Source organism: Helianthus annuus, chromosome 9, assembly GCF_002127325.2.
Source record: "Helianthus annuus cultivar XRQ/B chromosome 9, HanXRQr2.0-SUNRISE, whole genome shotgun sequence".
Classification (NCBI taxonomy): domain Eukaryota; kingdom Viridiplantae; phylum Streptophyta; class Magnoliopsida; order Asterales; family Asteraceae; genus Helianthus; species Helianthus annuus.
The window spans coordinates 7908801-7980254 of record NC_035441.2 but is presented as its reverse complement, the minus strand read 5'-3'; the positions used below and the strand labels follow the sequence as shown (position 1 = coordinate 7980254).

Genomic DNA, 71454 nt, shown 5'->3' with positions numbered 1-71454 from the left:
CAAAGACTTTCCCATTAAGAATGTGAATCAATCCTTAATCAGCAAAGTTTTTGAAAACTCGACAAGTAAGTTTTTGGGAAAGACAGGACCACGTGTTACAGTTACACAGTGTCCTCCTATTCCAAAGGCCGAAATTCGAAAACAATTTGGCAACAAGAAATTACCAACAGTGCAGAAACAGCAAAATCACACCAAGCCAAAAGCAAAATCACTGGCTCAAACTCAAAAGAAGCCGAATCGGAAGAAAAACAAGAATGTAAACTTTGTGAAATCGACGGGAACGGACAAAATTGAGACGTTTGAAAATAAATCTAACTTAGATTTTGTCAAGAAAGCTACTGTTCTGAAAAGAAATGAACAAACCAGTTCAAAGCCTAGTACCTCGGGTTCACAAAGTTCAACATCATCGGCTAAACGATCACATGATACTTCGGGGTTTGTTGAACGAAGATCATGCTTTGAGTGTGGAACAATTGGACATATAATTAGAAATTGTCCATATCTTCATAAACAAAAAGAAAAAGTTGATGTTCCCCGTGACCAAACTGACCGCAGGCAAACTGTTTCTGCAAAACAAGATCCCCGACTTGTAAAAGAAAGGGAAAAGAAACAAAAACGCCAACAGGTCAAGAAAATTGAAAAGGCGATTAAAACCGATGTGGTTAACAAAACAACTGTTTCTGTCAAACCAGACAATTCAAAAACTTCAGACAACCATGAAGTTAAAGTTTTAAAAGATAACACTGGTAAACCAAAACAGACCTGGAAACCAAAAACGGTTAATGAATCAGGGGGACCATCACAATTTACCAATCATCAAAGACAAGAAGTTATTGTTATTGATGAAAATGGAAGACGCAAGACCACAATGGCTTGGGTCCCCATCTCCAACTAATCATTTGAGTTCATGTGCAGGGTGTTCCAGGAGGAACTATCAGTAGTCATTGGATTGTTGATAGTGGGGCATCCAGGCACATGACAGGCGACATGAAGCTTCTCTACGACGTCAAATCTATTAGAGGAGGTTATGTTGCTTTTGCTGGAGATAAGGGAGGCTATATTACGGGTGAAGGAATGATATCCAACGGGATTGTCAGCTTTGACAAGATCAACTTTGTGCAACAACTAGATCACAATCTTCTTAGTGTTTCTCAAATTTGTGACAAGCAATTTTCAGTACACTTTGATGCTAATGGATGTTATGTGCTGAAACCCGGCTTCAAAATTCCAAAAGAATGGATTCTCTTGTCAGCTCCAAGGATAAATGATTTGTACGTCCTTGATATGAGCCAAGCTATTACTACGTCTGCACAAGCAACTTGTTTCGTTTCCAAAGCCACAGAAAAAGACTCTATCTCTTGGCACAGACGAATGGGTCACATTCACTTACGCAAAATGAATCATTTGGTTTCAAATGAATTGGTGAATGGTGTTCCTCTCAAAAATTTCCATCTTCAAGACGTCTGTGTTTCGTGCCAGAAGGGAAAACAAACGAAGAAGAAGCACCCTACTAAGAAGATCAACACGGTGGCAGTTCCTCTTGAACGTTTGCACATGGATTTGTTCGGTCCTGTCAAGCACAAGAGTATTCGGGGTGATCAATACTGCCTCGTGATAACTGATGATTATTCAAGATTTTCTTGGGTGGCGTTCATGGCACACAAGAGTGAAACCTTTGGCATTATCAAAAACTTGATCATTCAGATTGAGAATTTGTATAAGTTGAAGGTTAGGCGGATACGTAGCGACAATGGTACTGAATTTAAAAATCATGCCATGGCGGAGTTTTGCACTTCAAAGGGTATTCTTCATGAGTTTAGTGCAGCTTATACTCCTCAACAGAATGGCGTCGCTGACAATGTTGGTAGAGTCGCAGTTGCCCATTCCATTCTGGACTGAAGCTGTGGCCTCTGCATGTTACACATTGAACCGAGTCCTTACAGTCAAAAGGCACAATAAGACCTGCTTTGAGCTTCTTCAAAAACGGAAACCAGATTTGTCTTATCTTGAACCGTTTGGAGCTCCATGTACTATCATCGATCCTAATGGAAAGTTTGGGGCAAAAGCAATTGATGGATACTTTCTTGGGTATGCCACCCCTAACTTACGAGTCTGGAATCTAGAGACTAAAAGGGTCGAGGAATGGTCTGAGGTCAGAGTACAAAGGCACACTTTGCCAGTCAAATGTCCTGGTCAACCTTGGATGTTTGAGTACGATGACTTTTTCAATTCGATCAATGTTGAAGCCGTTGAAGAAAGTGCTGCGGCAAGGATGTTTTTCGAGAGTGACAATGCAACAGTTTCACCGGTGGTTCGTCCAATTCTTGTCAATCAAGAACCATCTTCGGTGAACAATAATACTCTCGACAATGAGGATTTTCACGATGCTGCCGAATTGAACGAATATTCAGAGGATGATGAATTTCTAGATGCAGATCAAGAAGCTCCAACAGCAGTTCATGGTACTTTAGAGGGTACTCCTCTAGTGGATACCCATAGAACAGCTGAAGCAACTGCATCATCCTCTTCGTCAATTCTGGGCATTGATTTAGTTGTTGATCTGAATTTCAACAATCTGGGTATAAATATTCCAGTTCCAGATAATCCAGAAACAAGGATTCATAATACCCATCCTCAACAAAACATCATCGGAAATGTGCAAAGTGGCATTCAAACAAGAAACATGTTGCGAAACAACAACAATGCAGGCTTGTATGCGGCTATTCGAGAATCCGGGCAACAAAACGATTGGTCTTTCGCGTGTTATGTTTCACAGGAAGAGCCAAGAACTTGGAAAGAAGCCATGAAAGATAACTCTTGGGTTGAAGCAATGCAGGAAGAGCTGCAACAATTCCAGAAGCTTGGTGTCTGGAAACTCGTAGAGAAACCTGCTGGATACAAGAAGATTGGTACCCGTTGGGTTTTCAAATGCAAAAAGGATGACCGCGGAGTTGTTATCCGGAACAAAGCACGTTTAGTCGTTCAAGGTTTTCGTCAGATTGAGGGGATCGACTACAACGAAGTGTATGCACCAGTGGCACGTCTCGAAGCAATTCGAATCTTTCTAGCCTATGCGTCCTTCAAAGGGTTCAAGGTTTATCAGATGGACGTGAAAAGTGCATTCTTACATGGTGTGGTTGAAGAAGAGGTATACGTCGAACAGCCTCCAGGTTTTGAAGATCCTATCCATCCCGATCGGGTTTAGTTGCTCAACAAAGCTCTCTATGGTCTACATCAAGCACCACGAGCTTGGTATGCAACCTTATCTAACTATCTGCTGGAGAACGTTTTTCGAAGAGGTCTTATCGACTGTACTCTTTTCATCAAAGAACAAGATGGAGATCTTCTTCTGGTACAGGTATACGTTGATGATATTATTTTTGGTTCTACTAATGATGTCTTGTGTAGGAATTTCGAGCGCATTATACAGGATAAATTCGAGATGAGTGCTATGGGGGAAATGACTTTCTTCTTGGGCCTACAAGTACAACAAACTGAGTCTGGGATATTCATCCATCAGACTAAATATGTTGGTGACATCTTGAGCCGGTTCCAGATGTCTGATGCAACGCCCATTGGTACCCCATTGCCACAAAATCACGGAATTACTCCAGATTTGAAGGGTGAAGCGGTTAGCCCCTCATACTACCGCACGATGATCGGATCTCTTATGTACCTCACAGCATTAAGGCCAGATATAATGTACCCAACGTGCCTGCTTGCCAGATATCAAGTTAACCCGAAGGCCTCACATCTTGCAGCTGTAAAAAGGATTTTTCGTTATTTGAAGGGTTACCCTGACACCGGTCTATGGTACCCTAGGGATAATAACTTTGAATTGGTCGCTTTCAGTGATTCTGATTTTGGCGGATGCAAAATCGACGGCAAATCCACAACGGCTGGATGTCAGTTTTTAGGAAATCGCCTAGTCACATGGCAGTGCAAGAAGCAGACGTGCGTCGCTACATCAACATGCGAAGCTGAATACATTGCTGCCTCGAGTTGTTGCTCCCAAGTTCTTTGGATCCAACAACAATTGCGGGACTACGGTTTTGAATTCCTAACTACTCCTATTTACGTTGATAATTCTGCTGCTTTACAGATCACTAGAAATCCTGTGCAGCACTCAAAGACCAAACACATCGAAATCAAATATCACTTTATACGTGATTGCTTTGAGAAAAGGCTAATCGATGTTGTTAAGGTCCACACCGATGACCAACGTGCCGACCTCTTTACCAAAGCATTTGACAAATCAAGATTTGACTTTTTATTATTGGTAAACGGCATTAAGGTTAAGCCAGAGTAAAACCAACATCGGAAAATTATTTTTGTAAATACCTTTGTGTTTTAAATTTGTCTTAGTTTATTGATTTTAGGGGGAGTAAATCCAAAAATTTGAAAATCCAAAAACATCGAAAAATTTCAAAAACACAAAAACAATAGAAAAACAAAAATGAGTTTCCTGGCGAGCAAAAGAGAAAGTGATAGTACATCAGTGGTCTATCCAAGCCTTTTTAAACCTTAAATGAAAAACGATAAGCAGCTCTATATAAGATGTATCGGTAGGCTCACAATCATTTTAAAGTGTGCAGGGTGATATAAACTTAAATCGACTGAAGACCAGGTGGGAACCATTCATTGGCATATGGTCTTAGTACCGAAATTTCGTTTGATAGATTGCCGAGGTTCTGAGATATTCGGTCTTTATGCTGCTTATCATCTGGGTATCATGGTTGTATCTTTTACCGAAAAATAACGGGGACGCAAGTCTAGATCTTCCATGATACTATACATACGTGTACATATCTCATACTGCATTCGACCTCAATAAGTGATAAACAATCACATGTCCATATCAAATAAGTGATAAAATATCACATTTATCCGGGAGTCAAGTTCGTCTCTCTGCTGTACGGAAGTACTGACCTGTTCACGGACTTGCTCCTGTGCCCTCATGCATCTGAAAATCAAGTTCCTCATCAATAAGTGATTATATCACATAGGGCTTGTTTTCATTCAAAATAAGTGAGAATCTCACATCATATACGGTCAAACAGATGATAATCGATATACTCACCGGTAAGATGAACCCTCGTGCATACCTTGATACGGGAATGTGTCGTGATGTGGATGAACACCGGTCGGTAAGTATAAATCATACCTTAACGTATCCCCTCGCCATGATTACATCTGATAAGTTGAGTTTAAGTGGACAACAATATCGATGATTGTTATAGGATGCTTATCTTAATGTTAATTAATTGAACAAAGAGAGCGTTTTGGCATGACTGTACACTGATATGATTCTCTTACCCTCGAAACTCACAAAAAGAATGTTTGTATATGTTGACTTTTCTTAGTTTCTGCAACTCTGTATATATTTACTGCTTTCAGTCTTTACATTACAAATATTCAAAAATTCCAAAAAGATTTTAGGTGTGTTTTAATATAAACTTTATAAAAGCCAAAAAGATTTTATTTCTATTTTATTTTCGATCGTACGATGTTGGAGCTCGAGTCTTGGTTACCTGAAACCTGAACGAAAACCGAATTGACTAAATCTTCATAAACGGTCGAAATTTGCAAGTTTTGAAAGTGGGAAATTAAAATTGACAAATTTGTTAATCTTTCAAGCTGTCGGACGGTAGTTGTTTGAACATGGTCATACGTGTGTCATTTGTTTATGCTAACTATATTCCAAGCAGTTGTTCTCATTACGCGTTTAGATTTCTTGCATGTGCAGATTCTAAAGGCAAGGAGAACATGGTCGATGACAAGCTTCGGAATGAAGACACGACGTGAAGGCACTCAAGTGATGAAGATGATCGAGTTGCCGCTGATCATCATCAACACCACAAGGATCTCAAGCATTAATGGTCAAGTCAGTCACGAGCATGACTCGAGGGGGAGCTTATGTTAAGGGGGAGTTTGTCAACACACTCTCTACATGAAACGGGGAGTTGGTTGATACACTCTCTGCTTTCAAGACGTGAAGACTTTGAAGATCCTCCGACATGGAAGACATGGAAGATGAACCTCACGAGTAGCGTCCAAGGGGGAGTTTGTTGATACATATTATGTGGACGCGACTTGGCTCGGTTCAACTCGGTTCGGTTCGACCCGGTTAGGTTCGGCTCAAGCCCGACGCCACGACATTCCTCCGTCGTGCGCCCCAGAGTTCGACACGTGAAGCACGGAGAGCCGCAACCTATTCCCGTCGCCACATCATCATGACATCATCATGATGATGTCATGATGATGTCATAAAGTGGCTAGACTTTGACTAAAAACAAGTTCATGAAAATTCATGCAAGTTATTAAACTGAACGTGCATGTGTTGTTGTATATGGGCCAATCACATTACTTGGGCTGATACAATCACATCTGGGCCGAACCTTACCCAATCGCACAAGTCAACATTTATATATATACCGAACTCACTTGGTGATTGGTGTACACAAGGAAAACAAGAAAACAGACAAGTGTTTTCGGTGGTAGACAAGAACCGCACAAGGAAGATATACCCGAGAGATTCAAGAGAGAGTTTGCAAAGATTGTTTTGTAAACATTGAGCTTGTAACCGACTTTTCAAGTATTAATACATTGGTGTTAATCGTTGAGTCTCAGTCTTGTATCTCGTGTTCTTGTCGTGTTCGATCTCGGTTTGCATCTCCGGTTGGATTCCGCACAACCGGGTGTGTTTGTATACAAGGATTAGGCGACTAGATCCTCCTAGCCGGACCTACAATAGCAAACTAAAACATAAAAATAAAGTCTTAATAGTACTCGCACTTGGCATAACAAATAAAAAAGACATCCTAATTATTTTTAATATTTATACTTGACAAAAAAACCGTTACGTCGCAAGGAACTAGATTTCGCCCTCATAAATTCTGGCTGGGAATTTGCGCATGGATCAAACATTGTTGACCAACTTTTTAAAAGTTATTATATTAAAATTATAATATTTATTCAAAACAAACTTATTCTAATTAATAATGACCCACATTTGACCAATTTGACAATGTCACGAACATCTTTACACACACTTCAATGATCTGCGAACAATATTATTATAACTTGACCGGACATTGAACTGGTGGCATTATTGGTGCGCTGGTCAAAGTGGTCTAACCGGATTTAGTAACCGCATAAATGTATATAGAGTTAAAATATAGAAATGCAAAAAAATCAATTAGATAACAAATAATTAAATGTATTTTTTTTTTAATAATGTTGGCATTGCAATCATTAAACCCCAAATTCAGGTATAAGGCTATGGGATGTGGGGCGTTGGTTGGGGCGAGGGTTGCAAAGCAACGTTGGCTAAACCACACTGGGCCAGTAGCGTTGGCTATGGCGTTGCCCCGCTGGCGTGAGTTTGAAGCCTAGCGTGGAGCGGGGGGGGGGGGGAGGTGAGGTGGCTGGTGAGAGATGACCATTTGGGCTAGCCATTGCCAAACGGCTACTTTATTTAAAAAAATATTACTTTTTTAAACATTATAAATCCTCACCCATTTTTTACCATTTTTACCACTTCTCGTAATCAAGAGCTTGATCGTAATTTGGATGATTTTGATGAGTTTCCTTCTCGCCCACCCGGTAGAGACACATCAAAAAAGCAGATTCAAAGAGGGAGATCGGGTTCGGCCTTGGGTAAAGGGTTTTACACCTACCCGTTGGAAGAAATTGGGACGAAAATCGACACATTCAATTTCATCCAACAACAAAGGATCGAGATGAGAAAAAATGTCCATGTGAATATCTCTAAAAGAAAAACGCGAAGATATGAAATTTCTTGTCATGCCCATCAATCACCGTACCGGCCCATAATTGGAATTGACATGCAAATGAAACAAGAAATCTTAAAAAAATATGACATTAGGGTTGTAAACGAATAGTTCGTGAACCGTTCGGCGGGAAGTTCATATTCTAACAATCATTATTGTTATTTTAGATTGAGGAAGACGATTTGTATGAACCACAAATGCCTATTCAACAAAACACTGACCAGAGTTTTATGAATATGGTAAAACATCAGCCACTTGTTTTTGTAACAATCTACACACACATGAGCGCGCACACACATATCTCTTTCTTCTTTTATTCTCTCTCTCTCTCTCTCTCCCTCTCTCTCTCTCTATATATATATATATATAGAAAGAGTACAAATCAGATTCTTGTTACTATAACAATACCTAAGTACTAATATTCTCTCTCTCTCTCTATATATATATATATATATATATATATATATATATATATATGTCTACTTTTGGTCAATATCATTAAGGTGATACCCGAGTAAACTTCTTTGGCTAATCGTTTTTGTAAATATTTTCTTTCAAAATTCTAAAAATACAAAAAGATTTTCACTTTCGTAACCTTTTAGCATTTTAGGGGGAGAAAATTTCAAGAAAATACAAAAACATTTGAAAAATTCAAAAATCCAAAAAAATGTCTTTATGTTCTGTGTTTTCGTTTAAAAAATTCAAAAATTAAAAAAAAAAATCTGAAAAATTCAAAAATTCAAAAAAATTAGAAAACCCAAAAATGAGTTTCTTGGAAAAAGGAAGATGATGATATTCACTGGTGTGGTCGGTCAACATGGTCAAAAATGTTAAACAAATGATAAGTATCTCTACTAACGATGTATCGGTAGGCTCACAATCAAACTAAAATGTGCAGGATGATACAAACCTAACAGACTTCAAGTCAGGTGGGAACCATTAATTGGCATAAGGTCTTGGTACCGAAATTTCGTTTGATAGATTGCCGAGGTTCTGAGATATTCGGTCTTTATGCTGCTTATCATCTGGGTATCATGGTTGTATCTTTTACCGAAAAATAACGGGGACGCAAGTCTAGATCTTCCATGATACCATACATACGTGTACATATTGCATTCGACCTCAATAAGTGATAAACAATCACATGTCCAAACAAATAAGTGATAAAATATCACATTTTTCCGGGAGTCAAGTTCGTCTCTCTGCTGTACGAAAGTACTAACCTGTTCACGGACTTGCTCCTGTGCCCTCATGCATCAAAAATCAAGTTCCTCATCAATAAGTGATTCTATCACATAGGGCTTGTTTTCAAAACAAAATAAGTGAGTATCTCACATCTTTATACGGTCAAACAGATGATAATCGGTATACTCACCGGTAAGATGAATCCTCGTGCATACCTTGATACGGGAATGTGTCGTGAGTGGATTCACATCGACTTGTAAGTATAATCCTTACCATAAATCGTATCTCCTAATTGTGATTACCTTTGATAAGCTTGAGTTTATGTGGACAACAATACCGATAATCGAGGTAGTATACTTATCAAGAACCTTGAACAGAAATTAAAATCATGTTGACTAAGACCGTAAGCTGGTATGATTCCTTATCCTTGAAACTCGCAAAAAGTTGCACTTGTACAGTTCTTTATCTCTTTCAATTGCATTTCGTTTAGTTTTTCGCGCTTTAAAATTGTTTTTAGTGTAGTGTGTAAGTTCGTTTTTGTTTAAGCCAAAGTTGTTGCTTGGTGTTTATGCCGGAAGCCTGAAACCTACTTCATAAAACGTTCTTGCATTTGAAAACTCAAACAAAATGGCAAAATGGTAAATTGTTCAAAACCTGTTCAGTGTACAAAATTGTCATGCCTTGGTACTTTTGAAAATGCTATCGACGAATCAAAGCATGGTCGACGAAACAGATCCTTATCGACGAAACAAAGATTGGTCAAAGTCAAAGTGTCAACGTTTGGTCAAACCAGTTTGGTTTTCGACGAAACAGGCCGTTTCGTCGAGGTGATGACGAAACGGAATAGCCCAATTTCTGTTTCGTCATGGGCTAATGTTACAGGCCCAAGTCCAGCCCAGATTTCTGTTTCGTCGAAGCCCATTACTCTGTTTCATCGAGATGGCTGTTTCGCCGAAGGTGAGTCGGTGTATAAAGGGTCCCAGTGGTCAGAAGGTGGTTACTTTTTTCAATCAACAACTGTTCATCTTCTCCAAACACACCCAAACGCCCATACCTTCGGTCACCCACTAAATCACTCAAATCATCCATTTTATCTCGAAATCTTGCAAAATTCAAAGGTACAAAAATTATCATGTTCATGCTTCGATCATTATGAACCGTGTGTTTTTGTTTGAAACATCCGAAACCCCTGTTTCTTAATGTTTTCATGTTTGAAGCTTGTTTTTAGTATGGAATCGTATGAAATCAGATAGATTTAGGGTTTTTGTATGTTTGTTTGCCTTTGATTCGGGTTTAAGTTTATGTAACAAAAACAGGGGATTGATGTTTGTGGTGGGTTTACCGTCCTAAACGGATTTCTGACCGAAAATCTCATCCCCATTGGATTTTGGGCATGTTTCCTACTTGGGTTGGGTTAAACAAGTAGCAGTCTGTAAGTTGTGATGATCTGTTCATGGTTTAAACCTCATACGGCGAAACACCCAATTTCAAAAACCCTAACTCCGGCGAACCAGACAGTCGGCGAAACAGATAAGTCAACGAAACAAATCCGTTTCATCGTGTAACTAGTCAACGAAACAGAGTGAGTCCGTTTCGCGGAAGACTTGATCGACGAAATGCAATGGTCAACGAAACAGATCTGGTTAACTGGCAAATTCTGTTTCGTCGAACCTACTTCTGTTTCGTCGCGTGATTCTGTTTCGTCGTCCATGCCTTAGGAAATTTGACAGTGTGTTATTTGTTCACAGTAGACATGGTTTGATAAGTTACCTGTCAGTTGGATACATGTACTTGTATCCATACATGTCTGAATGCATATGTGATGTAATTGTTGCTTATTGTGGACATTTCCAATTTCAGATGGCACCGAAAGAAGGCAAACGAAAACCCGCGACAAAGAAGGAGAACAAAACGGAAGAGGAGATTATGTCTGAAAAGCGTCATAATCAAATCGCCTATTTGGATCCGGAAGAAAAACTTGCTGAATTGAAAGATATCACGAAGTGGATCAGGGAGTCGCAGATAAATTATCCTGTCACGTTCTCGACGCCGGTTTACAAGTCACTTATCAAGGCGTTCTGGGATTCCGCAAGCGTTGTGCAAGTGGATGGAAAGGACGTTATCAGAGGACGTGTGAACAATTTGGATGTGATCGTATCTCCGGATATTCTGAACGAAGTGCTACAACTACAAGACCATCCGGACGCTCCAGATTCTATGCCAATTATGTGTACGCGAGGTTGTTTATTACGGATGAAGTGTACCGGAGACATTTTCAGCACTCGAATCAACAAGGGTGATCTGCCGTTATGTTACAAGTTCTTGCTACACGTTCTCATCCAGTGCCTTAGCAATAGACGTGCCGGTTATGACATGGCTGGCAACGATCTAGTTGGTTTTATGGTGGCTTTGATGCTGAACAAACCGTTTAGCATTTCAAGGTACATTTTCGGCAACATGAAAGAAAACATTACGAGAACTGGGAGTAGGATAACCGGGAACAAGTTCTGGATGTATCCACGGTTTCTTCAAATGGTTATGAATATTCAACATCCGGGTGTTCCTAAAGCCGACAACGATGTTCTGAAGATCGAGGTGATGAACTTCAACTCCTTAAGGATTATCAAGAATCTTGCGTACAAAAGATACAAAGAAAGTGTTCCTCCAAGAAAGTTTTTCGGTGCGCTAGGGAACACTGCCTACGTTGCTCCTGAAGAAAACAAATGGCGTCACAATGATAGTGAATCAGATGATCAAGAGCCGGAGTTGAAAAGGAGAATGAGTGAAAAGTTTGGTCCAGATCCGATTGATTCGGGTAGTTCGGGGAGTGATAGTGATGATGAAGGTGGTGATGGTGGCGATACAGGTGCCGTTGGTGCATCTAGTGTTGGAACTACTGGTGGTACATCAGCGGGTGGTACATCAGCAGGTGGAGTGTCAGCGGGTGATACATCAGCCGGTGGTGATGATGAGGTTGATTCTGATTCTGATGATGATCATCTGATTGAACCTGGATACGAGATGTATCTCGACGAACACGGTGTAAAGAGATTGAGGAGGATTCGACAAGAAGATGATCCAGAATACGTTCCTTCTGATTCGGAAGCGGAACGTCTAAGGAAAAGAAAAGCAGAAAAATCAGCAGAACATCAGAAAAAGAAGAAAGCTCGAAGATATTTGAGTACCTCTACCCGGGAATCTGTTCCACCAGCACCAATTTAAGAACCACCGGTAGTAACTTCAGCTCCTGAAACTCAAACTGTATCTCCTCAGGCTATTCCTCAAAGATCCATGGCTGAAACAATTAGAGCAACAACTTCTCAGTCGAGTGGTGAACGTCAGAGGATCTTCTTGGAAATGACTCAAGAGGAGAAGAATAACTTTTTATTCTCTCATCTTGAAGCAGCGGCGGATCGTATTCAAAGACAGACGGACTTCATCAGGATCACGGAAAACGATCAGATCACTCATCAGGTGGACATTGATAGGTTGAAGTCCACTGTTGGCGAACAACAAGCTGTAATACAACGCCAACAAGCTGAGATCGATCAACTTAAGGCTGAAAACGTCCGTTTAAGAGCTGCAGACGAAGAAAGGCAAAGAAGTAGCTCTGTACTTCAAAAGCTGGCGGAAGATCTGAGAAGTAGATGTGATGTCATGAAAGAGTTGTACGACTCGCGAAATACCACAATACTTGAAGGGGCTAAAAGGTTAAACGCTGGCTACGAGTTTCTACGATCTCGGGTTGCTACACTGTGGGAGGATAGATGTAAGCAGCAAGAAATACTGAAGAAAAGGGATGATGATCCCGAGGATCAAGGGAATCCTGATCCCTCTGCTACATCACAACAACCAACAGCAGCTACATCCTCCGCAATTATTGTTGCTCAGCCACAAACAGTTGAATCTACACAAGGAACTTCTTCTGGAGCAGCTGAAGAAGTACAGCAAATTGAAGGTACATCTTATATTCCTAGCAGTGCTGATCTCGCATTGCAGGTTATTCATCCCTTCTCCGGTGAATTACTTGAGGAAGGAGAAATTGTTGAAGATCTCTCACAGCAGCAACTGATTACTCTAAATGCGATGAGAGATGTAGATGATGATGAGATTGAAAAGATGCCTAGTGAGCCGGAATCTTCAAATGCTGAAAACATCGAAGAAATTGTCTTCAAGGGAAATGTGAAGAAGTCTTCGTATGTTAGACAAGATGGAACTGAGTTTGCCCCGTTTGATGAAGACTGGTTAAAAGACAATGTAGAAGACATTGACGAGCATCTGAAGAACCGCGATTCATCAGAAAATGCCACCGATGCATTCTCCGCGTGGCATCAACGGTTCTTGTCAAAAGCTTCCAAACCCGTGCCTGAGGCTGCTCAAGTTGACTACTTACGGTTTGAGAAAGTGAAGCCTAGCGGGAGAATCCTGTGTTGGATGTTTGTGAAGGAGATACATTGTGTTGCAATTAAGCGGGAGTTTGGGATCCAGTACTTTCGATCTTTACTGAGCATTCTATCTTTGCCATTTTATGATGTGGCCGCTTTGACAAAGATAGATCTCATAAATCGCTCAAAATATGATGGTGCGACGTTATTCGAGCAATTGATTAGAATGAACAAGAAGTCTGGGTGGAAGGACAAGTCTTACAAACCTCAGTTCTCCATCTACCAACAAATCGAGTTTACGCTTGATCCGGCAACCAACACTGGCAGATACAAGCTTATTTACGAGCCGGCGAAAGTGGTAGACAAGATTCCTTTGATGCCAATGTGGCAAGACTTTCTGGGTGAAATGCGTTTATGGTGTTATGATTCCGACACACATGAGGCGGTGATCGTTTTCAATGGCGATCAAGAGAATTTCAGGACGTTGGATCCAATGTGGATAGTTAATATGTCTGCATCCGACATTAACTAGTTGTACCGGCATGACACATTCTATGAAGACAAGGACGCACGTCAGGTGTTAAAATTTCAGCGCGTCGCTTGCTTCTGTTACTACAGGGGAATACATTCGGGCAGTTCATGGTCTGAACGACACTGAAGAAGGAATATATAAAGACCGAAGACCAATAACAGACAAGGGGGAGTTTGTTGATGCATTTTTTGTGTCTGCCACTAGTCTTGTACTTTACGATGTATTTTGTACGGTCTTTTATAGTTTATCGAGTCTGTATTCGCAGTCGACCAAGTCGGATATCCTCCTATCCGCTTGTGTCCGACTTATTTGTCTCGTTGTTTATGTAATAGTCCTTGAACAATGCATGTTGCATATTAAGGGTATTTCTGTCATTTGTGTATGCTTATAGGTGCCTGCTGTTTGCTGTCTGTTTGCAACAAACAGATTGTAATTTGCAGCCTTCGACGAAACAGAAGTGTTTCGTCGAACACTTGTCGACGAAACAGACTTTGATCTGTTTGTTTCTGTTTCGTCAAGATCAGCGACGAAACAGTTGTGTTTCGTCGTCTGATGGGCTTAGTGTTGGGCCCAGTTCCGTTTCGTCGGCCCAATCTGTGTTTCGTCGAACTCTAATGGCCCATCTGCTATATAAAGGCACAGATTAGCTCAGTTACAACCAAGAGATGAGAGTATACCCTGAAGGTCACTTTGTGTAGACTGTGTTTGTATCAGTTGCTTTCTCATCCAGTTTAATCAAACGATTGTGTTTCTTTGGTTAAACCACTGTTCATACTTTGTTCTATGTTTGATTTGGCTTAGTTAAGTGGATTCTGCACACTTAACTTTGTTTGTTATAAACAAGGGTTTGGTTGTGTAAATCGATCCTCCGATTTCGGGACCTACATATAGATCTCTTTTAATTTTTGTTATATAATACTTCTTGTAATTATCCATCTAGTTGTATTCATTATATGTGCACTGACAGCTGTGGTGTTCAACTGATTTGCTGAAGAGAATGTTGATATCAGGTGAGTCACTGGGTGTTACGCGTTTTTATTCGGTTGCTGCTTAACAATGATAGTCAAGTTATACTAAAATTTTAATCCAGTATCTAAAGGTTAATAAACTACAAATAAAATAAAAAATAAATAAAACTTCACCTTATGAGTCATAACTAAAAAAATACGAAACTTTATTTGAATACCTTTCATTTTTGTCTAACTTGTAAGTTGGGTCGAGACCTAAAGAAACGATAATGACTATTAAAATTTCACAGAAACTTCCTAATCTTTTCGTTGAAAATTCAGATAATAATCGTACTCTTTATTTTATCTAAACCAAACAAGTGGCTTCACTTTCTCCACACTACCACACACTTTTTCCTCATCCATTCAGTTCATACAGATTTCTTTCTCCCAACTAATAAAGATTGTATTTTCTTCCATATTTGAAGCATACATTGATCAATGGCATCTACTTCAACTTCATCCATTCAAAAGAGCTTCAAGTACGATGTCTTTTTGAGTTTCATGGGTGAAGACACCCTTACGACCTTTGTTGATCCTCTCTATCATGCTCTTCTGGAGAAAGGTATTACAACTTACAAAGCTGACGAAAAAATCGAGAAAGAGGGAAGGATACATGATCAGCTCATCCGATCTATTCAAGACTAGAGGTTTCACATAGTTGTATTCTCCAAGAACTATGCATCTTCATCATGCTGCTTAGACGAGTTGGTGGAGATTATCAAGTACCAGAAGACAGCCGAGCAGACTGCTTACCCCGTCTTCTTTGATGTGGAACCTACTGAAGTCGGCAACCAAAGTGGGCTAGTTGGAGAAGCATTTTCCAAACTTGTTGCTAAACATGAAAAGGGAAGCGGGATGTTCTCCTTCTTTAAACTGTTCACAAGGAAGAGGAAGAGGACGTCAGAAGATGTAGATCTGGTAACATCTTTATCATTGCAATTGTATTTGTTACTGATGTGACTTATGTTTTAGAGTAGAATAAGTTTCTTGATTTGTTAATATTAAGAAAGATTTGGACTTTGCCAAACAGGAAAAGGAAGATAATGTTGGAAGATGGAGAAATGCTCTCAAAGAAGCAGCTAGCCTGGCTGGGATGGAGTTAAAGAACACTTTCAATGGGTATATTCTTCACTTCTCTTTCTTTTAAATCTCTGTTTAACAGGAACATCCATCTCATCGTAGGTTTCATGTGGGATACAAAGTACAAACATTAACTGAATCTTTTTTAATACACAGGCACGAAGCTAAATTTGTCCAACAAATTGTTGAAGAGGCTTCGCTAAATCTAAAATTCTTTAATTTGAGTGTTGATGGGAAATTAGTAGGCATGGAAACCCAGGTGATTGGGGTCCAATGGATGGGAGGTGAAAGCTTTGTTGAGGACGTTAGGGAAATTTCAAAAGGCTCTGTTAGAAAGAGGTTCAAGTATGATGTATTTTTGAGTTTCAGGGGTGAAGACACCCGTAAGACCTTTGTTGATCATCTCTATCATGCTCTTGACCGTAGAGGCATTACCACTTACAAAGACGATGAAAAAATCAAGAAAGGGAAAAGGATCAATGATCAGCTCATGAGATCCATAGAAGACTCGAGAATATACATCATTGTTTTCTCCAAGAACTATGCGTCTTCATCGTGGTGCTTAGACGAGCTCGTCAAGATTATGGACTGCCACAACAAGACTGGGCGGATTGCTTACCCTGTTTTCTTTAATGTGGAACCCACCGAAGTCCGTCACCAAAGTGGGGTAGTCAAAGAAGCCTTTGCCAAACATGAAAAAGATGAGACTGCTGGAATATGGAGAGACGCTTTGAAAGAAGCAGCTGATCTGGCTGGGAGAGAGTTGAAGAGTACTTTTGATGGGTAATTCCTTCTTGTTACTTCATATATTATTGTTTGTTATATATTTTAAATTAATTGTTTATCTGGGGTTTTTAGTAATCTAACTTATTCTTCTTTAACACACAGATATGAAGCGAAATTCGTACAAAAAGTTGTTGAAGACATTTCACTAGAGCTACGTTTTATTAGTTCAAGTGCTAGTGAAAAGTTAATAGGCATGGAGACCCGTGTAAAGCATGTAGTTTCATCTTTAGAAGATGATTATGATGATGTTCGTATGATAGGGATTAAGGGGATTGGAGGTGGTGGAAAGACGACTTTGGCTAGAGCTGTTTTTAATCATATCTCCATTTGGTACGAAGGTAAAAGCTTTGTCGAGAATGTCAGAGAAGTTTCAAAAGGCTCTGGTTTGAAGAAATTGCAAAAACAGGTCCTTAAAGATGTTTTAAATGATCCAAACATTGACGTAAAAAGTGTTGATGAAGGGGAGATAATGATGAAAAAAATGATAAGTAGTAGAAAAGTACTTGTTGTTTTAGATGATGTCGATGATATCGAGCAGCTTGAGGCGTTAGCAGGAGAGCATACTTGGTTTAAGTCCGGAAGTACAATCATCATCACAACAAGAGATGAGCATGTGTTGGTAGCCCATGGAGTGAAGTCTATTCATGATGCCAATCTGTTATCACATGAGGAAGGAATTCGCCTTTTTAGTAAGTACGCATTTGGCAGAGAGAACCCAATTGAAGGGTACCAAGAGCTCTCAGGAAAAGTAGTACATTATGCTGGTGGTCTTCCCTTAACAATTAAAGTTTTGGGTTCATCTCTTTGTGGTAAGACAAAGTGTGAATTTAATGACGCCATAGAAAGACTAAAAACAATTCCAGAAAAGCAAACTTTGGAAACACTGGAACTAAGCTACAATGGGCTAGAAAATGATCACAAAGAAATATTTCTTGAAGTTGCATGCATATTAAAAGGTGAACCAAAAGAAAAAGCAATCCGAATACTTGAAAGTTATGGATTCCATGCTCGAATTGCTTTAAAAGTTCTTGAGCAGAAATCATTGATAATCATTTCGGATTATGGTTGTTTAGAAATGCATGACCGTATTGAAAAAATGGGTATGAATATTGTTCGTCGTTTGCACCCTCATGAGCCTCAAAGGCATAACAGATTATGGGTTAAAAAAGAAGTAGAAGATATTTTGATTAATGAGTTGGTACGGTTGAATTTTATTTATAAGGTGGAAAAATAATATGATTTCTTTTTTGAAAAAATACTCATGTTAACCTTTTTTTACAGGGTACAGAAGCAACACTGAGTATAAAACTACAGTATACGAAACTCCATCCATCTATAATTATGAAAGGTCTTAGAAAGATGAAGAAGCTTAGATATCTTTACGTTAGTGGGGAATATTGGTTTATTGGAATGGGTTGCAGCAACATCTCTCAACAGGAAGAGGGAGAAAGAAAGGTAGAATAACGGTTGATTGGTTGTTTTTTGTAATGCTTTATTGTAGGATATTTTCTCATTACTTTGAAATTTATCCTTTTCTTCCTTTTTTATGACAGGTTCTTAATGAGCTCAAAATTCTTAACATTAAGCATACACAGTTCAGAACCTTTGACCTTGGGTTGACACCAGATCTCGAGTGGTTAGATCTATCAGGATGTTATGACTTTGAAGAACTCCATGTACCTGTTGAAAGTCCCAAGCTCAAGTCCCTTGTCCTCCATGGTTCTAAATTGAGTAAACTTGATCTTCTGCTAACTCCACAACTCGAGACATTAGATCTTGAAGGTTGTAACAACATTGAAGAACTCCACATGCCCGTTGAAAGTCTCAAGCTCAAGTCCCTTGTCCTCCGTAGTTCTAAATTGAGTAAACTTGACCTAGGGCAGATTCCACAACTCGAGACATTAGATCTAGAAGGTTGTAACAACATTGAAGAACTCCACATGCCCGTTGAAAGTCCCAAGCTAAAGTCCATTGTCCTTTATGGTTCTAAGTTGAGTAAACTTCACCTAGGGCAGACTCCACAACTCGAGAAATTAGATCTTGAAGGATGTAACAACCTTTTAGAACTCCACATGCCCGTTAAATGTACCAATCTGAAGTCCCTTGTCCTCAAAGGTTCTAAGTTAAGTAAACTTGACTTGGGGCTGACTCCACAACTCGAGACATTAGATCTTGAAAGATGTAAGTACCTTGTAGAACTCAACATGCCTGTTGAATATACCAAGCTGAAGTCCCTTGTCCTCATAGGTTCTAAGTTGAGTAAACTTGACCTAAGGGGGACTCCAAAGCTTCAGACATTAGATCTTGAAGGATGTTACGACCTAGTAGAACTCTACATGCCTCTTGAATGTGCCAAGCTAAAGTCCCTTGTTCTTAGTGGTTCTAAGTTGAGTAAACTTGAGGGGTTAACTCCAATGCTCGAGAGGTTAGATCTAACAGAATGTTATAACTTTGTACTCCACATGCGCGCTGAATGTCCAATGTTGAATTACCTTGTCCTTAGTGGTTATATGTTGAGTACTGGAGCTGTCTCCACACCTCCAGACATTACATCTTGAAGGGTATAACCACCTTGTAGAACTCCACATGCCCGTTGAATGTACGATGCTGAAGTCCATGGTCCTCTTTGGTTCTAAGTTGAGTAAGCTTGACTTGGGGCTGACTCCACATCTCGAGACATTATATCTTGAAGGGTGTAACGACCTTGTAGAACTTCACATACCCCCTAAAGGTTCCATACTCAAATCCCTTTTCATTAGTGGTTCTAAGTTGAGTAAACTTAACTTGGGGTTGACTCCACATCTCAAGAGGTTAGTTCTTGAAAACTGCTATTATCTTCAAGAAATTCGTGCTCCTATAGGATGTCTAAAAAACCTTGCCAACTTAAAGTTAAGTGGTTGTTCAAGGTTTGAGCGTTTTGTGGGTACCCATCGGTATCATTTACTTGAATTTGGGATTCTCGCTACATTAGTACTGATTGCAGAGTCCCAGGATATTTGCCCACTACATCCCAATAGTAATTTGCCAAAGTTTGTGTTTAAATGTTTTTATGGAGAACCTCTACCCTCATTAAGTGGAAATCTTGAGAAGCTTCTTTCTTTTGGTCTATGTGCTTGCACAAACCTTGAGTCCTTTTCAGCAAGCATTTGTGGTTTACAACGTTTAAGAAATCTTACACTTGAAGGCAACTTACCCGAGGTGCCCAAGGACCTGTGCCAGTTAGAATGTCTAGAGAAGCTAACATTGTCAATGAAAGAGATTAAACATCTTCCAGATAGCATTTGTATGTTGAAACATCTTAAATCTCTTGATCTCAAATTTGGTTGGCTTCTACAACACTTACCCATGGAGATATGCAGATTAGAGTGTTTGAAGGAGTTATACCTAACGGATTGTATATCCTTACAAGATATTCCAAACAACATATGTAAGATGAAATGTTAAGAATATCTAGATATCTCCTATTGTATTCTAGTTGATAAACTTCCTGAGGAATTTGGAAGTTTAGAAGGTTTAAAAGGGTTAAATATAGAAGGTGCAGGCATCAGTCGTCTTCCGCAAAGCATTTATCATTTGAAAGGGCTACGCATTATTGGGTCCAGGTGGCGGCTTGAGTCGTATGGTTTTACATCCTTGATAGAAATCTCAACATACACGGCCTCCTGCTACATTAGGGACATACATCATGTGTCTCCTATATGAATTCAAGGGCTGATTTCGAGGAGTCAATTTCCAAACAAGTATGGTAGCAGGTATTCTGCTCAGTTTTCGTCTTAATTTGATTTGAATTTTAAATTGGTGGTAGATTAACATGATGGAAAGTAGGCATCTTGATGTATGCATTTAACTGTACATGGTCAAGCATTAATCAACGATGTTCTAGCAGGTAAGCGATCCATGTTCTTTCAGGCAACTGATAAAGTTCAAGTGATTTCACCAAGTGCCCTGTGATGTTTTTCCTCAAAGAGATTGACTTTCGGAGATATCAAGGTATGCTTTCTTAGAAAATGCATCTGTTATAATAATTAATGTTCAAACAATGGATGTAAGTTGGTGATTTATAAATATATTAGTCCTTGAATGTTTAAGTCTTCAATTTCAGGAAATCAATGTTGAAGCACAAGTATTAGTAGATGTTCAAGCAATCAATGGAGTTCAAGTGATTTAAGTTTTCATATACATTTTCCCCATACCGATCGAGTTTTTGTGACATCAAGGTGAGATTATATGAATGAGAAACCTGCTAGCGGTATTCCCGACTTATGACAAGTCGGTGATGGGAAAGGGTGACAAAGGAGTTCAAGTCACGAGTTGATGAAGTTGGGGGATCAATGTTGACAAGTCGGTCATAGTTGGTTATGTTTCCTAATTATGTTTTAAATAATATGGTAATGTCTTTGCCACCAAGTTAGGGATAACCTATTTAAACTAAGTTAGGCAGGCCCCGGCCCATAGGGTGTGCAAGGTGTGCCACCGAACAGGGCCCAACAATTTTTTGGGCCCAAAAATGTAACGCATCGCTTTTTGCAACTTTTTCTTATTTAGAAAGTTCGTCTTGTATTTCTATTTTTGGGAACTTTTATCCTCATTGTAATCGTATTTCATTTTCCAACTTTGTAATCCAAGAATTGATCATAATGAAATTCGTTCTTTATACATATTTGTTATACATACAATCAGTCGTTTAAATACGTGTTTCGACACTCTTTATACGTGCAAATACATATACATGCATCCACGACACTCAAATTATGGTTGCATACATGTTGCATACTTGAAAATGTGCTAAAATGGAAGTTATGGCTTAAAAGAATAAGAAAATAAAAGTTCAGGGGCCAAAATGCAATAGATCAAACTTGGGGCTGGTAAAATGGGACGCCATGGGGCGCGATACCCTAAGCCATATCTGTGCGGCCCATTAAACCCCTTGATCCGCAGATTATTGGTCATGGATTGGCCACCTTTTTACTCCCCAATCATCTTTAATCATTGTTAAACACTAAACCCTAACCAACTACTATATAAGCAAGCTCCATATCACTCATTTTCACTTTCCCAACTCATCTACAATCTCAAATCTCTCTCAAATCAGTAGCAAACATCAGAAAAAGGTAGATTATTCTAAGTGCAAAAGTAAGCACTTTCTTCACTTTTCTTCGTCTTTTCTTCCATTTCAAGGCTTCGAACACCTCTAGGAGTGTATCCACAAGTTTACCATGGTAAACTAAGGTTAAATATCACCATTTTGAGGTCCAAACTTTCTGTTTTGGAAGATTATATTGTTGACTTATATAAAAACTTGTGATTTCTTATGAAATCTTATACCTACCTTGCTTCAAATCAAGTATATGGTTAGTGAGCTTGTGTATGGTTGATTCTTATAAGTTTAGAGGTGCAAACGCCCTCTAAACTTTCTGTTTTGGTAGGGTTTAAGACAAACCACAAGTGTTGAAATCACCCAAGTCTACCATAGTTCATATGGCAAGACTTGTGTTTGATGAAAGTGTGAACCTTCAAAGCCATGGCTATCCTAACTTGTTCCACACCTCACTTGATGTTTTATCTTGCTATTCCAAGTAGCTTACTAGTCCTAAAGTAAGACAACCCCGTCCAGCCTCCAATTCTTGGTTCATTCCTTCCATGTTGAGACCACACACCCGGGTTGGTCTTACTTGGCTACTTTATGAAATGTTAGATAGTTGTATATTTCCTTTTCATTCATGACCATCCGAATCATCCTTGTGATGATTTGTGCATTGGTGAATTCATACAATGAGGTTAATCTTACCTTAATGCTTGACTTATATGACATCTATGATACTCTTGATGGACTTAGTTTTAGGATTACTATATAAAATATATAAGTATATATATATATATATATATATACACATAGCCAAACTCATGATACTAATCGGTTTATGATTATGTGTCATGAATTTGGGTTACTTTATCTAATGTTCTAAGTTTCTTGTTTTCGATTCTAATGGGCAAACTAGTACCCATGAAATCACATACAAACTTAGTGTCAAAACGAGTACTTAGACAAAATGTATTTTATGAATACATACTTTTTGTAATTTAAATTCCAATCCGATTACTCACACACCTTCGTTTACCCCATGTAGGGTGACCTCGGTGTTCCAACCTCCGGCTCTTCAACTCGCGAGATTAACAAAGGAAAGCTTTGCAAAAACGTGAGTATACTCGAATGCCCTCTTTGCATTTTACATTTTTGGGTGCAACATGTTTACATTATCAAATTACACATTCACACTTATACTTTATGCAAACACAAACAATTTAATCATGCATGCTTAAATACATGATACTTGATTTGTATTCTTGGAGCATTCTTATTTGATTTACTTGTCACTAACTTCGTACGAGCCTCCCCTTAACATGTATAGGGCTATAGGAGTAACGCACCGTCCGTAGTCTTGATGTCATGGTAAGTCTTTGAAAACTTGCGGTAATCAGATGATTGACTTGTATAGTTGCATGCCAGGTTTACATTAATCTAGTTAACTATTTTTGCCATGTGGATCTGTTTAAATCATTTTTATACACTAGTACAAAAATGAGTTTATGGGACGGTTCAAAGAATATTTTGGAGCGGTTTAGAAAAATAGGGTGTCAAAAAACCCCTACAAAATTTCATTGTATAAAAAAGTGGGTCAATAAAGTTTATTTGGGCCAGTCTAAAACAAACCGGGTTACTAAAAGAATTATTTGGGGCAGTGCATTATTTTGGGACGGTTAAACTATTTTTTTTTTTTTTGGGGGGGGGGGTGGGGCGCATTCTTCTTGGACGGTTACGGTTATATGTTTTTAGATGTAGGGTTTATCTTCTCAATCTCTTCCACGAACGCAACAACAATTCTTCGCTGAGCTCCTCTTCCTTCCCAAATTAGACTAGATCAGAGCTCCGGTGTCTTCCTAAGCATCTTCCAAAGGCGCTGCCTTTGCATTACAACGGTGATTTTCGGTTCTTCCCGGCGCACTTTGGCGAGTTTCTGTCGTCCAGCGTAAAGGTGAGTTTTTACTGATGCTTTGGTATGATGCATGTATAGTGTTGTTTGGGTCTTTCGACGGTGGTTGTGGCTTTGTTTGGCTTTATCCTTTGTCAGTTTGTCCCGAAAGTCGCTGAATGAAAATAATACTTACCCGAACATCGCTGTTTGAACATAATACATTAAAGAAGTCAAATAACATCGCTGTTTTGAACAAGGATGTTAATAAAATCGCTGTTTGTTTCACATGCATCCATTAACATCGCTGATTGATACAAAGACTTCAATATACTTAGCTGTTTGGTTTAGAAACATTAAAGAAGCTCACTGATTGAAAGTAATATGTAAATGAAGTCGCTGATTGAAAGTAATTTGTAAACCTAGAGGTGATCTTTGTTTGGATTTATGCTGAAACATACTTAAATACGTCAAAATGTAAACCAACTTGGATATATAACGAAACGATCTTAAAAAAAACGTAAGAAAATATTGTTTTTTAAGTTAAAGAATGTTACCACACGATGCAGCGTCGTTTAATTAGTTATAAACTTGTAATTTATTCCTGAAACCACCCTAATTGCTGCTGTAGAAACTTTAGTTAAAGTGATTGTGCCTCAAATAATGACAAAAAAGAAAAATATAATCTCAAAATATAAGAAGGTACACCATAAGTCGGAATGGTCGTGAAACACCGCCCCCAAGGGGCATAACCTGGGCGTTAAGCTGTTAACGAGCTTGCCCATCAAAGTCACATCGTTATCAATTGTCGTTAACAGGGTTTTCCCAATCAAGATTTTGAATATTCATAACCTGATTTTTCTGTTAATATCATGTTGTTTGTTTGTATTAGCGTCTGTGACATTCAGGATGTAGTATCAATCACAAAGATCACTATTTGCTTGACAGTAGTGGAAAAGGTTTAATGCTATAATGTAATTAAAGCCATTATAGTACATGTTTTACTAAACAATGGTAACAACAGGAGAAACATTGAAAATGGAGTCCGGGAATAGAAATAAGAGCAAGTTTTTTTTTTATAATACAATTCTTGATGCTGCTGTTGCCTCTCCTGCTACTAGTTTCTTGCTGATCAGGTTCAGTATGTAATGTATGTCAATCTTTTATTATGCTGCTGTTGATCTTATAATATGATCTGTTTGGTATGTGTGTTGACATATACAGCATAGTATACAGTCAAATTTTAAAATGACCCGTTTCGACCCGTATAGAGAAACTGTTTTTAGTGAACTTTGGCTTAGTTTATATGGGGCTAAGTGATCCGATTTCTAATAGCTGTAACTAAAATATGTTAATGAGAAACTTTAATTTTTCTAACTTAACTAGGGATATTCGAACCCTCGCGCGTTGCCCGACATAAGGTGTTGCTTTAATTTAGTTATGGGTGCGAGCTTTCTTTATGTTCATAAGTAATTGTCATCAAGTTATGACTGCTATTAACAGACGTAGCTTATAAAATATGGTATGTTCAGGCATATGTGTTACTGTTATCAGCATATAGCATACATCCATTGACTACATTTTTGACAAAGCTGGCACATTGCGCTGCTTTGTTGACAACAGATTTCAATGTGCGCGTTTTCTTGTCGTATAGTAGCTGGATAATCATGAATGCTTCCTTTTCCATAACTGAGTACAACTTTTTCATGGGGTCCTCAGTCGCAGCCAACTCCTCGCATGTCATTGCTAACAGCTGTCTCCCTGCACCATAGAAAATAACTGTCGACATGCTTTCCGTGCTGTCCGAGATTGTCGAAATGATTCGGTACCTGTACATGTATGTGTCAGCGTATTCAATATCGATTTGGATAATGGATTTAAATGGTGTGTAACTTACATTGTGTTCGCTTTTTCTGTGTGCCGTCACGCATACAAATCCACTCAGTATTGACCACATCTTGGACATGCTGTGTAACACCACCCTTTAGTTGCTTCAATTGACATCCAGTGCGCGCTCCCAAACACTCCTAGCACGATTGAAATCCTTCTTAGCATACTTCATGATCCACGCACTTTTGTTCCACCTTACTCTCCTAATTAGTGGTGATAATCAGTTTTGTTGGTCGGGTTTTAGCTTCTTGGCATTCCCTCGCTTCACGCAAAATCTGTTAGGCAGTGATTTGTATCAGGGCTGGGGTTTTGTTCTTAACCTAGTTGGTCGGGGAAGCTTTACCTCTGTTTCTTTCTTAGTTAGATATCCTAACAATGGCTCTCCCACGCGATTTGTCGTAGCTTGATTGATCAACTCCCAGCAGATCTAAATCAATATGAGGTTTATTAATATCATATAGTTTCACCAGTTGATTCTTTGAAAGAAGACATTCTACAAATTTTAAAACAAATTAATAGGTAACAACGTCAACCCAACCCGGCAAAACGGGTGGGTCGGGTCGGGTTGGGTTGGGTTGCGGGTCAAAACGGGTCCGAGTCAGAATGGGTCAACTAAAAAAGGGTTGTTTATGTTCGGGTCAAAACGGGTTCGGGTCGGGATGGGTTCGGGTTGGAACGGGTCCGGGTTGAAATGGGTTTCGGATCGGGTCGGGTTGTACTGTACTGTTTTGGATACCTCATTTTGAGCTTCTCAAATCATCCGAGATATACGATTTGAGTTTTGATTTGAAGTCATCAGACTTGAGCTCAGATCCCATTAATATTATGATTTTTAATAAATGTCCGCGTCTTAAACTTGGTGACATGTTTTAATTATGTGTTTAGTTTTTGTTAATATCGTTTCCTGATTTTTTTCTTTTTATTAGAATCACCAGCAAGAATATTGTATATTTTGGTCAGCTTGAAAATCTAATGATGAGTTAAAAAGTAATTACTTATTGAGATACCCATATATGCAAGTCGTGATGCCACAAAAGTGACTAAGCTCGTTCATTATATGCTTTCCCTTTTAATATTTTTTCTAACTTCTTCTTCATTTTATTGTTGTTCAGAAACACTATTATTCCCAAAGCCATAGCCACAGTCTGCTTGATTGAGTTAGCTGTATCTTCTCAAATCTGCAGCTTTAAATTCATTCAACAACCCATATAAGGTAGGAAAATTTCATTTTGTTTCATTAATTGTTGATATATTTTTACTTTTAGTTAATTTCATTCATGTATTAATTGATTATATGCTGCTAATTGTAGTTAAAAATTGAAGAATTATAGTTTCGTCAACTCTTCATTCTATCACCAATTTAAAGGTACAGAAATTCTATTCATATTCCATTTGTTGTTATATATTGATTGTATGCATATACATCTAGATCTAGATAACCTTTAGAGTATACCCGTCCGAAATTTATCTAATAGAGATAAATTTCGGATTGTCCCCATTTTGGGACTGCTTTTTGAATATTCTATCTCATTAGGATGTGTTTATATTTTAACGGGTTGGCTGTTTAAGAAAAAATCGGTAGCATTTCGCCTTAGCTCCTTCGAGTTTGCGGGTTATACGCATACTTGGGGAGTTAAGGCGAAATGCTGTCGATTTTTTCTTAAATAGTCAACTCGTTAAAATATATACATATGAGATAGAATATTCAAAAAGTGGGTTAGGATCCACCGCCTTAAAACACTGGTTTACACCATATATGTGTATATATGCAATTATATGATTTATTTGTTTATTTTAATTTGCAGATGGATCGTACTTACTGGATGTACCATACCACACGTACAAGCTCGATGTTTACGGATGGCGTTCGAAATTTTCTTAGGGTTGCCGAAACAAATCGATTGAATAGTGGAAGTGGATTGATTTGTTGCCCTTGTACAATTTGTAAAAATTTCCAAAGATTTAACGATATCAAAGACATACAGTTTCATTTGATTACACGTGGTTTTATGCCTAGATACACATGTTGGTCAATGCATGGGGAATCACTTACTAACACTAGCACAACGTCAATCAATCTAGATGATGATAATAGGGAGAACAATGATTCAAATATTGATGACGATAATGACCATTTTAATGACCCCAATGACAACTTAAATGAAATGTTTCATGATTTAGAGACTAATATTGGTGCGGATGATCAAGAAAAATTACAACAACTCTTTGAAGAAGAAGGAAAACCGTTGTATCCCGGTTGTGAAAATTTTTCAAAACTTAATGTTGTGTTGAAATTGTTTCATTTAAAGTCAAAAAACGGATGGAGTGATAAAAGTTTCACAAATTTATTAGTGCTTTTGCACGACATGCTTCCGGAAGGTAATGAGTTACCGCTTTCGACATACCGAGCAAAAAAGTTGATGTGTCCTATGGGATTAGAAATTGAAAGAATACATGCATGTCCAAATGATTGTATGTTGTATAGAAATGAGTTCGAGAATGAACATAAGTGTTTTAGATGTAATGCATCGAGGTATAAACGTAAAAAAGAAACCGATGAAGTTGATGATGATGTGACAAAAAATGGGCCACCGGCTAAAATGTTGTGGTATTTTCCCATCATACCGAGATTGAAACGTCTATTTTCAAACGAAAAAGAGGCAAAACTGTTACGTTGGCATTTCAGATGAGCGTGTAAATGATGGAAAATTAAGACACGTGGCGGATTCACCTCAGTGGAGAAACATTGATAACATGTATCCAGAATTTGGAGAAGAGATTAGAAACATACGGTTTGGACTTAGTTCAGACGGAATTAATCCTTTCGGCAGCATGAGTAGTCTCCGTAGTACATGGCCGGTTCTTTTATGTATCTACAATCTTCCACTGTGGTTAGCCATGAAACGAAAATACATTATGATGTCTTTGTTGATTCAGGGTCCGAAACAACCTGGTAATGATATTGATGTTTATTTGTCTCCTTTAATTGAAGACTTAAAAACTCTATGGAGTTCAGGTGTAGATATGTATGATGCTTACAAGAAAGAACAATTTAAATTGCGGGCCATGATTTTTTGTACCATAAGTGATTTTCCTGCGTACGGTAACTTGTCAGGGTACAAGACGAAAGGTAAGAAAGCATGTCCTGTTTGTGAAGATGAGACAAGTTCAGTATATTTAAAAAATTGCAAAAAAACTGTATACATGGGACATCGAAGATTCCTTCCAGATGGTCACATTTATCGAGAGAAAAAGGAAGAGTTTGATGGTAGTACCGAGCTCCGAAAGATAAGGAAACGATTTGATGCATTTTCAAGAGTTAAAAATTTAAAAACTGTGTTGGGAAAAAGAACTGTGTTGGGAAAAAGAACTCGCGTTGAGAAAGGTGTTATTTGGAAAAAGAAGTCAATCTTTTGGGAATTACCTTACTGGAAACATTTAGATGTTAGACATTGCCTAGATGTTATGCATATCGAAAAAAACGTATGTGATAGCTTGTTGGGCTTATTGTTAAATATTCCCAGTAAAACGAAAGATGGGATAAATGTCCGTAAAGACATGGTAAATATGGGAATACATAAAGAGCTTGCCCCTGTTGAGAGAGACAACCGTATTTTTCTGCCACCTGCATGTTATACTATGTCAAGAGAAGAAAAAACAAAGTTTTACAAATGTTTACATGATATTAAGGTACAATCAACTTATTCTGCAAACATTAAAAGTTTAGTGTCAATGAAAGACTGTAAACTTCTTGGTATGAAGTCTCATGATTGTCATGTTTTAATGACACATATGATTCCTGTTGGTGCACTACATCTGCTGATTCCGTCTTGTATCGAGTCATAGTCTTAGATTGTTAGATCTGGTCGCGTAATAAGAGAAATAGTGAGATTGTATAGTTTTAGGCTTACTGGATCGCTTATTTGGTTAGTAATGGGCTGAACCACTCGAACGGTAAATAGGCTGGTCCGCTCGAGCGGCAAACTAGCTGGACCGCTCGAGCGTCAATCATCCTGGACCGCTTTTATGGACATGCCATATGAGAGGACCAGAAATCCTATAAATACCGTAAGAGAGGTCCCCAAATGTAACTAGAGAAATTCCATACCGAGGTGCTGCCGGTGTGAGATTCATGTGTAATTAGTGTCAAATCAATCAGAAAAGCATATTAAAGAGATTTCTAGCTGTTACTACATCAGGTACTTGTTTTCCGCACCTGTATCTGATCGAATTCCTCTGATTGACTCGTTCGGGTCAGATTCCGATCCTACAAGTGGTATCAGAGCTTCAGGAGGAGGAGTTCTTGTGAAATTTGCTGGATTTGGTCACGTTTTATTCTTCTACACCTTCTTTCTCACGTCAGACCAAGATTTCACGGTCCGTTTTGGCTGATTTTTGAGTATGTTGTGCGAAATGTGTTGATTAAAAACCCTACCAAGTTTCAGCTCGAAATTCCAAGCCGTTTGGGAGATATCGAGGTTTTTCGGTTCGAAATCGCGAAGTTATCAGGCCTGAATCGCTCCAAATTACCCCTGGACCGCTTATTGGACCATCTTGGATCGCTCATAAGTTGGATCGCTCGAAAATAATGTTCTGGATCGCTCATGTGACACTAACGGACCGCTCGAGTGACATCTTTGGACCGCTCAAGTGACATTTGTGGATCGCTCGACTGACACATACGAATCGCTCTTCTGGACCGCTCAACTGGACTCGCTCGAACGACTGATTTAGGACCGCTCGTCCGAACAGTCTGGTCCGCTCGAAACAAACTGTTTGGTCCGCTCGAATAGTTTATTCTGGTCCGCTCGATTGAAATAGCTGGCCCGCTCGAATTTACTTGTTGGTCCATTTTTGCCAATTCCATTGGATCGCTTATAAGTCCAATTTCAGTTCTTTTGATTAATCGTCAGGGTTTGCTCGGTTTGAGTTATCTGATCCGATTTTTGATTTTGGATTTACGTACAGACCGATTTTTCCGGACATCACAGTTTCACTTATCTCTCACACACAATCGCAATCCGATTCAGTTTGAGAGTTTGATATTTTTTAAACTGATTGTGTTTTATCTGTTTTTCTACATCAGGAATTTCAAGATCATCAGGTATTTTCCGAAATATAATCTGACTCTTGGAACATGAGTTCTGAATTCTTCAACGCATTTGCTACACCGAGCACTCCAGCAGCGATTGCTCAAGCCATGAATCTTGAAAATGAGACGGGAACCACCCAGAAACCCCCGAAACTTATGAGTATTGAAGAATACTACGGGTGGAAAGATCGTTTTGAAAACTGGGTTCAGGCAAATCATCTCAGATCATGGGAATGCATTTTGAAGAAGTATTCGTTACCGAGAACAGAGATGAATGTTGTAAAAGAAATATCCGAATTCTCAGATCAAGAACGTGCAATGTACAGAGCAGAGAAAATAATGATCAGTTTATTACAGCAAGCAATCAAAGAAGATATTTTCATCTTGCTACAACACGACAAAACAGCTAAATCGATTTGGGATGCTCTTCAGGTTAAGTTCGAGGGTAGTGCGAGCATGGTTAAAAGCAAAAAGGCATTACTCAAGAAAGAGTTCGATCTTTTTAGCAGTTTACCAGGAGAGGATACTAAGGCGCTAATTGAACGATATTGTCACTTAGTGAGATCATTAACAATGATTGGTGTCGATAAAGGTCGTGAAGAATATGTTGATAAGTTGGCTGATGCGTTACCTCAAAAAGAGTGGGGAACGTATTTAATGATCTTGAAAAACACGGGCGTTTATGATGGACTGACAATTGGGCAGTTTATTGAAAAATTAGAAGCCCAGAATCTTGAACAGCAAAAGATCGCTAGGATGAACAATCCTAGTGGTCAACAGGATGTTAAAATATACTATAAAGGAAGTGTTCCAGTTACTGAATCTGAAAGAAGTCCGAAAATACAAACCGCCTTCAGTGCTGGAGATTCATCTGAAAAAGCTGATCAGGGTTCAAACAAGAGCAGCAGCGGGTTTTCATCGTTTCCGAGTGTGAATCCGAAAGAGACTAACACAAGCTTTCAGTCTCAGAGTACGAAAACCGGAAATGGATACATAATTCAGTGCAACATAGCTCTCAACCTTCCAGGAGGTCAAAGCTTCTCTGAAGACACTGCTAAAGACCACATGGCACTGCTGGGTTCAGTTCTGTTATCTTATGAAGGTCTAGTTGCTGGTCGGATCGGAAATCCTATGCTCACTAAAGAGGATTACGACCAAATAGACGCCGAGGAAATGGAACTTATGGATATCAAATGGTGTCTAGCGAGTGTTCTTCGTCGGGCTGAGAAATTCAAAACCATTACCGGGAGAAATGACTTTCTTGATGCACATGTTTCTACTTTAGGTTTTGATAAATCTAAAGTTACTTGTTTTCGATGCAGGGAGAAGGGCCATTTCAAGCGGGAGTGCAAAGGAAGAGAAGCTAGCGGAGCACAGAATCCATTCGGGAAAGATGACTATTACCGCAAAGCTATCTATCAGCAAGTTGGTCAATCCCAGGAACCTCAGACAGCTCACGGAAGAAAAATTGAAGATTCCAAAAGAGCATGTGTTGTAGATTTCAGCTGGAGTGATTTCATATCATCTGAAGCCACAGCCGCACGCATTGTTGATCAAGATGATGAGAAACTACCAGAAGGTTTTAGTTGGGATATGTTTGTTGATGAGAATGGAGATTATAAAGCTTTCATTGCCAAGATTGTCCGAGAGCCAGATTTGTTTGCTACTTGGATGAAATCGATTGGTGTGAATGTGCAAAGTGAGGATGAAAAGTCTGTATCATCTGCTGAAAATTCAGAAAGTACTGATGAACTTTCAGAAAGATCTGGAGAAATTTCAGACGGTTCAGATGAGAGTTTATCGAGTTCTGATGAGAGTGTACAGAATGAAATTGTTTCAGAAAAACCAGTTGTATTTGATAAAACACCATCGGATTCTGATGGATCAGATGGTGATTCTGATAAGTCTGTACATTTTGATCGTTCACCTGATACAAGCAGCAGTGATGATGAGGAAAAGAAACATATAAAAATTGAAAAATCTCAATTGTCTCCTAATAGTTTTCATTTCTATTTTGCAGAAAAAATGGAGAAACTGAAGGAGGAACGAGCTGAAAAAGATAAACAATCTGAATCTGAAGATGAATTTCAGAATGTTGAAAATGTTGCTGAGAAGATTACTGAAAAGGTGATCGAAGTGGAAAAGGTGATCGAAGTCGAGAAAGTGGTAGAAGTTGTGAAAACAGTCGAAGTTGAAAAAATTGTTGAAGTCATCAAGCCCTGTGAGAAGTGTTTGGAAGCTTGCAAAGAATGTGCAGCAAAAGATGACATCATAGTTGAGTACGAGAAAAAGAAAGAGCAGTTATTGTTCAATCTCAACTATGTGAAGGAATCGTACGATGTATTGAACAAAACAGTAACTGGTCTACAAACAACAAACACTGAGAGAGAACAGGCGCTGACAATGATGAATGCAACTTTAATGTCGAAGCAAAAAGCGATAAACTTCTACATTGAAGAGAGTGCCAAATGGAAGCAGGAGTTGGAAACGGAAAAGATAGAGAATGAGAGAATTAGGAGGTTATTGTTAAGCTACACTACTTCTGATTATCTTATTGATCGTGTTTATCCAACTGTTGCAGGTTTAGAAGCTTTTCAAGATGAGAAGCAAAAGAAGAAGAATGACTGTGGTAAGAAAACGACTGTTAGCTATAACAAGTGTCCACCTCCAATTTGGGATGGGTATTCTCCTAGGAAACCAAATGAGGAGCAATTGGAGAAAGCAGTCAATATTCAGTTAAAAACCGACACAACTGACATTTTACCAGAAAACATTGATGTGACGTTTACCTCGTCCGATACTGATCATGAGTCTGAATTAATCAAAAAGGTGGTCGATCAGGTGTTGGACACTGATGAGGAGACAGAGTCAAAGTCTGAGTCTGGAGGGTCTAAGTCGTCAGTCAACAGTCAAAATTCGTCGGTTAAACGGTCTTATAGTAAAGAATTTTTGTTATCAAAGGCAGATTTGGATGATGAAACATTCGAAGTTGTTTATACTTTGAATGGTTCTGACAAATTATATTACAACAAAGAGTTTCCAATTTTAAGTGTTAAAACGGATCTAATCAACAAAACTTTTAAACTAGTAGAGATTAATATTCCTGAATTAAAAGTTTTGAAAAGTTTTGAAAAACCTAAAAAATATACTTCCAGAGTTCAGCAACGTTTAAATAAGAAAAAGGGCAACAATTCTGGTTCTGGTTTTCAAAAGAAACCTAACCAAAATCGTAGCTACAAAAAGAAAGGTCTTGGTTTTATTCCACCAGAAAACCATAAAAATGATAAAAATTCTAAAACAAAAACTGAATTTGTGTCAGGTGGAAGTTCGGATGAAGAACAGAAGAAACCGTTCTGGAAACAGTCAAACCAGGAGTTTCTTGCTGAAAGAAAGAGAAATTGAGCTGAAGTGTTTTATCAAAGAGAGACTCGTACCTGTTACAGATGCAATGAAGTTGGTCACATTGCATGGAACTGTACACGGAATGCCAAAGCAAAACAGGGAGTGTCTCAGAAGTTGAAGGAGAAAGTTGTTGATGTTGAACCACCGACTGAAAAACTTAGAATGTTTGAGAATTCAAAATTCGAGGTTGGTGAATGTTCACAAAAGAACAAGTATGAGAAGAAAGGAAAAGACAACCAGGTCTGGGTTGCAAAGAAAGATGAAGTAAATGTCGGCGATGAATCTGGTTCCACAAAACCAGAGGAGCCACAAGTTGAGAAAAAGATCTTAGTGAATGATGAGGAGTTTCCATCATTGAAGTTTGAGGAAATAAAGAAGAAAGTGGGAAAAACTGAGATTTCGAATCAGTTCTACAAAGAAAAGAATGATTTTGATGTCGAAAAAACATTCAACGGGAATGTTAAAAAGATATTTGGGAAAATGTTGAGTGGAAGAGCAAAGGGAGTCAAAGATTTTTACGCCACAAAAAAGGCTACATACAACCCAACTGCTCAGGAGTTGAAATCCATCAAGTCTGAGAAGACTTGGATGGATGTTTGTTTTCCATGATAGTCTTAGGACTATGCCGGAGATCCCAAGATGGTATCGTGGATCATGAATCGGCACATTTCTTGAGAAATTTCACGTTGGTGATTTTTCGATTTACATGTGGTAAATCAGGGACATTAATTTGTACTTGATTCTCTACTGATGGTTTATGATCAAACTGGAAATGATAAATCTTTATATGTTCAAAGAAAACAAGATGATGAGATAACCCCAAACCTACAAGTGGTTGATATCAACACAAATTTATTTTCCGGAAAAATCATTTTGATTGAAACAAACTTAAGTGTTTTGAAATCTAAATGAGAAAATGATTTGTGATAGGGGGAGTTCAGATTGTTTATGCCTAGTGAATGGCGATTTGATGTGATTCAGTGTCGGTTGTCAAGTTTCTGTATAGTTTGTTTTACTTTTTATGTTTCTAGTAGGTAAAAATTTAGAAGTTTTCAAATTTTCTTTAAAATGTGTTTGCATTTTAGGGGGAGTAGGGAAATTTCAGAAAATCCAAAAACATTTGAAAATTTGCAAAAGCCAAAAACATGATAAAATTCAAAAATGAGTTTTGTTGCGAAAAAGAGGAAATGATAGTACATCAGTGGACCATCACGGCACGCTAAAGAAATGAAAAGTTAAAAAGTGTTAAACAATCTTACTGCGGATGTGTCAGTAGATTTTCGCATATTTAGTAAATTGAAACGAGATATAAACCTAAATCAAACTTGCTTAATTCGTGGGTAACTATTCTTGAATATATGGGTAACCCCCGAAATCTTGTTTGAAAGGTCCCGTATTCTGAGATACTAGGTCTTTATACTCAGTGATATCTGGGGTATTATCCCGGGACTTCTGCTGTATGGAAGTACTGACCTAGTCCCCGGATAATACTTTCTGCTAAAGCTTTGAAACATAAGCTTCGCCCTCAGCATGCTGATGAAACAATAAAATTGATAGTCGTTGCTGTTGAAATGCAAAAAGATCCTCTAAAGGGGACCCACCAAAAGTCGAGCCGTCATCTCTCTGCTGAACGGAAGTTCTGACCTGAGCTCTCACGGTTTCGCATTTAACCCTTTACAGATATCATCTGTGGTATACTCACCTGTAAGACTGAATATTTGGGATCTGGATACAGGAGTATATTCAAGTGGAGTGATACACAATTAAGTTTAAGTCTCTAAAACATTAATATCGTATCTCGAATCGATTGAAATTTGTGTTGAGAATTTATCAGGACAAACATACTGACAATCTAGGTAAATTGTTTAAAACTAAAAATGAAATCAAGCTTAACGGTGTTGTTGATCTGTCTCACAAACTGATATGATCCTCTTGCACGAACTCACAAAAATATTGTGTGTAAATAGTTTATTTCTGCATTTTATTTTCTCACCTTGAAAAAATCCAAAAAGATTTTGTGTGTGTTTTAGTATAATTTTGAAAAAAATCAAAAAGATTTTCGACAACTGATATTGGAAAACTGATTTTCAAAATTCCGTGTGCTAAACATGATGAACAGAATTTGAGGGGGAGTGTTTGTGTAAATCTAACTGTTTTCGTTAAAACTAGCCTTCTTCAAGTGGTTTATCATAGTTTGTTTTGAGGGGGAGTAATATGTTAGTGCAGAGATGTGTGATATGTAATAAAATTAGAGAATTTATTTCTGGGTTAAGATTTGCAGGTAACCAGGTTTCGATACTGATAGAAGAAAGCCAAGTTTCGATCCTGGAAATCAATTCTAAAAACCTGTGAAGAGCAGACAAAGATCCTGAAGATGTTACTGAAGAACAAAAGAATACCAGTAAATCGAGAAGGGGAGTCTGAAGATAGAGAGAGAGAGAGAAGCCCGAAGACTGATCAAGATTGAAGAACTGAAGACAGAATGGTGTGACTCGATAGTCGACTCCATCAACATCTGAGGGGGAGTCTGTTGGTGCACTACATATGCTGATTCCGTCTTGTATCGAGTCATAGTCTTAGATTGTTAGATCTGGTCGCGTAATAAGAGAAATAGTGAGATTGTATAGTTTTAGGCTTACTGGATCGCTTATTTGGTTAGTAATGGGCTGAACCACTCGAACGGTAAATAGGTTGGTCCGCTCGAGCGGCAAACTAGCTGGACCGCTCGAGCGTCAATCATCCTGGACCGCTTTTATGGACATGCCATATGAGAGGACCAGAAACCCTATAAATACCGTAAGAGAGGTCCCCAAATGTAACTAGAGAAATTCCATACCGAGGTGCTGCCGGTGTGAGATTCATGTGTAATTAGTGTCAAATCAATCAGAAAAGCATATTAAAGAGATTTCTAGCTGTTACTACATCAGGTACTTGTTTTCCGCACCTGTATCTGATCGAATTCCTCTGATTGACTCGTTCGGGTCAGATTCCGATCCTACAATTCCTATTGCAGTTCGTGGAGTGTTACCCGGGAACATCCGACATACAATCACATCCGACATACAATCACTCGAAAGTTATTGATCCCGAGTCACTGGATACATGGCAAAAAGAAGTTATCATCACGCTCTGTGAACTAGAGATGTACTTTCCACCGTCTTTTTTTGATGTTATGGTTCACCTAGTATCCCATATAGTAGGAGAAATTAAGGCTTGTGGCCCTGTATTTCTACGTTGCATGTACCCTTTTGAAAGATATATGGGTTTTTTAAAAGGTTATGTAAGAAATCCTAACCGACCTGAGGGTAGTATTGTTGAGGGATATGCTTCCGAGGAAGTGCTTGAATTTTGTACAGGTTATTTGGAAGGTGTGGATAGTATTGGTGTACCTCAATCTCGTCACTCGGGTAAACTTGATGGGGTTGGAGGTGTTGGTATGAAAAACATCATCCCAAGTCGTGACACTTTACAAATTGCACATTTATTGGTCCTAAAACACATGACTTGTCTTGCTCCATTTGTTGAAGAACACATGAACATTTTACGGTTGACATACCAGGGTAAGGATAATATGTGGTATATAATAAAGCATAATAAGGAGTTTTCTAGTTGGATGAAAACTAAGGTAACAACAACTAAGGTTGACAGAATTGTGGAAAAGTTAGGGCAAGGTCCAGATTTTAAAGTTAAATCTTACCAAAGGTACGACATTAATGGTTACACGTTTTATACTAAAGATCAAGATGCAAAAAGTACAATGCAGAACAGTGGAGTTAGAATAATAGCATCAACGGCTGAATTTGATAGGATGAATCATGATACAATGATAAGAATTGCTAAAGATTCTTATTATGGTGTCATACAAGAAATTTGGGAATTAGACTATTATGATTTCACTCAAACTGTGTTTAGATGTAAATGGGTGAATAATCGTACAGGTGTCAAAGTTGATAAATATGGTTTTACTCTTGTAGACCTTAAAAGTGATGGCTATGCATCTGAACCATTTGTTCTCGCAAAACATGTCAGACGAGTGTTTTTTGTCAATGACCCGAGCAACCCAAGATACCACATCGTCTTGCAAGGTAAACGACGTATTATTGGTGTCGACAATGTCGCTAATGAGGAAGAATATGACCAGTTTGATGATCTACCACCATTTTCAGTCGGTATTCAACCAGGTAATTACAGGATTGAAGGCACCACATACTTACGATCTGACCACACGGAAGGGACGTATTGCTGATAAACCACATCAAACTAAATGATCAAGGTTTGAGATTATATACACACACACACACACATTTTGTATTATTTTTTTAATTGTAGTCTACTAATACAATTTTTTTTTTTTTTGTACAGGATAGACAATGATGAAGATAAGCCATGTGATAGATGATCTCATTTTTATTGGACATTTTCTAGTGGAAACTTAGTAAAAGATTGTTATTTTGTGTCTAATTTTTTTAATTATCACTAGATTTTTTATTGGTTTTTTCTTGTGGTAAAGTTGTATGGTCAAATAATTTTTCTTTCGCATCTTAATTAATGATTATTGTTTGATTGGAAGTACTACATGATATTACTCAACTAGATGATTCAGCCCGCACGTTGCTGCCGAACCTAGGCGGAATTTGATAGGTATTCGTTCAGTTCGTCATAGTAACGACACTTGCTATAGCAAACTAAAACATAAAAATAAAGTCTTAATAGTACTCGCACTTGGCATAACAAATAAAAAAGACATCCTAATTATTTTTAATTTTTATACTTGTTTATAATAAAACTCAACAATTTAACAAAAAAACCGTTACGTCGCAAGGAACTAGATTTCGCCCTCATAAATTCTGGCTGGGAATTTGCGCATGGATCAAACATTGTTGACCAACTTTTAGAAGTTATTATATTAAAATTATAATATTTATTCAAAACAAACTTATTCTAATTAACAATGACCCACATTTGACCAATTTGACAACGTCACGAACATCTTTACACACACTTCAATGATCTGCGAACAATATTATTATAACTTGACCGGACATTGAACTGGTGGCATTATTGGTGCGCTGGTCAAAGTGGTCTAACCGGATTTAGTAACCGCATAAATGTATATAGAGTTAAAATATAGAAATGCAAAAAAATCAATTAGATAACAAATAATTAAATGTATTTTTTTTTAATAATGTTGGCATTGCAATCATTAAACCCCAAATTCAGGTATAAGGCTATGGGGTGTGGGGCGTTGGTTGGGGCGAGGGTTGCAAAGCAACGTTGGCTAAACCACACTGGGCCAGTAGCGTTGGCTATGGCGTTGCCCCGCTGGCGTGAGTTTGAAGCCTAGCGTGGAGCGGGGGGGTGGGGGGGAGGTGAGGTGGCTGGTGAGAGATGACCGTTTGGGCTAGCCGTTGCCAAACAGCTACTTTATTTAAAAAAATATTACTTTTTTAAACATTATAAATCCTCACCCATTTTTTTTTACCATTTTTACCACTTCTCGTAATCAAGAGCTTGATCGTAATTTGGATGATTTTGATGAGTCTCCTTCTCGCCCACCCGGTAGAGACACATCAAAAAAGGGAATTCAAAGAGGGAGATCGGGTTCGGCCTTGGGTAAAGGGTTTTACACCTACCCGTTGGAAGAAATTGGGACGAAAATCGACACATTCAATTTCATCCAACAACAAAGGATCGAGATGAGAAAAAATGTCCATGTGTCGTACTATAAAAAAATATCTCTAAAAGAAAAACGCAAAGATATGAAATTTCTTGTCATGCCCATCAATCACCGTACCGGCCCATAATTGGAATTGACATGCAAATGAAACAAAAAAATATGACATTAGGGTTGTAAACGAACTGAAGTTCAGCGAACAGTTCGTGAACCGTTCGGCGGGAAGTTCATATTCTAACAATCATTATTGTTATTTTAGATTGAGGAAGACGATTTGTATGAACCACAAATGCCTATTCAACAAAACACTGACCAGAGTTTTATGAATATGGTAAAACATCAGCCACTTGTTTTTGTAACAATCTACACACACATGAGCGCGCACACACATATCTCTTTCTTCTTTTATTCTCTCTCTCTCTCTCTCTCTCTCTATATATATATATATATATATATATATATATATAGAAAGAGTACAAATCAGATTCTTGTTACTATAACAATACCTAAGTACTAATATTGCTTTTATAATCCTTGTTAGTTAATGCAAGTACAAGAACTACCCCAAAATGTATATCAACAACAGATGCAAGCTACTCATGCTCCCAATCCTGGTCCAACACAAGAGATGCAAAGTACGCATGCTCCTAATCCCGATCCAACATTTATTGATCCTGAAGTAATTACTTCTTTGGAAAGAACGAAGGCTAGGCCTCGTGCAATTCAGGATTTGGTAGAGCTATTATCAAGGTGTGTTGGGGATAACCATAGGATTGAGATTTCTTCACCAGCGAGGATGTATCCCCATATGGTTCGAGATATTATTCCATACGTAGAGTTGTTGCAACTATTTACTAATGACTGGCTTGACATCACCGTCATACATTGGTTTGCCATGTAAGTCTTTGTTATTGTTTTATATGGTTAAATAACATTTCTTAGATACAATTTTGTTTGCCAATTTTATCATATCTATGATTTAAGGTATTTTTATGAGTCGCACAATTCTCGGTGCGCGTTCTTTAATCCGCACCACATCAAAGGTGAATCATGCACTAAAAATTCTGAAGGTGTTCAATCACACATCATAGACATGTTTACGTTCCATGTTGACAAAATATTTTTTGTTGCACCATATTTAGCAAAGTAAGTTATGTTTTTCCACCATAATTACATATATACACATACATACTTAATCATTGTCTAATTTTTTTTGTAGTAACCATTGGACACTAATTATCATTTGTCCCTCGACTGAGAGAGGCTATATTATAGATTCTATAAATAGAGAAATGGACCAGCATAGTTACCTTCTTACGTCTATCATTGATGAAGCTTTTGGGTTTCCATTTCTTTGGGAAATGGTGAACGTAAGTTATCTATTTTATTATCAGTAGACTATTATGATTTCACTGAAACTGTGTTTAGATGTAAATGGGTGAATAACCGTACAGGTGTCAAAGTTGATAAATACGGTTTTACTCTTGTAGACCTTAAAAGTGATGGCTATGCATCTGAACCATTTGTTCTCGCAAAACATGTCAGACAAGTGTTTTTTGTCAATGACCCGAGCAACCCAAGATACCACATCGTGTTGCAAGGTAAACGACGTATTATTGGTGTTGACAATGTCGGTAATGAGGAAGAATACGACCAGTTTGATGATCTACCACCATTTTCAGTCGGTATTCAACCAGGTAATTACAGGATTGAAGGCACTACATACTTACGATCTGACCACAACGAAGGGGTGTATTGCTGATAAACCACATCAAACTAAATGATCAAGGTTTGAGATTATATATATACATATACATATACATTTTGTATTATTTTTTTTAATTGTAGTCTATTAATACATTTTTATTTTATACAGGATAGACAATGATGAAGATAAGCCATGTGATAGATGATCTCATTTTTATTGGACTTTTTCTAGTGGAAACTTCGTAAAAGATTGTTATTTTGTGTCTATTTTTTTTTAATTATCACTAGATTCTTTATTGGTTTTTTCTTGTGGTAAAGTTGTATAGTCAAATAATTTTCCTTTCGCATCTTAGTTAATGATTATTGTTTGATTGGAAGTAGTACATGATATTACACAACTAGATGATTCAGCCCGCACGTTGCTGCCAAACCCATGAGGAATTTGATAGGTATTCGTTCAGTTCGTCATAGTAACGGCACTTGCTATATTAGGTGTCCTCTTGTCTCTTTCGTGATATTAAAACTATAATTACACGCATGGTCATTATATATATTAAAACAAAGTTTTCATGAATATTATTATAATATTTATAAGTTATTATCATATCCACTCAAGTTAGCACATATAATATTAATAATTATAAAACTCTTATACGTAATCTTATACATAATATGACACTAGGAGATGGTTCAAATGAAAACTACTTTTATTGTGAAAACTCGAAAACTAACTAAAAAAGTCTAAAAAGCACACAAATTTTTTTTTCAATTTTTTTATAAAAATCGCAGGTTTTTATATAGGGGAATTGGCCTGTAATAATCCCACTTAGACCTTATTGACCATTAATAATCCCATCTCAGAATATTCCCCTCACCAGTCCCACCTTTCACCTATTTTTCCTACAATGGTCCCCCGTTAAAAAACCTTAACGGAGTTAAGCTTTTTTCCAAATTACAAACAGATTTTTTAGGGCTTTTGATCAGAATGAGATACGAGTCCATTGATGTAAAACTTACTTCGAAATGGTGCTCCAAGTAACTTGATTTTGGTTAACTGGAAATTTAAACACCCGAATTGAAGCGCCATTTTCATTGTTTGGAGCACCGTTTCGAGGCAAGTTTTACATCAATGGACTCGTATCGTCGTTCTAATGAAAAGCCCTAAAAATCTGTTTGTAATTTGGAAAAAAGCTTAACTCCGTTAAGTTTTTTTAACAGGGGACCATTGTAGGAAAAATAGGTGAAAGGTGGGACTGGTGGGGGGAATATTCTGAGGTGGGATTATTAGTGGCCAATAAGGTCTAGGTGGGATTATTACAGGCCAATTTCCCTTTTATATATAAAAAAACTTTTTTTCAAAAAAAATAAAATTTTTTTTGTAGTACGCATGTGTAATAATAAACATGTGTAGTACACATACACATGTGCACTACAATTTTTTTTTGAATTTTTTATATATAAAAAATGGAGAAAATTTGTATGAAAAAAAATTTTGATATGTTTTTTTGGCTTTTTAATTAGTTTTCGAGTTTTCACAATAACTATATCTCTATGTATATATATAATATAAAAAAGGTGAACAATAACTATATGTTGGTAAAGAATAGGGCTGTAAACGAGCCAAGCCGAGTTAGACCCAGCTCGAGCTCGGCTCGACCTCGAATTTCAAATCAAGCTGAGATTTGAGGCTCGAGCTCAACTCGATTAGAATTCGAGCTAGCTCGGCTTGGCTCGATCTAGCTCGAACTAACAAAAAACCGCAAAATTTACTACTTAAAAAACCCTTAAAATAAATTTCTTCATAGACTAAGGACTATAATTGCAATTTAATTTAACCATATGGCTAAATATGGAAGTTTAAATAGTTAATTCACTTTGTACATTGTCTTTACCTTCTTTTATAGGGGAAATACTCACTTAGTTTTGGTTTTCTAAGCGATGTGGGACCAAAAAAAGTAAAGGATGTAAACCTTATCGAGCCAGCTCACGAGCCGAGCCAGACCAAGCTCGAGCTCGGCTCGTTTACAAACCAAGCCGAGCCGAGCTGGCTCGTTAACAACCGAGCCAATTTCGAGCTGAGCTATCTTCTCGCGAGCTGCGAGCCACGAGTTTTTTGAACACCCCTAGTAAAGAAGTTAATAATCATTATTACGTATCAATGAATTTCCTACATATACATTTACCAAGTTAGGGGAATAGTGCCAGACAGACAGCTGCCTGACACTCCCCAATTGGACCAACACGTTTTTTGTTTTATATTCATTTTAAAATTACGTTTTAGCCTCCAGCTCAAAACAAAATTACGCTTTTTGTCTCCATCTCAAAGTTACAATCTTGCCCTCAATTCAAAATTACGACTTTGCCTGGCACTCTCCCATTGGACCAACCAGTTTATTATTTTATATCCATTCTAAAATCACGTTTTTGTCACTCTTTAAAATTACGGTTTTGTCCCCAGCCAATCCCAGCTAGGCAGCTCACCCCCCCCCAGTCGCCCAACGCCGGGCTTCAAACTGACGCTGGCTGGGCAATGCCAAATCAACGCTGACATGGAGTGGGCTAGCCAACGTTGGCTGGCTTCCCCCGCCCCAACCAACGCCACCACTCTCCGTAGTCTACACTTTTGCCTTTTTATATGACTGGGTTCAAATCCTATTAGTAATAAAAATTAAGAAAAATAAAGCTTTAAAAATAGGTAAGACAATAATTAATTTGTGTTTAAATAACAAGATTGAGGAAAATTTGAGATGGTCTGTTGATTATCCAAAACCTTTTTAGTTATTTAGCCTAATATTATATGTAACTAAATTTTAAACCAAAAGTGTTAGCATTTAATTGGTAAACTATCGTTCATAAAATATTTATGATCAAAATACATTCAGTTACTTTTTTCCTACTTGATACTTTTTTTCTAAAAATTTAGAAAAATGTGAAACACTAAACTATTTTTTGACATATAAATTCAAAAACCATTTTTAAGTCATGTTCTAAGGGTGGACGGGGGTGTACGCGGGGAGTGGTTGCGGTGATGGTAGTCCCCGATCGGGAACACCGCTGCCATCAATGCGGTGACCTGAATCGGTGGGTGAATTAGGCATGGATTCACCGCGTGAAAATGCACGAGAAACAAGGAACGGTGAAAAAAGCAACGGTCCAATTTAAAAAAAAATTCACTTTTTTTAAACATATATAAATAACCATCTCATTCTCTCCATTTTTTTATACTCAAACCATATCATTCTCACACATTTTTTAAACTCTCCAACCACACCCACTTCACTTTTTATTTTTTATACTCTCAAACCACACCCCCTTTACACCGAGCAATGGAGAACCAACCCCGCGAGGCCAAGAAAAAACTAAGGGACGGGTCTCGAAACCGTCTCGAGATGGTTCGAGCGGTGCAAATGCTCAACCACAACCCCCTTTCGGATACACTTCACAACCCCCGTTTTTTTTTTCCAACAACCTACACACCCCTCGTTTTACAACACCCAACAACCCAATTTCGGCTATTTTCAAAATTTGTTATCAATGGACGCTCCTCCTCAATCCCCCGCCTTCGACCCGTATGCTTTTCGTTCTCCACAAGTTCCATCTACACGAGGAAGTGTCGAACTCACCTAAGAGGGGAGTGCCGCCATCAAAAAGGGGTATTAGGGGAGTATTAGAGGGGAGTTGACGTGGCACTATTTGGTTGGTCATGTGTAAGAGAGGGGACTCACCTATTAGGTGAGCACCCCTTACACCCTAAAGCATATTAATAAAATAATTGATTTTGTAAAAAAATCACATCCAAAATAGTGCTAGCCAGCTGTTATATGTGTCATCACCATCAATGGCTGCATTGGGAAGAGATATTCAATCTCGTTGATAATATTTTGAAGTCCTCATACATTGATACTCCTCTTTCACAATCATACCTTTTTATCTCTCTTGCTCTTTTCCTGGTTCTCTGTATATACCCCTTTTTAACTTTGTTCTCCATGGTTCTCTTCAATATTGATATGAGTTCCATTGTTCAGGTAGAAGGCAACTGTCCCCCAACTATGTTTTCTCATCTCCACCCACCTCTACACCACCACTGTTGCCACCACCACCGCCATGGCTTCCCACCACCGCCACCATCATGACCTCTCTCTCTCTCCATGTCAACACAGTTGGAAAACACCTTTGTCAATAATGCACAAAGCCCTTAGAATTACCGCCACTTTGCGGGGAAAGCCAATTTCTTTGCATAATTTTTCACCACAGATCCGACGGATTAGAGTATGTATAAGGAGGTATAACTGAGTTTGGGTCTCCGGCCTCGTCTCCGACGGAGATGGTTTTCCGTCAATTAAAAAAAGAAGCCCTAAATGGGTTTTTTTTCTTTTTTTGGAAAAAAATGGGTGAAAAAAAGGCTTGAACCCGCGCCCTTTTTTTACTAAAATTCACAATATATAATTTATATAATATAAACTATAGATCTTAATCTCAAAACCGTTTCAGAAAATCAAGATTTTCTCATAGAAAAAACCCACTCCCGCCACATTATCATAAATTTCTCATAAAAATACCTGCTCCCGCCCCATTTAGCACAATCCCTCGATGGTTTTAAACTTAGCATTCTTCTCCAAACCGTCCACGTTTGCCATATTAAAATAGTGAACGAGGTAGCTTCTTCCCCATTTCCCTCATTTTGATTTGTAAGTATTTTTGCATGTTAAAAGCTTTCTAGTCCTGTTTTATTTGATGATTTGCATTTTCGACAGATTTAGTGTTTCATTGTTAGTTACCTTGTGTATCATGATTTATTTGACTAGTTATATATTTTGTTAGACCTTTTTGTTGATTCTGCAATTTTGATTCCTGAAATTAGGGCCTAGATTCAATTCTTAGATTTTGTCTCTAAAGTTTACTGGAAATTGCAAATTCACCATTTTAATTGGATTTATGAATTTCAAATGCAAGATATAGCTTTTCATTTTGTTTCTTTTGTGTTATATATGCTTTCAAATAAATCAAATATTCGGTAACTAATCTATTTAAAATAATTACACATGTAATCAAGATGTTGATAGAAATTATGTGTTCTTAGAAACTGTTATTTGTTCTGCAATATCACTTTCTAAAGTTATAGTGACCTTTGAGTTCATAGTTTATGTTTAAACTGATGGTTGGTTGTTGTTGACTAGGGCAAATGTGTTTATTGGTTTTGTAAGTATGTATGTATATGTATATGTATCTAATTAAATGACTCTAGTTATTTATTTTTTTTTTTGCTTAATTGTAATCTATAGCTATGTCGAAAAGAGGCAAACGTGGTGTTGCTTCTTTTCAAAAGAATTATAAAGAGGAGGATTATAAGGTAGATTTTGACAAAAATAATTGTCCGGTGGGTGCAATGAGTTCCCCATTTATGTCATGGTTTGGGTTGAAAGTTAGACAAACGTTTCCATATCATATTGAAGGATTTTGAAAGAAACCGGTGGGAAGAATTATGGTTGGATACCAAGGTATGGTTTTTTATTTTTTTACACATTATCATAAGATGAAATATTTATTTAGTATTATGTTTAACCTTTTGTTTTGTAAATTTTTAGAGGTTATGGAATATTCAAACTGATGGGGCAAAAAAGTTTATGCTTAAAAAAGCAAAGAAGCTTTGTACAAAATTCAGAAGCAGGCTTGTTATCAACTATGTTAATAAAGGAAAAAGGCCTTTTGAGAAATATGCATATCTCGATCCTGCGCATTGGGATGAATTCGTTCAGAAAAAAGACAAGCAAAGAATTTTTGGTATGTATGAATTAATTATTATATTATTGTTATTATTATTATTGTTGTTATTATTATTATTATTATTATTATTATTATTATTATTATTATTATTATTATTATTATTACGTTTGCAAGTATTAATTGTATTTTGTTGATTTGTGTGAAGGATATAAGCGAGAAGGCCAAAGCAAGAGCAAACGTGAACACAAACTTCTCCCGACTAGGACGAACTGGGTTTGCGGGATTGGATGCTAAAACCGATATCATATGGCCTCTACTTGAAGCAAAGTCTCCATATCTTAAAACTATACAAAATAAACGTGCCAAAGCGTGGATAATGAGTAAAAAAATAAAAAACCCAGAAACTAACTCGTATGAACTTGCACCAGATTCGCATGAAACAATCGAACGTTTGGTAAGTAAATGTGTTTGATTATTTTTTTAAAGTTTTATATATCTGAAACGGATGATTTAACAATATCTTTCTATAGGTCCGCACCGAGAGAGAGATGATAGAAGATGGTAGTTATTTTGCCGGAAAGGATGACCCGATTGTTAGAGTTATGGGACGTGAACACGGCGGAAGAACACGGGCAGTCTCCGAGCTTATAGGTAATGTCAAACACACACACACACATATATATATTTGAGTTTTTTTCATCTATTGATGCTGATGTAGTTTTGGATTTTGAGTTTATGTAGGTTCAACACAGGTTCATGGAGGATTGTTCAACAATAGTAAAAAGCGAGCAAGAAGGTGCAATAGTTTGGATGCGAACAAGGAGAGAGGCTCGGTATCATGGGTGGACAAGAATTCCGGTGGACCGATCATATCCTATCCACCTATCGAGGTAATATATTTATAGGCTGTTAAAAATGTTATATATTTTTTAAAAAATGCTTTATAGTTTCACAGAAATTGACACCATGTGAGATGCTTTTTCCATTCCAAGTTAGCGATGAGTTGACGGTGGCTATAGGGCAGATATGGCCAACTTCTGATAGGATTCTACATGGCAAACTAATAAGCGAAGATTTTGTAAAAGTTCAAGTAGATAATGTCATTGAAGGTTGCGAGAAAATGCCTGTTCTTGAAGTAACTAAAACTGTGGACATTAAATGTGTTGGAGACATGCTTCACTGTTTTGTTCAATGGCCAAGGGATGCAGTAAAGGTATATTTGTTTATATATTACATTATACTTTAGTATATTGATGTTTACTCTAATTTTTTTTTGTTAAATTGTAGATTGTGAACAAGGAAACATCCAGCAGGTCTGTGAGTTTCTGTGAGTTTCCTGAGAACGAACCCGAGGCTCGATTCATCAAGCCACACAGGCGCCTCGCCTCAAACACAAGCCGGTGACATCTCGGCGATTTCATGTTATCATCCAGAGGTAGTTTATATTAATTTAGCTTGATTTGTTCATATTCTAGCCATAGTTATCAAAGGCGTTAGGCGCACTCAAGGCGCATAGGCCTCGCCTAGGGCCTAGGCGCAAAGCGCAAAAAAAGCGAGGGCCCTAGAAAAAAAGCGCACGTAAATGAAAAAAATAATATAATGTATTATGGGTTGAAAAAGATAATTAATGTATCTTGTAGGTGTATAAAATTAATAGTACTCTCTAAATATATTTGTAGAACTTATATAGTTAGATATTAAAATTATCTAACTAGTTTAAAAAAAAATAAAACTTTTTAAGATAATCTTTTTGTAAAAATTCTAACATATATAGTTAGAGTAGTTTAAAAAATAAAACTTTTTTAGATAATTTTTTATAAGAAATTCTAACATATATAGTTGAGTACTTGCTATAATAATTTTGAATATTTGGAAAGGAAAAAGAATTTTGTTAACTATTGACACAGTCTTCTTTCTACATAGTGCCTAGAGTGCCTAGCTTTTTCTGCAAAACACTGTTAACGTAAGCTTTTAAGAAAAATTTCTCCACTCCTTTTCAAAGGTCAAAACTGAGTATCCTTTCTGCAAGTCATAATGCCTTTCATTCTTTCATCTTTTTTTTCTCCTATTCAAATTTTTGTCTTCGTTGAACCATCCACAACCACAAATATGTCCATACGGAAAGTATTGTAGAAGTTCGCCGGAAACTGGGCAGGAATCTGGCCGGAATAGTCTCCGGAAAGTTGTTTTTTGGCTGGAAGCTTACTAGAAGAGCGCCTTTGACGGCACAAGGCGGTATGGTTGCGCCTCGCCTGAAAATTGCGCCTAGGCGCAGCAGGCGAGCGCTTTTGATAACTATGATTCTAACAGTTTTTTTGTTATTTTAGATTGAGGAAGACCCGTATGAACTACAAATGCCTATTCAACAAAACATTGATCAGATGAGTTTTATGAATATGGTAAAGCATCAGCAACTTGTTTTATATAACAATCCACACACAAATGCGCGTGTACACACACCTCTCTCCCTCTATATATATGCAACCATATATAAAAGAGTACTAATTAGATTTTTGTTTCTATAATAATCCATAAGTACTAATGTTGTTTTTATAATGCTTTTTAGTTAATGGAAGTGCAAGAACTACCTGAAAAACAAATGGCAAACAGTCATGCTCCTAATCTAGATCCAGAATTTATCGATCCTGAAGTAACTACTGCTTTGGAAAGAACAAAGACTAGGCCTCGTGCAATTCAAGATATGGCTGAACTATTATCAAGGTGTGTTGGGGATAACCATAGCATTCAGATTTCTTCACCGGCCAGGATGTATCCCCAAACGGTTCAGGATAGTATTCCATATGTGGAGTTGTTACAACTATTTTCTAATGATTGGCTTGACATCACTGTGATACATTGGTTTGCAATGTAAGTTTTTATTATTGTTTTACATGGTACAGTAACATTTTATAGATACAATTCAGTTTACTAACTTTATCATTTTTTATTGTTCTTGATTTAAGGTATTTTTATGAGTCACATAATTCTCGAAGCGCATTTTTTAATCCGCACCACATCAAAGGTGATTCATGCACATGCACGAAAAATTCTGAAGGCGTTCAAGAACATATCATAGATATGTTTATGTTCCATACCGACAAAACATTTTTTCTTGCGCCATATTTAGCCGAGTAAGTTATGTTCTTCCACCATACATACACACATACATACTTAATTTTTGTATGATTTTTATTTTTTGTAGTAACCATTGGACCCTAATTATCATTTGTCCATCAACTGAGAGAGGCTATATCATTGATTCTATAAGTAGAGAAAAGGACCAGCATAGTTACCTTCTTACGTCTGTCATTGATGAAGCTTTTGGGTTTCCATTTCTTTGGGATATGGTGAATGTATGTTTTCTATTTTATTATCAGTTTATTTTCATGCATTTAAAATTCTTAATTCTTAATTCTTAATTCAATACAGTGTAAGCAGCAAAAGAATGGTTGGGAATGTGGTTTTATGGTTATCAAAAACATGTACGAGTTTGTCAATACTATTCAACATGACTTTCCCATTAAGGCAAGTGTCTTCTATATATTTATATACTTTGTATATTTGCACTAAATTATATATTTTTCAAATTACATGTTTTCTATTTATTTGTTTTAGCTTTGGAACGAAAAAGGTTGTCTTCCGCAAAAAGAAATTGACAAACTGATCCTAGAATTAACGCCACAGTTTATCAGTAGGGTGTTTCCAACGGGTCAGAGGCATGCGTGACAACAGGTAAAATGTATTTTCACATGTCAAATATAGTAAACAAAGCTAATATAATTAGAAAATGAATAATATTCTCATATATAGTCTTATTGTTAGTACACTGAATATAATTAGAAAACTAATGCTATTATATAAAGTTTTGGGACATCTACTGAGCAAATATCTCATGTGTTGACTTAACTTGGGAAACATACTGAAAATGCTTAGTTATTATCTTTTAGTTTGGTTGTGTCTTGAATATATTGTTTATTAATATTTTTTTTTATCTTGATTGATTTTGATTTCAATTTTGTCAGGTGTGGTGTTGAAAACTAAGAAGAGAGCAATGCAAAAAAAAGGTAAAAGTTGGAGTTCTACAACTGGATTGGAGTTGAAGTTTTTGTTTTATGTTTGAACTTTTGGTGGCAAATTTGTTTCTTTAGGAGTTAAAGTTTTTTCATTTTGTGTTTGAACATTTGGTAGGAGATCTGTTTCTGTAGGAGTTCCAAGTTTTTTTATTTTGTGTTGAAGTGAGAGTTCGACTATTATCATTTGGTAGCAAAGTATTATGTTATATGTTTGTTTTGAATCTATCGACTCTTAACCTTTCTTTTGTTATGCTAATATAGAAAATTACCTGTATTGTTATTATTATTATTGTTGTTATTGTTATTATTATTATTATTATTATTATTATTATTATTATTATTATTATTATTATTATTATTTATGTACTAGCACTTTTTTGTTATCTATATTTAATGACGCGGTTGTTTTTATTTATTGACGTGGTTTCTTAACAGCGCTAAAAGAGAGCCTCATTTTTGACTCCCTATTTGAAGTGGTTTTGGACACGGTTGTTTCTATTTACTGACGCTATTATTTCTTTTTAAAGACGCGTTTTCTTAACCGTGCTAAAAGATAGCCTTATTTTTTGACTCCCTATTTGTTGGGGCGGTCCATAAACCATGTCCGTCAAAAAACGATTTTAAACGCCCCAATAAACCATTTATGTACTAGTGATACTTATGCTATATATCAAACTTGTATGCTCAGGAATACATTTTTGTATTGAACCATACTTTTAAAGATGATACAGGTTGATGATGTTGATGTTGATGAAATCTAGTTGAGACAACTTAGAAACACATTTAGAAATACTAGAATAAGTTGTACTTGTTGTTGAATTTTGTTGTACCTTACTTGAAACAATGTTGTACTTTTCAATTTCAAATGTTGTACGTTGTATGTTGTAACTTGACAATTATAGTTATGAAATGAAATTAGTTTTGAATTAAATATTGTCGCAATAGTGTTACGAAGTCTCGAGCAATCTTGTTTTCGTCTCCCTCCGATGTTTCAGCCATCGGTTGGGGCGTGACAAAAAATCTGTAGGTTTTTTCAGCAAAAAAAAAAAAAAAAAAAAAAACCCAAAAAATGCAGGTTTTTATCATCAAAAAATGTCAAAAAAAGTAAAGGTTCTTTCAGCAAAAAAAGCAAAAAAACCACCTAAAATTTGCAGTTTTTTTTCAGCAAAAAAAACCCCAAAAAAATCCAGATTTTTCAACAAAACACATCAAAAAAAGTGCATCGTTCTGCAGGTTTTTCGGCACTGCAGCGAACTAGTTTTTTCTTTTTGGACCGGTTTAAAAAAACCGGTTATTCATAACCAGTTTATAATTCAGCGTGCGGGTGATTGTGTAGCGTATGCAAGCGATGCTGCAACATGCAACCGATGCTTCAGCGTGCGCAGCCGATGCTTCAGTGTGTGGGCGAAGTTGTAGCGTGTGAGTGATGTTGCAGCGTGCGTAAATATGCGTACAACCGATGCTGCTATGTGCCTATAACCTGCGATGGCGTCGACCCACTTTCGTACTTGCTTTTGACCCACAGCGCGACACACCAGTTTAACAATAGCATCAGTGATTTAACACCAGTTTGACCCAATGCTGCAGCGTGCACCTGATGCTTCAACGTGCGCAGCCGACGCTTCAGCGTACATTTTATGGTTATTTACGATAATGCCCTTGCACATGATAGTCATGTTACTTGTTTTAACTAGGTTATGGATGGGGTTAATAAGGTGGATTGAAATTGCAATGAAATGATTACATTAGTATCAAAATTGCAAGACTTTTCAAAATTGTAAAATATTGCAATGGCTACTAAACCACAGGGACCAAAACCGCAATTTACTCTAAAAGGAACAAGTTGTAATAGTGTAGGGTATGAATGATAATAATAACAACTTCTCTCTCAGTCACTCTCTTAACTGCCATTTACGAACTCTTGGAGGTTAGGTCACTACATAACTTCCTGAACGTTAATCAAGCCCGACCAGTGTTACAATCTCAAGCTCATTCAATTTCGAAACGTTATCATTGGTATCTCGAGCTCTTTGCATTGATGTTGACTTCTCATCATTTAGTCTTGGCAATGTATATCAAGATTGATTAGTTTGTTGAGGAAATGCGTCAAGTGCGCACTGGGATGATCTATTCACGGTCGAAGGTAGTATCAACCTTTGGTTTATTGCCGTGCTTAAATAAGTTCCTTTTTTGATTTTTATGTTACCATATCACAGCCGGTGCACGACTCATTGAGACTTTGAATGTTGAACCTAATCGAGTTGTGTTGTGTTGTGCTTAGTTTGAGCATCATTTAATCCAGTGACAGGCTCAAGATTTTCTTTCATGGGGGATAATTAGAGGGCTTAACCAAACTTTTACGAGGACGACTCAAATTTTTGCACAAAAATAACACTAATTTTTTTAGGGGCATCTATCCCATGGTTTGTGAGTGGGTTGCCGATGATTTAACCAAAAGGACGATCATTCCATTTCCGACAGTGGGTGTACTATCAACGTTTTGTGTGATCTTAAGATTCATGAGTTCTACAATGGTTTGAATATTCATTTATGAACACATGTGCATTTGAATTTTACATTTAACGACAAATGTTAGTATTTCGTTTATCATTTTCAAATAATCATATTTGTATTTTGTGCATGAATGCCCTAACAATTATTAGTATATATAGTAGTTATATGTGCTCAAAGTAAATGAAAAATCATATTTTCACTAATTATTCAACATGATTATACATGTATATAAGTTATTAATATATATAGTAGGGGTGCAAACGAGTTGAGCCGAGCTTGAGCTCGACTAGATTCGATCTTCATTTCTAAATTGGATGCCACGGGGCTCAGCTTGATTCGATCTTTATTTCTAAAGCTCGAGCTCGGCTCGAAGGTAATTTTTCAAGCTCGAACTTGGCTCAGGCTCGCTCGTTTAGTATTTATTTATTAATTAATTTATATTAATTATAATTATTATTAGACATATAATTTAGTTATTTTTTTATATTTATATAAATGGTAATTATATATATATATATATATATATATATATATATATATATATATATATATATATATATATATATATATATATATATATATATATATATATATATATATATATATATATATATATATATAGTCTGAGGTTCATTGGGGAACACAAAAAAAATGGGGAACAGTGGGGAACCGACTCAAACGAACTCCGATTGGACTCATTCCAGCGGCGTTGGAACGTCTCGTCGAACCCTAACTAGAATCTCTTAACCATAAACCCTAAATCATAACCCCTAAACTCTAAATATATTTGGGTTTGGCTTTTAGGGTTTAGCCTTAGGGTTTAGCTTTAGGGTATAGAGTTTAGCTTTAGGGTTTAGGGTTTAGCTATAGGGTTTAGCTTTAGTTTAGCCTTTAGGGCTTAGCTTTTAGGGTTTATAGTTTAGATTTTACGATTTAGCTTAGGTTTTAGCCTTATTTTTTAGCTTTAGGGTTTAGAGTTTAGGAGTTAGGATTTAGGGTTTAGGGTTAAGAGGTCCTAGTTAGGGTTCGACGAGCCGGTTCCAATGCCGCTGGAATGAGTCCAATCGGAGTTCGTTTGAGCCGGTTCCCCACTTTTTTAGTGTTCCCCAATGAACCTTCCCCTGTATATATATATATATATATATATATATATATATATATATATAGAGAGAGAGTAGGGTGCCAGCGTGAACAACCTCCCAAGAGTGAACTGCGTGAACAGATCTGGACCCTTGATTTCCTTTTTAGTTGTTAAGGGTAGGATTGTAATTATATAAAAATTAGATTTAAATCATTATTTTAATAATTGAATTAAGTTACATCTTTCCTAATTTAAATTCATAATCCACATTATGTTTTATTTATTAATAAAATAATTATCAAAACAAACAACAAATCACCAGATTTCAATTTTAATTTTTATTTCAGATTCATCACCAGAATTCGAATTTTGATTTTTAAGATCCACGTAGCCTTCATATTTCAACGGTATACACATGTGTACTTGTATATAAATAGAACAGTACACATGTGTACTCAGCATCGTACATATGTGTAACTAGCTACATAATACATACATAGAAACAATACCTGTAAAACTATTTTATATTTAACAAATTACAAGTTCCATAATGTTTTCCAAACCAAACAAAAAAAACATATAATTACAAGTTCCAGTTTCGTATAAACAATAAACCCAACATAATCGAAAAAACAAAAAACATAATCTTTTACAACTATTCGCCACGTTGTATGCTGAATCATCCTTATCGACCTTCCATCTCCACTTTTCTCGTTAACGACATCTCCTATAATAGCACAAAAAAACTCAGTAACTAATACTTTGCATAATTCACAAGTGTACATCAACAACTTTACACATTCAATACACAAAAAATTATGAGATATCACAAAAGCAGACGCTATACACATGTGTACATTGGGTTAAAATAGAGCAAAATCAGAATATACATGTGTACATCGCATTAAAAACAGATCAAAATCAGAATACACATGTGTACATCGCGTTAAAAACAGAGCAAAATCAAAGAATTAAACAAAAAAAAACTTAGCAACTAATACTTTGCATAATTCACAAGTGTACATCAACAACTTTACACATTCAATACACACAAAAAAACTGAGATATCACAAAAAACAGACGCTATACACATGAGACAATCAACCCACCAACTCTCGAAAATAAAAGATAACTGATTTACTTGTTGATGGCCCAAAAAAAAATCTAATAATCCATACCTTGGCTTCACTAAACATCACGATGAGAATTTAATTTCATTTATTCAACCATGGTGAACATGAGGCCCAAAATAAATTATACCAAGAAAAATGGCTCAGTTATAAACCTGAACTTCTGAGAATGATGTATGCATCCAATCCTATACGTGACTTTCATGATCCAATGAAATAATTCCACAAAGGCCCACATCTCCATAGATGTACACAGCCCAAAAATGTAAAAAGGTGACACCAGCAAACCAACCCAACCGACACCCATAATCAGCAGGTGGGCCCACAGGAATTACTTTTTAATCATGTGCAATTATTGGCCTATAATTTATCCAAGCCCATGCAAACCCTTTCCAAACTCTAGCCGCAAACAAAGGACATCAGCAGCCACCCAGTTTACCGGAGAACATCTCTTGAACGGAAATTATGACTCTCCGGCACCGTCATTCACGTTAGTCGCAGATTAGGCAATTCCGGCCACTACCAAAAATCGGAAAACCCATCTTCCACCGGCTTCCACCTTGTCGTCACCACCATTCAGATCCGATTATGAAATCGTGGGTTCTTGAATATGGAGCAGTGGATTGAAGATCCGATTTTGAAATTATGTTCTCTTCCGGATATGGATAGTAATTGACATAATTGTTCTTGGTTTAGGATGCATTTGCTGATGAAGAAGAGGAAGTGAGAGAGGACAATCGGCGGCAGTGTGTTTGTATCAAGAAGGAGAGAAATCTAGAAGGAGAAAGACAAAAATAATGGATCTAATTTGATGAGATTTTAATATAATGGAAACAATTTAGGTTTCTATTTGAATTCTTTTGGTTGTGTAATTACACATATACCCTTTTGTATTTAATTAAATGAAAAAAAACTAATCAAATAATTACCATCATGCCACTCACATTAATCTCAAGATCATAAAAATCAAGGGCCCAGATCAGTTCACGCCGGAGAAATTGTTCACGTTTGAACCTAATCCTATATATATATATATATATATATCTATATATATATATATATACACGAGGAAGGTTAACGTACATTACAGCTTAACGTATATCACGTACGATAGGTAATTACGCACGTTCATTTTAAAATCACGCACGTTATAACTCAAAAATCCAAAATCACGCATGTTAAAACACAATAATCACGCATATTGAAAACATTAGTTACGCATGTTATAGAACAAATCATGCATGTTGTCGTACGTGAAGTACGTTAAGCCGTCATGTACGATACACTTTTTCTCTCTCCCTCTCTCTCTCTCTCTATATATATATATATATGTATATGTTGAAACACGGAATCACCGCCAGGATGATTGGACCGCTTTCTCTTTCTGAAAGGATGGAGAATCACACCTTGTTCTTCCTCTTGAACCTAGATCTGCAATGGAGAAGAGAGAAACATGGGGATGTAGAGATGGCCGGTAGGAGAAGAATCTCCTTTTTTCCAGCTACAAAAAGTGTGTTTGCCCCACATCTCTTGCCCTAATAAGGAGGTGGAGACCTCCTTATATAGGAGACATGCGTAACCCTAACCTCAATGGGCCAAGCCTAGTTAGGGGTTGTCTCTACAAGCTCACAACCTAGTGTAGTGTAAATTACAACGCGCTAGGCTTCCGGGGTTAGTACGTAATAATAACAAATATTATAATAAAAGGCGATAAGTAGCGGATATGTCTGGTCGTTCGGGTTGGGTCTAATACCATACCCCATCATGTCCCCCAGTCTAGTGTTGCTCCCGCATGCAAGTGTGGGAGCAGTACTAGACTTGTTAGGTGTGCTCGAAAGTAAAGATTGAGTTTTAGGCTTACCTGTCACCCGGGTGCGGGAAAGTTCTTGGCCACGCTTGTTGCGTCTGTCTTCAGCTGTGAGTAGAGATAATGGAGCAGTGAATATCCTACGATTGTTCATCGTGGAAATTGGTGTGGCAAACATGGTGCACGCTGATTGGTTGTAGGCAGTTGCCATTTGTACTGGCGCATTACCATGAGCTTGTCCAGGTTGTGCGTACGTGGTTAGGTCACATGCATGAGTCTTGGAACAGGCTGAGTTTTGGCGGTTAAGTGTGGTTATCGCCCAGCGCGCGTATGACTTATGCAGCATTTGGGACCATAGGCCTTCAGGTCCCCTTGTCCAGTGTTGCTCCCATGCGCGAATGGCAAGTGGGTGGAATTCTGGACTAGATGAGTGCCTTCCCTTCGGATGATTTTTCGAGAGAGTGTCTCTCAAGCCTTTAGGAAAACGTATACCTGGTGTTTAAATCTTTATAAACTGTTGTCTATAATATTTGCACGTGTTAATCCACTTTGTGCAGGTTATCGCGAATGAGAATTGGCGTAAAGTCGTGTCAGGGTAATGATGTGGAAGCCAATGTGTTTTTGCGTATAACCAAAGTGGTTTGTGCATTTGTAGTGCAGTTTATATTTTGTAAGCGTGTTTGTAAGTAACTAAGAATGCGCACGTGGGCAACTTATGTGCTCATAAGTAATGTACCATGTGCGTATAGCGACTTATGTGCTCGTATGTAGAGGAGCATGCGCCTGCCGGCGACTTACGTGCTCGTCTGTAGAGGAGCATGCGCCAGCCGGCGCATGTTTGCTCGCTCGTATGTAAAAGAGCATGCGCCTGTTGGCGACTTACAAGCTCACATGTAGAGCAGCAGTCTCGCACGGAGACTGACGTGCTCGTATGGAAAGGAGCATGCACGTATGGCGACTTACGTGCTCGCATGTCGAGCAGCAGTCTCGCACGGAGACTGGCGTGCTCGTATGTAAACGAGTATGCGCGTATGGTGACTTACGTGCTCACATGTAGAGCAGCAGTCTCGTACGAAGACTGGCGTGCTCGTATGTAAAGGAGTATGCGTGTATGGCGACTTATGTGCTCACATATAGCGCAGCAGTCTCGCACGGAGACTGGCGTGCTCAAATGTAAAGAAGCATGCGTGTATGGCGACTTACGTGCTCCCATGTAGGGAAGCAGTCTCGCACGGAGACGGGCGTGCTCGTATGTAAAGGAGCATGCGCATATGGCGACTTACGTGCTCACATGTAGAGCAGCAGTCTCGTACGGAGACTGGCGTGCTCGTATGCAAAGGAGCATGCACCTATGGCGACTTATGTGCTCACATGTAGAGCAGTAGTCTCGCACGGAGACTGGCGTGCTCGTATGTAAAGAAGCATGCGCATATGGTGACTTACGTGCTCCTATGTAGAGCAGCAGTCTCGAAAGGAAACTGGCGTGCTCATATGTAAAGGAACATGCGCGTATGGCGACTTACGTGCTCGTATGTAAAAGAGCAGGTGCGTATGGCGACTTACGTGCTCGCATGTAGAGCAACAGTCTCGCACGGAGACTGGCGTGGTCGTATATAAAGGAGCATGCGCGAATGACGACTTACGTGCTCACATGTAGAGCAGCAGTCTCGCACAGAGACTAGCGTGCTCGTATATAAAGAAGAAATGCGCGTATGGCGACTTACGTGCTCACATGTAGAGCAGCAGTTTCGCACGGAGACTGGCATGCTCGTATGTAAAGGAGCAGACTCGTATGGAGACCGTCGTGCTCGTATGCAAAGGAGCATGCGCGTATAGCGACTTACGTGCTCGTATGTGGAGCAGCAGGCTCGCATGGAGACTAGGATACTCATGTGTAGAGCAGCAGACTCGTATGGTGACCGACGTGCTCGTATGTAAAGGAGCATGCGCGTATAGCGACTTACGTGCTCGTATGTGGAGCAGCAGGCTCCCATGGAGACTGAGATGCTCGTATATAGAGCAGCAGACTCGTATGGAGACCGGCGTGCTCGTATGTAAAGGAGCATGCGCACGTGGCGAATTACGTGCTCATGTGTAAAGGAGCATGCGCATATGGCGACTTACGTGCTCATATGTAAAGGACCATGCGCGGATAGCGACTTACGTGGTCGTATGTGGAGTAGCAGGCTCGCATGGAGACTGAGATGCTCATATGTAGAGCAGCAGACTCGTATGGAGACCGACGTGCGCGTATGTAAAGGAGCATGCGCGTATAGCGACTTACGTGCTCGTATGTGGAGCAGCAGGCTCGCATGGAGACTGAGATGCTCGTATATAGAGCAGCAGACTCGTATGGAGACCAGCGTGCTTGTATGTAAAGGAGCATGCGCGTATAGCGACTTACGTGCTCGTATGTGGACCAGCAGGCTCGCATGGAGACTAGGATGCTCATATGTAGAGCAGCAGACTCGTATGGTGACCGACGTGCTCGTATTTAAAGGAGCATGCGCGTATAGCGACTTACGTGCTCGTATGTGGAGCAGCAGGCTCCCATGGAGACTGAGATGCTCGTATATAGAGCAGCAGACTCGTATGGAGACCGGCGTGCTCGTATGTAAAGGAGCATGCGCGCGTGGCGAATTACGTGCTCATGTGTAAAGGAGCATGCGCATATGGCGACTTACGTGCTCATATGTAAAGGACCATGCGCGGATAGCGACTTACGTGCTCGTATGTGGAGCAGCAGGCTCGCATGGAGACTGAGATGCTCGTATATAGAGCCACAGACTCGTATGGAGACCGGTATGCTCGTATGTAAAGGAGCATGCGCGTATAGCGACTTACGTGCTCGTATGTGGAGCAGCAAGCTCCCATGGTGACTGAGATGCTCGTATATAGAGCAGCAGACTCGTATGGAGACCGGCGTGCTTGTATGTAAAGGAGCATGCGCGCGTGGCGAATTACGTGCTCATGTGTAAAGGAGCATGCGCATATGGCGACTTACGTGCTCATATGTAAAGGACCATGCGCGGATAGCGACTTACGTGCTCGTATGTGGAGCAGCAGGCTCGCATGGAGACTGAGATGCTCATATGTAGAGCAGCAGACTCGTATGGAGACCAGTGTGCTCGTATGTAAAGGAGCATGCGCGTATAGCGACTTACGTGCTCATATGTGGAGCAGCAGGCTCGCATGGAGACTGAGATGCTCGTATATAGAGCAACAGACTCGTATGGAGACCGGTGTGCTCGTATGTAAAGGAGCATGCGCGTATAGCAACTTACGTGCTCGTATGTGGAGTAGCAGGCTCGCATGGAGATTTACGTGCTCGTATGTGGAGCAGCAGGCTCGTATGTTTAATATATTAATAAAAAATAAATAAACAAAAAGCTCGTTTAGGCTCACGAGCCGGCTCGAGCTCAATAAGCGAAGCTCGGGTTCGTTTACTAAACGAGCTTGTTTTTAGGCTCGAACTTGAGCTCATTTAAGCTCGACTCGTTCGAGCTTTTTTTTCAAGCCGAGCTTGAGTAGCTCGCGAGTCGCTCAGCTCATTTGCACCCCTGTGTATAACTCACAAATTTACATATAAAACCCGAGGTAGTATTTTTGACCGATGAGTGGAGAAGAGATTTGTGTGAGTTGAAATGTTGAGATCAAGTTAAGGATTCCGTTTCACAGTTAAATTTCCATATTAAAAAAAAAAAAAAAAAAAAAACTTGGGCTTTTTCTATTATTTGACACTATGGATTGAGGCCCAGCCCGAAACTAAAGCAATGTCTGTCCATGGGAAAATGTATAAGTGTGCAATACTTTTCTAACAGATTGTTTCATAAGATCAAAGGTCTTATTGATTTGCTTTTACATTCACCATGTTTGGAGGAGGGTATGCTGATTATACTTAATCTTTGTGTAAAACCATAGTTAATGCTCCTTAAATTGGATTTAATTCAGAATAATAACACTAATACTTTCTTTAGAACTTTTTATTTTTTGAGGTTAATTGGACAGGTTGCTTTAACTAAAAAGCACCTATGGATATCCTCAAAACTTAATTAAATAGGACAAAGCTCTTCAGGTTCAATCTGGGATATGTTTCAGGTATTATGTTTCTAATAATTGGACATACTAGACTTTGTCACATTTTGTTGCAACATACATTAGTCGAAACGAATTTGTCTTAAAATGCATTAGTCGAAACAAATGAGTCCGTTGATGGAGTTGTGAAGAAGTCTTATACCGAGTCACATTCTGTTGTAACATACATAAGTCGATACAAATTTGTCTTAAAATGCATCGTTTTAAAGTTTTGGATGTCATAAATGGACTGTAGCAGTGTATGATATATATTTCAATGGTCATAACTTAATATAATGATATTATATATTATGACAATCTTTTAATGTTCAAGATTAAAATTAGTAAACTCCATCATTCATGTTTCTTATTCGCCAAATGTAGGATACAAATATCACAAACATATTTTGTATTAGTTAGGATTAATGTGTGTGTATATATATAGGACAAAGATCCGTTAGGAATCACCGTTTATTGCGATAACCGTGAGAACCAGTGTGAACACAAACAGTAATACCTAAAAAAATCTAAAAAACACCCAAAAATTTTTTTTTTATTTTTTACTATTTTTTATATAAAAATCGCTACTTTTAGTATTCAAAAAAAAAATTTTTTTTAAATTTTTTTTTTAAAAAAATTTTTTTTTTTGGCTACTAAAAGTAGCGATTTGAACATAAAAAATAGTAAAAAAATAAAAAAAAAATTTAGATTGTTTTATTTTTTTAGATTTTTTAGGTTTTTTGAGGGTTTAGTTTTTAGCATTTTAGCTTGGGGGGGGGGGGGGGTTAGGTTTTTTCTTTTTTTTTGGGGGGGGGGGGGGGTGGGTTTAGGTTTTTGGGGGTGGGGGTTAGGTTTTTTTTAGGGTTTTTTTAGCTATTTTAGGTTGTGTTCACATTGGTTCTCGCGGTTCTCGCAATAAAAGTGGTTCTCGCATGAACCTTACCCTATATATATATATATATAAATATATATATATATATATATATATGGGGCTGCTAGAATGAGAACCACCTCGAGTTGTAAGAACCGCGAGAACTACACCCCACGGAGCGCCGTTCGCCATGATTTTTTTTTTACAAGTAGATGTGTGTATTATAAACACAGCCGTAAAAAATCATGGCGAACGGCGCTCCGTGGGGTGTAGTTTTTTACACCACAAGTTTGGTGTTTTTTAATTTTTTTTCTTTTTTCTTTTTTTTTCACCAAATTTGTGGTGTAAAAAAACTACACCCCACGGAGCGCCGTTCGCTATGATTTTTTACGGCTGTGTTTATAATATACACATCTACTTGTAAAAAAAAATTATGGCGAACGGCGCTCCGTGGGGTGTAGTTCTCGCGGTTTTTACAACTCGAGGTGGTTCTCATTCTAGCGGCTCCCTATATATATATATATATATATATATATATATATATATATATATATATATATATCCAAATATCATGAAACAATTACAATAATCACCAACATACATATCAAATGGTAAATCAGCATGCATGCTTTAGTTCACATACAAATTCTTCGATATCTTTATCAGAGCTTCCACCTTCATTAACGGCTACTTTAGCCAATTCCCTCCATTTAGCCGCGTGCTTCCTGATTTACCATTGGATGTCGTAAATGGACTGTAGCAGTGTATGATATATATTTCAATGGTCATAACTTAATATAATGATATTATATATTATGACAGTCTTTTAATGTTCAAGATTAAAATTAGTAAACTCCATCATTCATGTTTCTTATTCGCCAAATCTAGGATACAAATATCACAAACATATTTTGTATTAGTTAGCATTAATATAGGGTGGACTTCTCTTAGGATCCCTACCCTATATGTATATATATATATATATATATATATATATATATATATATATATATATATCCAAATATCATGAAACAATTACAATAATCACCAACATACATATCAAATGGTAAATCAGCATGCATGCTTTAGTTCAGATACAAATTCTTCGATATCTTTATCAGAGCTTCCACCTTCATTAACGGCTACTTTAGCCAATTCCCTCCATTTAGCCGCGTTCTTCCTGGCTACTACTCCTATTTCTTCTTCCATAATCTTCTTTATACACGACACAAGATTTCCCCTTCTCACTATCCCGTTCTCATCAGCCTTAACTCTTACTCCAACACCCCAAATTTCATCTAGGCACTTGGCATTAGTAATTTGATCTGTCCATTGAGGCATTGCCACGACTGGGACTCCTATACTTAATGCTTCAATAGTCGAGTTAAACCCACAATGTGTAACAAAACATCCTACTGATTCGTGTGCTAGCACATCTAGTTGTGTACACCATGGCACAACTAACCCCTTTTCGGTTTTTAGTATGTCCACAAAATCTTTAGGGAGTTTATCCTCTTCTTTAGCCCTAATAACCCATAAGAAATTAACATTGCTATTGCTCAATCCCCATGCAATTTCTTCCATTTGTTCGGGTCTTAGTTTTGCACTGCTCCCGAATGATAGGTAAACGACTGATTTCTTTGGCTTATCATTTAGCCAATTTATGCATTCGTCTTGGTTTGCTTTGAAGAGACTGAACCCGTAATCTTTATCATCTTTAATTCGTTTGTCAAGGTACATTGATGGAATTGTTGGCCCGATTACCTTCAAGTTCCACATTTTTCTCATCCACTCTATTACCTAAGAAATCGAAATCGAATCATGTAGACCACACACTACAAATAGTTAATTCACTCATCTATTATTTCTAAAATTAATGTGTTTGTATAAAAAAAAGATTGATCGTTAAAAATATGTTTAAATAATGATCAACTTTTTTAATAAGTTGTTTTATTAAACCCATAACAAAAAAAAAAAAAAAAAAATCTTTTGACAGCCTGATTTTTGAGTTATTTGCTACTGACTGCAAATGTTTGTAAGACGCTGCTTCTATAATGTAGTCTCTCTAACAATATAATAGTCAACATTTGTAAAAACTTGAGTAAGCAATTTTGTTTATTTATTTATTTTTTATCTAAAATTTATTGAAATCCGAGTTGTACGTAAAAGAGCGACTTGCACTTTTCCTATGTGAAACTAAAAGCATCACAAATGCATGTGTTTGACTCACATATTCCTAGATGGAAGAGAGGGAGGACAATGAGACAAGCATGGTGGACATGGTAAGGAAAGACAGCAAGGTAATGTTTTTGGCTACGGACGGATGCACATCATTTATGGGGAGAGGTAGGAGAGAAGTGCGATGCACCCCAACTCTCTAAGGCTTAGGGGTGGTCCAACAAATTTAAAATAAAAATGTCGATCCTTTTAACCCATTTACAATTTGTTTAACCTACTTTTTTTTTATCATCAACTTGATGAATACATTTATTTCTTGATTAGGACCCAATAACCCGTTTTAAACATTTAGACGGAGGGGTTAATGGATCATGCATTACCAGGTGACACGATTTTGAGTGTGTAAGGGTAAAAGTAGATACTTTGACAGTAATAAATGTTCCCACTATTCACACACCTCCAAATCTTTATTTACACACCTTGTCATCTATACGACCAGTATAGTAGAAAGTCGAGGGATGATTTTTTTTTTTGTCGTTAGTCTATATGACTCGTGCAAGATTATACAGGTCATATAAATGTAAGTGTAGTAACCTACCAGGTAATGACTTTATCAATTCTGTGAAAAACTAAGTCCAAAGCAGAAGTCATAGTCCAAGATAAAACAGAAGAAAGAAGTTCCGAATTACTATTGGTTCCGAATTACTTGAGTATCACAAAACTATGGATTCCGAGTTAGTATTATTATTGTAATGTTTGTTTTCGAATTACTTGCAAACCTGAGAACTATGTTGTTCCAAGTTATTCAGTATGTTAGTAGTATTGGCGATCTGAGGTTTCTAGGGTTTTTCTGCGAGATTTCTTTTTTTGTTGGTTTCTTCGATTGAGCTTATGGAGTTCACTCCTAAGAGTGGTGTGTTCCTTGTTCCTCCTGATCCTCCACCTGTGACAGGTGTTGGCGGTTTGTTCGTGATGCCTGAGGGTTTGAAGGGGTTTTCTGATTCGGTGAAGGGTGCTTCTCTTTTGCCGGAGGTTGGTGTTGTTCAGAGCTCGTGTGGATTAGGTAATTCGTGTATGGAGGAGGCTGTAGAGGAACTGAAATCGGGTGTTAGGGTTTCTAGTGGTGGTCTGGTGATTGATAAAGGTATGTTTTCGTCTGTTTTTCTTTCTATGGCCGATTTTGATTATTTGAAGAGTGTTTTGGGTGTAAATTGGAAACAAAGATTGTTCAATGAAAAACTTATGTTTAGTAACTCAGATCTGAAGGTTTCGTTTAGTGTTGATTCAGATCTGACTGAGAATGGGGATTCTAATAGGGTTAATATTCTTTTGGAAGGGAAGGACATTCATGAGTGTCCTAGTGAGTTGTTTTCTGGTAAGTTTGGTTCTGTGCTTGAATTGTTAACTAAAATTGATAAGATAAAGGGTGGGGTGGACAGTTTTGTGGATAAATGGGTTTTGGATGATTCGATTATGAAGGATGGAGGGGGTAGAGGTAAGGTTTCTCAGATTGATGCCTCTGTGAATGTGTTTGATGTTAATTCTTCTGTTGGGTTTGTTATGATGGATAAGCGGAAGAAAAGGTCAGTTAGGAATGAGGGATTGCAGGTGAAAGCCTTTAAGGCTATGTGGGGTGATAATGCTGCTGTTAAAATTCTGTTGGATGAGGATGTTGGTAGTAAGTATGATGTATTACCAGATGGTGCCTGTGCTTTGGAGATGGCTAAGAGCTTGGCTAATGTGGGATGTAAAGGGGTTTGTAAGGATAAATTGTGGAAGAAGGTGCAGAAGGGGGGTTTTAATGATGATGCTAGGAGGTTTAAGTTTTCTGCTACTGCCTTAAACTTCTCGTTTTCTCCTGGGTCAAATGATGGTAAGAAGAAGGTGGTTATGCCTGTTTTCTGTAAAGAGGAGGGAAATGGGTTTAGTGGGGGTGACATGGGAAAGTTTGTTGATAAAGGTTTGAAGGTTGGAGGAAGGAAGAGTATAAAGAAAGAGTCTATGAAAAAGCTTATTCAGAAGAAGGTGGCTGAGTTGGAGCCTTATAAGGTGACAAAGGCTGATATGCCTTTTATTAACAGTTTGAAACCTGCTATGAAGTCTTTTATGTCCTCTGTGGCGCTGAAAGATAATGTGGTGTTTACTGCAACTAAGAATGAAGAGAAGAGGTTGGTAAAGGAGAAGGAAGTAGTGTCTTATGCTAATACTGTTAGGGGTCCGAAGTCTGTTATTGAGGAGAAAATTCAATATTATCCTCCGAAAGTGTTAGAGAATGGGGATGTTGTGGCTGTAATTAGTCCGGAGAAGATAGCTGAAGCTAAGAAGATGTATAGTGCTTATCTATATGGGTATTTCATTGGAAAGGATCTGCCGTTAGGTATGGTCAGGTTTCATTTAAGTAGAATGTGGAAACAGTTTGGTATTATGCAGATATCTTCGAATGATAAAGGGATTTTTTCTTTAAATTCTGAAGTGAGGAAGGTATGGTGGCTGCGATTGATAAGGGGCCCTGGTTAGTGAATGATGTTCCATTGTGTTTGAAGAAATGGGAGGCAGGTATGACTTTGGAGAAATCTGAACCGTTTAAAATTCCGTTGTGGATTACTATTCCAAATTTACCCCTGGAATTGTGGAATACTGTTAGTATTTGTAGTATGCTTAGCTGTGTTGGGTATCCTCTTTTGTTTGATAAAGTCACTTCTGAGAGATGTGGGATTGCTGAAGGGCCTCCAGGTTTTGCTAGAGTTCTGGTGGAAGTTGTTCTGGTGGAAGTTGATGCTGATGCTGATACAGTTTTGCCTGAATTCGTTAAGGCTTATTATCCTGAGGAGGGTGAACATCCAGCCTATGTTAAAGACATTAGAATTGAATATCAGTTGAAGGTAAAGAAGTGTTCTGAATGTAGAGTATTTGGGCACGATTTTGAGTCGTGTGGTAAGAGAATTCTGTCGGAAGAGGAAGTTAGGGAGAAATCCCAGAAGTTGATTGATGATATTAAAGCTGCGAATGCTAATAACTTTCCTGTTTCGGGAGTGGGTGTTAATGGTTTTGCTACTATGGGTAGGAAGAATAAAGTGTTGAGGAATTATGATGGCATGAAATATTATAACCAAGGCAGAAATATGAATGTTAAGAAGGTGCAGAATTCAGGGAATGGTATGGGTACTTCGGTTGGGGCTGGAACCTCTGATACTAAAAATGATAAGGGAGAGATCATTGAGCAGAGAGGTGAAGGAGTGACTATAAAAAGTGCTGGTAATATTAAAAGGGGCTCGAAAAATCCAAAGCAGATGTACAGGCCTGTTGTTAAAGGCCCTAAAGTGACTAACAAGGGTGAGACTAAGGTGGAGAGTATTGTGAAGGTTTCTAATAGTTTTGAGGTATTAAGTGGGGAAGTGGATGAAATAGTATCTGGGGGCAGTGAAGTGAAGGGAAGTATTGATGTGAAGTCTGGATTGAAGGAAGAGAAGGCGAGTGATATGGGAGGAATTAGTAGAGAGAAGGAAGTATTTCAGAATAGTTCGGGAAAAGAAGATCAAAGGTGTGGGATGGATGTGGATGCTAATGATCAGATAGCCAAAGAAGTGGAAATGAAGGAAACCAGTGATTGCTTAGCTGATAATATTTCTACTAGTGTGAATTATAAAGCTGGATATTTCAAAATGAATGATTTGCAATTCAATGAAGTGGCTTGTTATATTCTTAAAAAGGAGTGTCCTCCTTTAGAAGTTTTGAGCAAGTGGAATGTGGGGCAAAAGAAGGTTTTTCAGGAGCAGTGGGATGTTTTGCAGTTTGAGAAGATAGTTAATGCCTGTGATGTTGAGTCAGAAGGGGATGAAACGGCTGTTTTTATGAAGAATGATGGTGGTGAGGATACTCGTGTCTTGGGTAATCCTCTAGAGAAGGCTGGTTTGAAATGAAGATGCAAGTCTTAACTTGGAATGTGAGAGGGTTGGGTAGTTTTGGGCATCAGTCTCAAGTTAGAAGGCTCTTGAAAGATAATAAAAGTAGTGTTTGTGGTTTATTAGAGACGCATATTGGGTATAGCAAATTGCAGGAGGTTTGTAATAAAATTAATAAGAGATGGATGTGGTTCTCAAATACTGATAAGTGCTAGAACTGGGTTAGAATTGTTGTGGGATGGGTTCCTAATGTGGTGGATGTGAAGGTGGTGGAGTACTCTGATCAGGTGATTCATTGTGAGATCAATAATGTATATAATAAGGAGCAGTTCTTATGTTCCTTTATGTATGGGCATGCTAATACTGCTAACAGGAGGCCGTTGTGGGCTGATCTGGTTAGGTATGGTTTGAAAGTACAGCATAAACCTTGGACTCTTATTGGAGATTTTAATGCTATCTTAAAAGCTGGTGAGAAGAATATGGTGCAGTCGGGTACTAATTATGGGATGGTGGATTTTAGAGAATGTGTGGCTGAATTGAGTGTTCTGGATATTTCTAGTACGGGGTTCTTTTATACGTGGAATCAGAAACATGGGAAGAGGCATAGTATCATGGAAAAGCTTGATAGAGCTATGGGAAATCAGTGTTTTGTTGATAAATTTCCTGCTGTGTTTGCAAAGTTTCTTCCGTTTTATACGTCGGATCATTCTCCCGTGTCTGTTATTTTTCCGGAAGTGGGGAAGGCTGTTGTGAAACCTTTTAAGTTTTGGAATTTTCTTACTTCGAAAGAGGAATTTCTACCCATTGTTAGAGATGGATGGGGTAGGAGATTTGAAGGTCATAAGATGTTTGTGGTGATTTCTAAATTAAAGGCTTTGAAAAAACCTTTAAGAAAGCTGAGTTATAAACAGGGAACCTGCATAGTAAAGTTGAGTTTCTAAGATGTGAGCTTGAAAGAATTCAATTGGATGTTACTATTGATCCTTTTAATGAGGAGTTAAGAAATGAGGAGGCTGCTTATGTGAATGCTTATAAAGATGCTTTACTGGATGAAGAATATTTGTTGAAGTAGAAATCTAGAATGCATTGGCTTAAGGTGGGAGATCAGAACACAAAGTATTTTTATCAATCTGTTAAATATAGAGAGAGTAGAAATCGTATTAATGTTATTTCTGATATGGAGGGTGTGGAATATGATAGTCAGAATGTTGGGAATGCTTTTGTTAAGCATTTCAAGGGAATCATGGGTGTTAAATCTGCGGTGGAACCTTTAAATGATCCGGATTCGTTGTTTATTAACAAACTGACGGCAAGTGATGCTTTGAGTATGGTTAGTAAAGTGACTAGTGAGGAAGTCAAGCTTGCTATGTTTCAGATAAGTGATGAGAAAGCGCCTGGGCCTGATGGGTTTTCTGCTAAATTCTTTAAAAGTGCCTGGGATATTGTGGGGACGGAAGTTACTGCTGCGGTTATTGAATTTTTTGAGAATGGTAAGCTGCTGAAAGAATTGAATGCCACTGTTCTATCTTTGATACTTAAAGTGAAGGCCCCAAAGGCTGTTAATGAGTTTAGGCCAATTGCCTATTGCAATGTTCTTTACAAATGCATTAGTAAAGTCATTTGTAAAAGGTTGAAAGGGTGTTTAGGGAATTTGGTCAGCTGCAATCAGAGTACATTTGTGCCCGGAAGATTAATCAGTGGTAAGATTTTATTGTCCCAAGAACTTGTTAAGGGTTATGATTGGGCTATGGGTCATCCGGGAGTGGCTTTAAAAATTGATTTACATAAGGCATATGATTCGGTGAGTCATAGTTTTCTTGAAGATTGCTTGGTGCACTTTGGGTTTCATGAGAAGTTTATTGGCTGGATTATGACATGTATGTCTCCTGTTTCTTATTCTATTTCTGTCAATGGAAATATGTTTGGTTTCTTTAAAGGGGAGAAAGGGTTTAGACAGGGTGATCCTATGTCACCGTATTTGTTTATTCTTGTGATGGAGGTTCTGAATCTTATTCTTAGCAGAAATATAAATAGATATGAGAAATTTGTTTACCATTGGAGATGTGGTAAGTTAAAATTGACACATCTGTGTTTTGCTGATGACCTTGTCATATTCTGTGGGGCTGATAGAGGATCTATTGACGTTATTAAACAAGCTTTGAATGAATTCAGTGTGGTGTCTGGCCTTATTCCAAATATGGGGAAGAGTGAGATTATATGTGGTAATGTGAAGGAGGACTTAAAGGCTGAAATTTTGGGGGCTTTACCTTTCAGGGTTGGTGAATTTCCTATGAAGTACTTGGGGGTCCCTTTGTCTTCTAAAAAGTTGTTTCAAAAAGACTGCAGGTTGCTGATTGATAAGGTGAAGAATAGAATTTCTGACTGGAGGGTGAAATTTTTGTCATATGCGGGGAGGGTTCAATTAATTAAATCTGTTTTGTCTTCTTTAACTGTATATTGGTTGAGCCTCCTTATATTGCCTTATAATGTCTCGGAGGATATTGAAAGGCTGATCAGGGGTTTTCTATGGAATCAAGGAGTGGGGAGGAGAGGTATTGCAAGAGTGAGTTGGGAGGATATTTGTTATCCTAAG

General features: G+C 37.8%; 6 protein-coding genes and 1 long non-coding RNA gene across 12 annotated transcripts in view; 6 read left to right on the top strand and 1 right to left on the bottom strand.

Annotated features, from left to right (window-relative positions):
- The first annotated feature begins 15273 nt into the window (after positions 1-15273).
- Positions 15274-21429, top strand: LOC110875213 (disease resistance protein RUN1-like). Its single transcript, XM_035977273.1, has 8 exons — positions 15274-15823; positions 15936-16024; positions 16142-16768; positions 16874-17969; positions 18053-18226; positions 18325-20523; positions 20658-20761; positions 20874-21429. The coding sequence occupies exons 1-6, from the start codon at positions 15761-15763 to the stop codon at positions 19327-19329; spliced, it is 3054 nt and encodes a 1017-aa protein (XP_035833166.1). The 5' UTR covers positions 15274-15760; the 3' UTR covers positions 19330-20523; positions 20658-20761; positions 20874-21429.
- LOC110875214 (probable disease resistance protein At4g19520) lies at positions 19388-20215 on the top strand. The gene has a single exon (XM_022123411.1). The coding sequence runs from the start codon at positions 19388-19390 to the stop codon at positions 20213-20215; it is 828 nt and encodes a 275-aa protein (XP_021979103.1).
- A 5313-nt stretch (positions 21430-26742) lies between the features above and the next one.
- Positions 26743-27630, top strand: LOC110874086. Its single transcript, XR_002555626.2, has 3 exons — positions 26743-26845; positions 26943-26998; positions 27438-27630. It is a non-coding gene; the product is annotated as an uncharacterized LOC110874086 (long non-coding RNA).
- A 35-nt stretch (positions 27631-27665) lies between these two features.
- LOC118481650 lies at positions 27666-38100 on the top strand. Its single transcript, XM_035976814.1, has 4 exons — positions 27666-28011; positions 28319-29242; positions 37402-37982; positions 38065-38100. Exons 1-4 carry the CDS (start codon positions 27666-27668, stop codon positions 38098-38100), a joined length of 1887 nt encoding a protein of 628 aa, XP_035832707.1.
- A 1946-nt stretch (positions 38101-40046) lies between these two features.
- LOC118481649 lies at positions 40047-46968 on the top strand. Its single transcript, XM_035976813.1, has 5 exons — positions 40047-40131; positions 40342-40697; positions 40785-40946; positions 41229-41497; positions 46790-46968. The coding sequence occupies exons 1-5, from the start codon at positions 40090-40092 to the stop codon at positions 46966-46968; spliced, it is 1008 nt and encodes a 335-aa protein (XP_035832706.1). The 5' UTR covers positions 40047-40089.
- On the top strand, positions 45390-51466 carry LOC110877126. Of its 4 annotated transcripts, none has more exons than XM_022125280.2 (15): positions 45390-46162; positions 46790-47005; positions 47093-47288; positions 47437-47685; positions 47762-47882; positions 47973-48121; positions 48187-48444; positions 48519-48666; positions 49559-49630; positions 49798-50099; positions 50195-50362; positions 50434-50584; positions 50661-50756; positions 50847-50963; positions 51254-51466. In XM_022125280.2, the coding sequence occupies exons 3-8, from the start codon at positions 47115-47117 to the stop codon at positions 48633-48635; spliced, it is 1068 nt and encodes a 355-aa protein (XP_021980972.1). In that variant the 5' UTR covers positions 45390-46162; positions 46790-47005; positions 47093-47114; the 3' UTR covers positions 48636-48666; positions 49559-49630; positions 49798-50099; positions 50195-50362; positions 50434-50584; positions 50661-50756; positions 50847-50963; positions 51254-51466. The 4 variants fall into 4 exon arrangements, with proteins under 4 accessions (XP_021980972.1, XP_021980971.1, XP_035833165.1 ...); XM_022125279.2 differs by having other exon boundaries at positions 45390-46195; XM_035977272.1 differs by having other exon boundaries at positions 45393-47005; positions 48224-48444.
- Positions 51467-63329: 11863 nt separating this feature from the next.
- Positions 63330-71454, bottom strand: part of LOC110877127 (UDP-glycosyltransferase 74G1) — a 20578-nt gene continuing 12453 nt past the window's right edge. The window contains exons 2-3 of one of the 3 annotated variants that reach the window (XM_022125283.2): positions 63947-64581; positions 63330-63491 (exon numbers count right to left, since the gene is read on the bottom strand). In XM_022125283.2, coding sequence (XP_021980975.1) covers positions 63398-63491; positions 63947-64581 — 729 coding nt within the window. In that variant the 3' untranslated portion in view covers positions 63330-63397. Of the gene's footprint in view, positions 63492-63626; positions 64582-71454 lie in introns of those variants that run through there. The other 2 variants (XM_035977271.1, XM_022125282.2) reach the window with 2 other exon arrangements.

Coding starts and splice junctions, on each gene's coding strand:
- LOC110875214 (XM_022123411.1), top strand. CDS start 19,388: ATGGTCCTCTTTGGTTCTAAGTTGAGTAAGCTTGACTTGGGGCTGACT.
- LOC118481649 (XM_035976813.1), top strand. CDS start 40,090: ATGCCTATTCAACAAAACACTGACCAGAGTTTTATGAATATG. Junction 40,698..40,784: donor GTCATACATTGGTTTGCCAT/GTAAGTCTTTGT, acceptor CTATGATTTAAG/GTATTTTTATGAGTCGCACA. Junction 41,498..46,789: donor TTCAGTCGGTATTCAACCAG/GTAATTACAGGA, acceptor TGTAATCTATAG/CTATGTCGAAAAGAGGCAAA.
- LOC110875213 (XM_035977273.1), top strand. CDS start 15,761: ATGTTCTCCTTCTTTAAACTGTTCACAAGGAAGAGGAAGAGGACGTCA. Junction 17,970..18,052: donor ATATTTTGATTAATGAGTTG/GTACGGTTGAAT, acceptor CTTTTTTTACAG/GGTACAGAAGCAACACTGAG. Junction 18,227..18,324: donor AGGAAGAGGGAGAAAGAAAG/GTAGAATAACGG, acceptor TTTTTATGACAG/GTTCTTAATGAGCTCAAAAT.
- LOC110877126 (XM_022125280.2), top strand. CDS start 47,115: ATGGGGCAAAAAAGTTTATGCTTAAAAAAGCAAAGAAGCTTTGTACAA. Junction 47,686..47,761: donor ATGAAACAATCGAACGTTTG/GTAAGTAAATGT, acceptor ATCTTTCTATAG/GTCCGCACCGAGAGAGAGAT. Junction 48,122..48,186: donor TATCCTATCCACCTATCGAG/GTAATATATTTA, acceptor ATAGTTTCACAG/AAATTGACACCATGTGAGAT.
- LOC118481650 (XM_035976814.1), top strand. CDS start 27,666: ATGCATGGGGAATCACTTACTAACACTAGCACAACGTCAATCAATCTA. Junction 28,012..28,318: donor GCACGACATGCTTCCGGAAG/GTAATGAGTTAC, acceptor TTGGCATTTCAG/ATGAGCGTGTAAATGATGGA. Junction 37,983..38,064: donor CTAAAGATTCTTATTATGGT/GTCATACAAGAA, acceptor ATAATCGTACAG/GTGTCAAAGTTGATAAATAT.